Below are 72,089 nucleotides of genomic sequence, written 5' to 3'. Positions count from 1 at the left end.
AATAGTTTGCCCATTGGAATTTCGTATGGACTTATTAATCATTATTTTGAATCATACATCACAAGTCATTAAACAAAGATATGTGTGTAGACTATCGCTAAATAACGAACGGCCAATGCGTTTGCAGATGAGGTTTTGCAGCAAACAAATAGAACTTATTGATTTAGAAGATAATAAAAAAATTGCAGAATCTTTGTTTACTTTTCGTATTGTGTCCATCATTTTTAAACACGCCGAACATGCGCAGATGTATATCTGAATATAACTTTCATCTAAAAAAAGCGATCGGTCTTAGCATTTACACTTGAAAAAAGATCGATTCAAATAAGATTGTCTGTTTGATCTTTTTTAAAACTACATCGATATCTGAAAGTAGACTTTTTTAAGACCGATTGAAGATCGATATTTTCCGTTTTCATTATTCCATCCATCGTTTTGAAAAAACGTGTGTTTTTGCCGCCAAACATAGGTAGTAATTTCCATGCAATGGTGAGAGATATGTACAATACAAGTGAATTATGTGCTAAGATAGACAATGTGCTTACTTCTAATTTGTATTCCCAAATTGGAGTAATCTAAGGGGATATTTTGAATCCCAACCTTTTCAAGATTTTTATAAATGAATGTTACCGGATGCATTTAATGAAGCCCCAGATGCTGTTGATATAAATGACCGCAGAATTGACTGCCTCATGTATGCAGAGGATCTTGTTATTTTTTGTCTAGTTCAAGGCAAGTCTTTCAACTTAAAAACTGCTTGATAGTTTATCCTGTACTGTAACATGGTGTTTAGAGGTCAATCTATCTAAAACCAAAGCTAATATGTTTAACAAACCTTGAAAACTTTTAAAAGAATATTTGTATTGCGAAAAAGATATAATAAAATGTGTTAACAATTATAAGTACATGTATCTAGGTTTAAAATGTATATTGACTTTTTAAGCATGGAAAGGGAGAGTTATACAAAAAATCACTTTAAGCAATATTCAAATTGCAAACTTCATCATCTTACAATCCCAGTAATTTTACTCTATAACATATATATATATAATATATGACCATACAATAAAACCTATTTTAATGAATGGCAGTGAAATTACAGGAATGTTCAAAAGTATCTCTGCAGCATGCCAGAAAGAACGTGAATATTTATTACAGCACCTTTACATATGAACGATTTTTTTAGATGAATCCAATTTAAAAAATATATGAAATATATTTTAGGTTAAACAAATAGTCTTCTAACTTTAAAGCTGTGCTAGGAGAGCTTGATATATTCGCTTTATATTTTTCAGTTGTATTATCAATTATGAAATATCGGTTAAGAATTTTTTTTAAACAATATGAAAGGTGGTTTACTATATGATACCTTTATGTGTAACAAAAACATGTTCACTAATAATATTGAATGCTTGAATTCATCCATACACATACATTAATTTTTTTCAAAAAGCTGAAATATTCATAATTTGGAAGTAAAGCTCGACTTTGTTATCAAGTCAGATAAGCAAAAACTTTTGTAATAGTTTGGTAAAATTTGGGAACACAAAAAAATAGATACAAAGAGTAGTAAATTAGATTTTTATTTCAAATTAAAACTTGTTTTTCTCAAATGCAGTTGAAGATGAACAACATTTCATTACAAGTTGTCCAGCATGTGTATACACAAAGATGATATGTAGGGAGATGTTTTTCAAGGAGATATTTTTCAGTATTTTTGCTAATTTTTCATGTCTCTCAAATGAGACAAAATTTGTTTTGTTATGTATATTTGAGAATGTGTCTGTACCTTAATATTTAGGGAACTACATTTTTATATATTATTACAAGTCTAGATGTTAAACGAAATGTAAATGAATATATGTTACTGAACAATGATAATTGTAATGATTTTATAGTTCAGATCCTGTCTTGAATTAAATTGAGTGACTTATTTAGAATAATATTTCGTTTCAACGTATAAAATATGTCAGTGGCTGTTTTGTCGACTCCCTTCGAGGCTATTTTACCAGCTCTAGCAGAACAGCGATTTATATAGAGATTTGCTATTTTGCCGGTTTTAATTAAGTTAAAAATAACTTATATCAGATTATTACATGGCATTTTTCATATCGCATGTATTATCAGCCCTAGGTTTAATATCAGCCCAAGAGCCGCATGGCTCGAGGGCTGATATTGACCGAGGGCTGATAATACATACGATATGAAAAATGACATGTTATGATCTTTTTATCATATGCTTCAATAGTAAAGAAAAAAAAACAGATTAATGTATTGATCCTTTTACGTGTTTCTCGAAGTTTGAATAGTAAAAACGTTCACGGACGTCGGACCCAAAATTTGATACATTCGATATGAAATTTTTCTATCATATGCCTCAACAGAGAGAAAAAAAAACATTGTAATATAAACGAATCGACAAAAACATTGTTTGGATAAGTATTTTTTAAAGAAACTTTCTAAATTATGTTTCAGAAAAAAGAAAAAAAAAGGCATTTATTTAATATTTTTTTTTTTTTTTTTTTTTTTTTTTTTTTTTTTTATTATTTTACACGATATACTTTCCATTATAATTGTGTTGTACACTTTTTTGAAACATTTTCACTGAAACGTAGCATTGAAGTGTATTTTCCGGAATTGGCCGAGTATCACCGGAATGCCATGTGATAACGTTACGGAAAGGCATGTGATAACAATCGAAGCATGTGATAAACTAGTATTCATATCAGCCCACTAAGCACCAATTCGAAAAATATGAAATTTACGTCAATTTAATGCTATTATCATACGGTAAAATTTATATGCTATTTAATCTAAGTATATGATAATTGACAATATCAAACATGTGAACACTATATAACTCAAGTTTAAACCTAAGTGACTCAGTTTAATAAGTTACCCAATACTTAAAAAAAAATAATGGAATCATGATGTAGCAATAATCATTTTATACTTTCCAATTAAATCTTACCTGTAAAATGGCGCAAATGTAGTTTTTACAATAGTATCTTTGACAGTTACATTTATGAAATAAAGAATAAAAACGGGGAATGAGTCAAAGAGACAGCAACCAAATTAAAATATACAATTCGACCAAAGGTCATTGGATCTTCAACACAACGGAAAAATCACACACCTAGAGGGAGCCATGAGCAGGCCCCGAAACACAATATTAGATAGATCAAGAATATAGACGCCATTTTGTGCTGCTAAATTTAAAGATGAACCAAAATTAAAACATATACAAGAGCAACAAAGGCTAAAGGTTCCTGACATAGGTCAGACACAAAAATGCGGTGGGTTTAAATTGGTTTTATTTACGCCCATCATATCCCCTTCATCTCTAGCCAATGTATAAGACATATAATTTTGACATCCTCAATTTTGAGTGTCACTGACAAACAATAAATTTTGCGGTCCCTTACGAATATTGCCCGGCTCTGCAGCTGCCCGCCTTAAAAGAAATCTGCAGAAGGGGTGTTTTGCATATATGTACTATAGTTCAGTTGCTATCTCCCTTTACGTTTAATACGACGGTGATATGTATGAAATTTAAAAATAATTAAACTGCAAGCCATCTGCTGTATTTCAAAAGGCTATCTACTTCTTCAGAAAATAAGTAGTTATTATCTAGTCCATTTTATTTTTACAAGAGACTCAGATAAAGTCCAAACTACAAAAATAATCAACAACACTATGTACAATTCTATAAGCAATCATCATTCCAAAATGTAATACAGTTACACCAAAAAATTAAAATATTTTTGTTTCCCCATTTTTACGCAATTCGACTTTTTTAACTCGCAACTCGACTTTTGTAACTCGCAACTCGACTTTCTTAACTCGCAACTCGACTTTTGTAACTCGCAACTCGACTTTTGTAACTCGCAACTCGACTTTCTTAACTCGCAACTCGACTTTTGTAACTCGCAACTCGACTTTTGTAACTCGCAACTCGACTTTCTTAACTCGCAACTCGACTTTCCTAACTCGCAACTCGACTTTTGTGACTCGCAACTCGACTTTTGTGACTCGCAACTCGACTTTCGTAACTCGCAACTCGACTTTTTTAACTCGCAACTCGACTTTTTTAACTCGCAACTCGATTTTCTTAACCCGCAACTCGATATTCGACAACAAGTGAATCTCCATTCAATAATAGTACAAACGTATGACATTCATGGAACCTATTTTTTACGAGAAATTTAATGTTTTAAATTGAACTAAAGATTTTACAAATTTTATGTTTTCATCAGAGTATTATTTGTGACATCAATAGATATAAATAATTCACCAAAGTTTCATGGACATATTAACGGTTCTCGAGAGGTAGAGCGGACACAATTTGTTAAGAACAGCAAACGGATGGATTGGCCGACGGACGGACCTGTGACACACACTCTGGTAACACACACTCTGGTGTCACACACACTCTGGTGTCATGTACAAACCGACAGACAGACGGTATATGTTAAGTTGAAAATGTTTGTCAGGTATAAAGTTTGAAATAATAACAGCTGTCCTCTCAAAATATAGTGTGGATCAAATTTGTTAGCGATGGAAAGACCAACAGACAGACGAACCTTTGGCCTAGGAAGTTGTACATACATCATGACTCAACCTCTGGTGTTGGTTAAAATGGATGTCAAGTATAAACTTTGAAATCATAACGGTTCTCAAGATATAGAGCGGGCACGATCTTATCCACAGGACACAGGGTTGTCAACTGAAACCAAAGTTTTTTTTACCTTGGCCTTTGAACTAGGAAGTTGTACATACATCATGACACGCCCTCTGGTGGTGGTTAATAAACATGTAAAGTATAAAGTATGAAATCATAATGGTTCTCTAGATATGGAGCGGACACAAAGTTAAAGTGTTACGGACGGACGGACGGACGGGCCCTAATTATCTTTATAACACCGCAAGCCTCATTCACAAGCGAAGCCAAAACAAAATAGAAAAAAAACGACTAGCACATTGATATCAAATGACAGTCAGTATCAAACCATGTACTACACAACTCAAAAGAACTTACAATATAATCATCTTTTTTCCCCCCATATAAGAGCCTATTTATAAATAACATAGCTGAATAATGATTCAAAGTCTGTATAAGCTCAAGATAATTTAAAGTTTTAAGGTACGAACCATTTGAATTAAGGAGGCAGTCTTAGATATTTGAGGGAAAACAAATGACTCTGATTTTTGTCTTCAACACGTTCTGGCTGAACTAGATTAAAAACAATAATCTTGTCCACTTTTTTGCTATTAAAACAGAATTTTCAAACAGAATTATTCAGCATTAAATGAACATGATTTTTTTTGTGGCCGTGGTTTGCATGTCTGACAGGAATGTCTGTTTTGTCGAACTAATATGTTGAATACTTTTTTCAAGACCAGACTGCAACCTGTCTGCTGAGTGTGGCCGTATTGTCTCCATTTGTCGAACGTCATTCATAAATTCGTTGCCATAAAACTCATACGTTGCCTTTGGTTGCTTTGGAACACCTCACTTCCCTTAATTGTGTTGAGTGAAACAAATCAATCAAACATTGGGGTAAAAATTGCTTGATTGTCTTTTTTTAACTCTTGTCGGTCTTATTGTAAATTCCATTGAATAGCTAGGTGTATATCTTGTTTACAACAAGAAATCTGTGAGGTTATGATAACGTAACTATATTTGTAACCGGCGAGAATTTTCCTTGTCTATTTTTTACTGACAAGTCCCACATCAAATTTATCAGTACATAGCTTTGTATGGAACGCCATCACTGCCTTATAAGAAAAAACTACTATGACACGATGCAAATGTTGCTTACATGATGTGAATTCTCCTTTATATGATGTGAATTCTTCGTTACATAATTTGAATTCTTCTTTACATGAGTTGAACTCTTCTTTACATGATGTGAACTCTTCATTACATGATGTGAATTTTTCATTACATGATGTGAACTCTTCATTACATGATGTGAATTCTTCATTACATGATGTGAATTCTTCATTACATGATGTGAATTCTTCTTTACATGATGCGAACTCTTCATTACATGATGTGAATTCTTCATTACATGATGTGAAAACTTCATTACATTACATGATGTGGAAACTTCATTACATTATGTGAAAACTTCATTACATGATGTGAAAACGTCTTTACGTGATGTGGTTGTTTCATTAAATGATGCGAAACTTTCCTTATGTGATGTTAAAATAAAAACCCTTATACATGATGCGAATACTTTAGTGTATAATGTGAATATTGCAGTACGTGATGCTAGAACTTCATTACCTGATGTGAACGTCACCTTATAATTATACGTCATGTAAATTGTTTAATGAGACCCTTTGACGTATAATTATAAGGTGACGTTCACATCAGGTAATGATTGGTTTCGCGTTGTGTTTTATGTAGTAGAATTGCACCAAGAAGAGGTGACAAACTCTTGCGAACTGCACCGAAGTGGTGACTATATATAACTCTAAACTCAAGTGGACTGATGCAGTCCGGCGAGTATTTGGAGGACTGTACAAAGCCGACTCCGACTAAAAAACAATTAAAATCCTTATGTTGTCATTAAACCGGATAACTTTTACATTAAAGGTACTGAATACAAATTGAATAAACTAATATTCATAAAACATTACAGAAACATCAAAAGTTAAATATTAAAACAGTTAAATTAACAATCCTTACTTTTATCTCACTATGGAGTTTAAAACAAATTAAACTTAAAATAAACATTTAATCAACAAATAATTAATCTATCCAAAAGTAAGGGGAATTAACTAGGCACATTTATTACACTATTATAAGGTTTATATTTTAGGAAACATCAGTATTATATACTAAACGTTTATGAGTCACTTACCAACGAAGTTGAAGGGGACTTTCGGTTTGCAATTTGTCTGTCGGTCAAAATGTCCGTCCGGAAAATTAGTTTTCCGCATTTTTTAGTTTTAAACATATTTATTTATAGTGGATTCGGTAACACGTTTTGAAACTTATATAAATCCCTTTCCACTTTGCGAATACGAGTGCTGCCTTGTAGCGGCATCAGCCTACTCGTTTTCGAAATCTACAAGGATGTCTTTTACGTGCAAGAGATATGGCACTGCTGTTGGCAATGCTTGAAGAAATTGATTTGATATTTAGTATATAATATAGCCATGAAAAGTTACAGATCAAGTTCTAATTTTGTTACGGTTTGAGGATTTTTTTGCAGAGTTATGGCCCTTGGACTTAGGAAATTCACTCAGATAATTGGTTTCCACATTTTGACTTAAAATTTGACATAAAGATTATTTGTAAAACCATTACAAGTTACAGATGAAGTGCGATTTGTGTTTGCAAAGTTATGGTCCTCGAACTTAGAAAAATAATGAAAGAATTTTTGACTATTTTTTTGTCATTAACTTACAGATTTAGATTTGAAATTTTGTTTATAGTTTTACCATTACAAGTTACAGATCAAGTTTAAATTTAGTTTTGATTTGATGATATTTTGAAAATTCATGTGATCCTTAGACTTAGCCGGAAAAATCACACAATGTTCTGCACATGTTTTAGTCGTGCTTGTCTAACTACCGTTATATTGATTTGATATTTGATATCTACTTTTAACATTACAATTTGCACATCAATTCTACATTTTCTGTTTGAGAATAATGAATATTAACTGGTAGGGAACTATGTATTGTCATGCAATACTTTCAGAATGATGGATACTACCAATACTGGTCTCTGTCCACACTTTTTATGTTTGTGTATCATTTCTTAGCCATTTTTTATGGATTTTTTTTTGAAGTTTAAATAAATTAATAGATCAATTAATTTGAAAGTGAGATATGTAACAAAGTAACGTAAGTGAGACAATTGTACATGTACCGTAGAGCTTCTGGATATACATGATATAGGAGAAGAATTTTCGAATATTTTTTGGAAGGGGTTTGCAAACATTGCCTCTAAAAAATTTGAATTATGTTCCTAAATTTATATTAATATATAAAAAAAAATGACGTATACTTAAAAAGAAATTTTAAATATGACACCGTCACGGCCATGCTTATCTATTTAAGCTCTAAATGTATAGCATCACTCATAATTGACAGAAATTTTATATTCAGCCCCCTTTGAATGCATTTAAAGATGTACTTAGTTGAAATTTTTAAGAATCCAATAATTAAAATTGATATTATAAGTCGAAAGAGCATCAGCTAAGGTACAAAACAAGCTGAAAAAAATATTGATAGGTCATGGAGCTCCTTTTTGAGATGTTTCAGTTTTAAAAAATGGCGAGAAAAGGCTGACTTGGACTTTTACCTTGCATTTGCATTTGTATTAATTGGATCTCCAAATTAGCTATTGAAGATTTTTATGAAAATAAAAATTAGTGTTATGGGGCAAAATATTTTACCCTATAGCTTTAGAAAAAATCCAAGGAGTCTGAATAATAATAATAATAATAACGTCCGAGAGGTCCCGTGTTCTTATAAAGATGTTTTGACATAATGAAGAATTCACATAACGTCATATGTGTTTCTTACCTCGTTATACCCATTTGACATTACGATGTATATATTTTGGCATAATGTAATAGAAATACGACATGAAGATTTTTTAACATAACGTAAAGAAATTTTCGCATCATGTAACAAAACTTTCAGATTAGGCAATGAAACAACTACATCACGTAATGAAGTTTTCACATTATGTAAAGAGGAATCCACACCATGTAATGAAGTTTTCACATCATGTAATGAAGTTTTCACATCATGTACAGAAGTTTTCACAGCATGTAAAGAAAATTCACATCATGTAAAGAAGAATTCACATCATGTAATGAAGAATTCACATCATGTAAAGAAGAATTCACATCATGTAAGCAACATTTGCATCATGTCATAGTATTTTCTTATTATAAGGCAGTGATGGCGTTCCATAGCTTTGAATCCATACTATCATTTTATGAAAGACAAATAATAGGGAGAATACATGATCGAAAATGTCCAACCCTTACGATTTACAGCAACTACAAAATGAACATGCTCCGTGTAGAGATTTGTCTCAATCATACCACATCTTTTTATTTTATCATTTAAAGAAATTCCTAGTCCTCGTTTGCCGAGTGATCAAAAAGTTTATTTGCATGCAGAAATTTAATTTCTAGGATTACCATAATCAGTTATATACGTTGCGATGGTCGTTACTTTCTCTTTGTACTCCGGCTTATTTATAATCGATTTTTTTGTTGCTTATTATGAAAAAAAACACATACTTGATGCACTTAAGGAATTATCATTTCACTATCTCACTTTTGTTAATGATTGAACAAAAAAGTCATAATCTAAATTGTTTATGTATTTCATAGCTAGTGCCCCTTTAAGCAATTATATTTTTAGTACATTAATTTGGTGCATGGGATGAAATCATGATAGGACCATGAAAAGATTTATCTCACCTTGACAATATGTTTATTGGTCATTGAATTATCAATTAAATGTAGTACTTGTAGAAATAAACTCAATTTTATAAATACTGAAACAAAGAAGACATTTCAGTCTTTGTATGATAATTATCTATACAATGTAGATAAAAAAAAAAAGAAGATGTGATATGATTGCCAATGAGACAACTCTCCAGAACAGATCAAATGACATAGAAGTTAACAACTATAAGTCATCATATGGCCTTCAACTATGATCAAAGCCAATACCGCATAGTCAGCTATAAAAGGCCCCAATATGACAAATGCAAAATAATTCAATAATTCAAACGAGGAAACTAATGGCCAAAATTATTTACAAAAGAAAAAAACCGGAAAACATATTAACAAACGAAAACGACTGCAAGGCCATAACTACCATTGAGGCAAGTAAGACAATTGCCTTACTAAAATCTCGACACTGATTTTTTTATATACATATATAAATAAAATAGTCATTTGTTGTTCTGTCTCAACCTTAATAAACAATTCTTCCTGGTTATAACTCAACATCTATTTTTCAGATGTCATTGTATCATAAATTACCGTAAGTTGTGGAAATCGATTTAATAATGTTTACCCTCTACGTTATGTTTAACCCAAAACGCAGTAATGTTGCAAGTAATGTAGGAAGAAAAAAATGGGACGGAAGTACATGTATACGGTTTACCATAAAAATAAACAAAATTTCAGTTAGATGTACAGAACTTTTATCATAGGATGTTTTTGGAAAAAAAGTATGTTTCCAGTTTTTGACGAAAAAAATACTTTGTTTTTGACCCTGAGAAAAAAAATTTGTTTGTTTCACCCTCAGCTGTCAGTATATGTAAAATACATGCTAAAATTGAAAGAAAACATTGTTTTCGACTAGTCGCCAAAAAAATACATGGGAAGAAAAGGAGTTCCCTTGGGAAGAAAAATTCCCTTGGGAAATTTAAAGTTTCCCTTGGGAAATTTAGAACTTCCCATGGGAACATAAGTAAATTGTTTGTTCCCATGGGAAGTTCTAAATTTCCCAAGGGAAACTTTAAATTTCCCAAGGGAATTTTTCTTCCCAAGGGAACTCCTTTTCTTCCCATGGGAAAAAACTGTTCCCATGGGAACAATATTTTTTCCCATGGGAACAATACTTCTTCCCATGGTAACAATAATTGTTCCCGTGGGAACAATATGTTTTCCCATGGGAACAATGATTGTTCACATGGCAAGTGATATAACTAAAAAGAAAACATAAAAAATCCTCTCATTGCATGAGTGAAGCAATTTCACAAAACGGACTAAGTTATTATGGGTACAAATATTTCTCTGTATCTTAATTGTAGATATATATAATTGTGTGTTCTACGATTTTTGTCTTGGCATGCTCAATTGAAAGTAAATCATTATGTGTCATAGTGCAAATCGAGTTTCAAAAATTTAACTACTATAAATTCAGAAATTATTGCTGTTTTTATTATTGTGAAAATAGTGACAGGGTTAAAATCACAATAATATACACTTGCATATTGAAATTTTTATGACCTAAACAGGATTATTCTTAATTTTGCACAAAAAAAATGATGAAATTGAGAAAAATCACACTTACAATTGCTAGCAATAATTTCTGAATTTTCAGTATACAGTTTTGCATATATAGCTTTCATACAGTGTCTTATGTTTATCCATTTGAATGTTTTTGTGTTTTTTTCATGCAGACATTTAAATGTTGATAGGTCTTGCTCATTGTTGACGACTGTTCAGTCACTGGCTGAAAATACCTTTATCTCTGGTTTTTAGTTGTCTCATTGGCAATCACATACCATATCCTTACTTAATTTCAACACTTCTTAATTTAAGTTATGTACATTTGAGAATATCATTTTCAAAAAGACAAAACATTACAATTGGTATTACAAATAAGGCACTTGTGTTTTAATATTTCATCTTTCACTGAGATAACACCATCAAGTAAAATGTATGAAACAGATATTTTGCAAAAGAATCATTAAAATGAAAATTAAATCTGCAGATTTTTTTATATTGGATGACATAAATGAAGTTTACGATGATTATTAGAAAATTAAGACACGTCAGTTCAAACTCTTAAAGCCTATTTTCAGATAATAAATATTAAACCACCCCCCCCCCCCCCCCCCCCCCCTACTTAACCCAAACGTTGCATAAGATTCAAACGTACTTAACAGACTTTTAAAAATTAGGGGTAGGCATGCTAGACTCTTTAGACTAAAACTCGGACCTTTGGTGAAAACTAACCATCAGTTGATCCACCTGGGACTTTTGGCCCATAAGACCTTTGAATATTACCTATAAAATGCACCTAGTAAGTAAAAGGGTATTGACGAAAGGACATTTTGACACTCTTTAAAAAATCTGGGGTAGGCATGTTAGACCGTTTCTTTTTTTCAGAATAGTATTTATCTGTCTAGTCTATGGATATAAGTTTTAAATAACTTAACTGTTATGATTTTATAGAAAAGCTGTTTATTAGTGTGGACTGGTTGTTTGCACGGTATAGGTCCTTGAAACATCGAAAATTGACACACCCGCAGGCGTCCTTCAAACTGTTTATGACTAAATATGTTGATATGTAGTGATTGATACTTGAGTCTTAGAAGAACAAGGTTTATGTCAGTCTTAGTGCAATGATTTGGACAAACTTTCAGTTATTGTACATGTTCTCATTTTGGTGCTTTGTGTCTATAGCTATTGTCTAGAAATAAGGTTAGTGTTTTTTAGTGGTTTCGTACCGATCTTTTAAGTTTATCTGTTTTCAATTGATTTTACAGTTTGTTCTTAATAAGTTGACCATTCACTCAGTTAAACAACGGGATCCACAGTTTTTCGTGAATGGCCGAAAAGGTCGAATTTACTATACTCTCATGCACCGCTTGCTTGGATGCATTTATTCTTCCCGAGTGATTTTGCATCTAAGGCAGCAACCATTTGATTTTCGGGGATGGGCGATGGATTTTTTCCCCGGGCTAAGGTTGTTTTTTTTAGAAAAGAACAATCTATTTTTTTGGCGACAAGTCGAAAGCAAATTGGTCACTTAACCCCCCCCCCCTAACCACACACACAAATAACCCACCCACCACCCCTCAGAAAATCAAATGATTGCTGTATGATTTCAATTTCTTGGGTCACTATGAAAACTACTAATTGAATTGTGCTGCATATAAAAATTGACCTGTATTTCTGATAGTGCTAAATCATTGAACTGGTCATCTATTTTGATAAATATACATTGTATTCGACCCTTTAACCCCACGCAGTAGTGAAATTTTCATTTATGCAATCGGTAAAAAATGTACATGTACACATTGTATATCTATAGCACCGTTAAGGGTTAAAAGATCGAGTACAATTTATACACAATTACACATAGAATTTCATTTAATCAACAAACACGTGTCAAGAATTTGAAATTTTGCAACATGCGAGACCTAAATATTTATACAAAATCGGCTTAATTGGTAACAGAGACGGATTTAGCGGGATGGCAAAGGGCCACAGTCTCCCTATTTATATATGTATTTACATTAAGAAAAACATTTATTTATTTGATAAAAGTGGTTATTCCTTTTTACCAGAGAAAAGTATAAAAGTAGTTAAGAAAGCGAGATTTTGATTGGATAAAACAATTAATTAAGCATAAGCTGAATTCATTTTAGCATAAGCTAAAATCGTTGTAGCATAAGCTTAATTCATTTTAGCATAAGCTATATTCATTTTAGCATAAGCTAAAATCATTTTAGCATAAGCTTAAATCGTTTTAGCATAAGCTAAATTCATTCAAGCATAAGCTGAATTTTAATATTTATGACCTTGATTCCGCGCCAAGGTTTATGTATAAGCTAAACAATTCAGCATATGCTAAAATGATTTTAGCTTATGCAAAAATGAATTTAGCTTATGCTAAAATGAATTTAGCTTAAGCTAAAATGAATTAAGCTTATGCTCAAATGATTTTAGCATATGCTAAATTATAATATAGCTTATGCTAAAATCATTTAAGCATATGCTAAATTTGATGTTTATGACCCTAATTCCGCGTCATAGTTTGTAAAGATTAAAACTAAGGATGCATTTTTTGTCAATAGATTTAGATAAAAACCTGCTTAATTGTGAGGCTTCCTGGTGTTCCTGGTATTTATTTCATTCGTGTTTTCGTCTTTTTTGCCGTGACGTTTTAGGTTTTTTAGTTCATCTTTTGAGTTTTTAATGTTCTCTTTACTTAGTATTCTGCATCTTTTTGTCATTTCATATTAAAATCATATAAAACAAGTGACTGGTGATAAATAATGTTTATCCAATTTTTCAACCAATGCATGTATATATCATAAACTTAGTCTTCTGTGCACGAATTGATCATTTTTTTACGCAAATATATCATATTATAGTCAATTTGTTTTGTTTCTGTCTGTTGTGATGTAACAAATATGGCAGCTCATTAAATGCAGTGTTTTGAAGCCGCATTTTACCGATTTTCGCTTATAGTGAACAATCAACAAAGGGGCATGGATATTGAGCAACTGTATATTATGTACAAACATAGTTTATTTCAATAACAGATCTATGCGTATCGCGATAACCTGGTTTTTACAAGAATGGTCACACTAAGGTCACCTTCATATGGGAAATATGTCGGCGAATTGCTTCCTGGAAGCAAGCAATTAAAAAAAGTAAAACTATTCAAAAATGTGGACAAATGAAAGAATTTTCTTCAATAAAATGTATATGTACATAAGTTTTATTAGGAAACTGTCCATTTAGTTATACAAAAAAACATAAGCATAATTTTTTTTTTAATCTCCAGTTTCGTTTGACTTTAAGCATGTTTATCGGGGAATTTTTGTACTTGGTTAATACATGTTTTAATTCTGTAATAATTCTTGCGTCCCCTCTTTACCTATCTGTATTTTGAATCTTGCGGTGTCTGCCGTTTTCGTTTTTAGAATTTTCTAACGTTCGAACTGACAGCTTGAAGTCTTTCAGTTTTCAAGGCCAATCCTCACCGCAGATGAAACCACAATTACATGCAATAAAAATTACCAAATACCAAATGTTAAGATGTGATCTAAATTAAAAAGTCAACTCCGAAGTACAAACTTTTAAGTTTAAGCTGTGTTTGATAAAAAGAACATACTAAAAGAGGGACGAAAGATACCAGAGGGGCATTCAAACTTATAAATCGAAAATAAACGCCATGGTTAAAAATGAAAAATAAAATAAACACTATTAACGATTTTCTTAGGGCGTCAAATACCAAGAGTAATTGTTTGTTTTATATGTTCCAATGATGGTCAATCGTTCATCGTCTATTGTCATGAGTTAATGATTTCACCACTACTTGAATTTTCATGATCGTTGATTTCGAAAATCAATCTTAGGAGAATCCAAGCGTTCAATTCTGGCTTCATTGCAGTCTGGTTTTAATTAGATAAAAAAACAGTGATTTAACAAGGACCATTGCATTATCATTGTGTGACAGTTGCATAAAGTTTGCATGCGGCAAACTGTTGAAGGCCGTACGGTGACAAATAGTTGTTAATTTCTGTGTCATTTTGGTCTCTTGTGGAGAGTTGTGTTATCGGCAATCAAACCACATCTTCTTTTTTTATATAAAGTACTAAATAAGTTATAGTTGTAATAGTCAATAAAGTATTATTAATTGACACGATATGATCTCCTTGTTTTTTCATATACATCCATTCATTCGAAATAGCATGTAATACTTTATGTATTTTTTTTTTGATATTCATAAATGAACCAGGATATAAAAAAAACATTTTATGACAAATCAATCTCCAGTGTATATAATTAATTAATATTTAATTAACAGTTGATAAAAGAGAGTTACAAGCAAAATGCATCTAGAATATTAATTAATACTAATTAATACATTCAGTCTACTAAGACTCGTTGCATGTAATGTGGATTAAACTTCAATATGATCCAACAGAGAAGAAAAATAATATCTGTTGTGGTAGTTTTGGAGTATTTAATCGCCTTTCTGTTGACCCTTCAACCTGCTGCATCGCAAGGTGACGATGATGCAATTAACCTCACACGACCAGGTAAGTACAATTTAAGAATGTTAGCTACTCTCGGTTTTTTTTCCAGATAGTCGGAATCCTCTAGTTTGATCCATGTTGGTGCCAATAAAAATTTTGCCCGCTAACTCTAACTTTTTTTCTCAAAATTTTATTACATATTGATTGAAAGGCCATTTACTTCCTTTTAAGGTTTAGTGAGGATATTTTTTTTCAAAGGTTTAGGAATAGTAATTATGATATGCATTCTATTTACGGTTAAGAAACAATGAAACTAATTTTACTGTTGATTTAACTGCCGCTGTAACGGTTTATAAAGCGTGACAAGTTTTTATGAAGTATTCTCATTCGTCTTAGATGATATAAAAAAGAAGATGTTATATGAATACAAATGAGAAAACTGTCCACAAAAGACCAAAATGACACAGACATTAACAACTATAGGTCACCGTATGGCCTTCAACAATGAGCAAAGCCTATACCGCATAGTCATTATACTCATTATTGTCCTCATTATACAACAGTTTTAGACCCTTTTTTACCATCAATATTAGTTTTGTGGTAATTTTTATAAATTTCCTGCTTACAAAACTTTGAATTTTTTGACAAACTAAGGATTTTCTTATCCCAGGCATAGATAGATTACTTTAGCCGTATTTGGCATAACTTTTGTGAAATTTTGGATCCTCAATGCTCTTCAAATTATTTGGTTTTATAAATATTTTGATATGAGCGTCATTGATGAGTCTTATGTAGACGAAACGCGCGTCTGGCGTACTTAATTATAATCCTGGTACCTTTGATTACTATTCACATAATAATACAGTTATCCCTGACACGACGATTTGGTCAATTTGTGAGAAATAAAAACGAAGAATTAAAGTTCTGCTTACATGTAATTTGTTCTCTAAATAAATTTATAGTGCTCGGAGATAACCACCAACCTTATGCGGAAAAACTGACTCTATATAAGTTACTGATGTCATCAAAGAGTTTGAAACATAAAGCGGAAAACATTAAATCACAAAATACTAAACTCGGAGGAAAATTCAAGACGGAAAGTCCCTAATGAAATGGAGAAATTAAATAGCTCAAAGACATCAAACGAATATCTAACAAAAGAAGGACAAAAGACACCAAAGCGACAGTCAAACTCATAAATCGAAAATAGACTGACAACGCCTGGCTTAAAATGAAAAAAGACAAACAGACAAACAACAGTACACTTGACACACAATAGAAAACTAAAGAATAAGCAACACGAACCCTACCAACAACTAGGGGGGATCTGAGGTCATTCACATGTGACACCCATCTTGTTGCTTATTTTATAACAAATCCGGTAAATTGTCTAATTCGGTAGGTCACAGTCATGAAAAGGAACGGGGTTGCAGTTACGACGTAAGGAACATATCCGATATCATTTGTGAAACGGTTATTCCATAACGGTCAACTAACTCTTGATGGCGTCCACAAAAGGAGTAGGTCCGGTAGGGGCCGATTTTAGCCTCAATTTTAAAGTTTATCTAACGAAATATTTTATACACTTTTTAAACACTCAAGTGTCTATTTCAATTGATTTAATTAGTCTATGTGAAAGATTTTAACGGATTAAGTCACTTAAAACGCTCCTATTCCAGCTTCAATATGAAAAATCTATCAAATATGCCAAAAATCGTAATTTTTCAGATAGTTTATGTCAAAAATGGAAATGTCCGCATCCGTGTTCATCCTCAACCTTTATATATTTTATGAATTATTATTAAATACAACTTAAATTTCACTATTATGATTAACACAAATGCGGCCATTTCATTTAATAAGGAAACCGTCTTTTAACTAAAATTGTGAAGAATTCAGTAATTAAGCATGACTTAATGATGTTAGTATCCGATATATGTGCAGCGATTGTCAAAAACACTCCATATTTATATAGGAGAATGATTCTACTTTTCAATAAATAGCTAAAGGATTACATTTTCACAATTTTGTTAAACTGCTATATTTTGGGGCCAAAAAGGAGTCTTACTGAACTTACTCCTTTACGAAGGGATGATTTAAACTTCATCCTTTGGAACTTTTGTTTTAAAAGATTCCTTGTGAGCAGCAATTCTCTATCAAGAAAATCATGATAGGAAATGCAAGCACGGGAATATCGTATCAATTGGGAGATGTATACCCTGTATGCAGGTGCTGCTAGAATGTTGCTACTAAGACACGGAAAGTTCACAATTGGAAGCTGATATCATCTCTTTTGTCATATTTCTGACTTGATACAGGCAGTTTCGTATGAAGAAAATGGTGGATTGAACCTGCTTTTATAGCTAGATAATCCTCTCTCGTCAATGATACGTGAAGTTGCATAAAATTCCATTATATTGACAACAGTGTGTAAACAAAACAAACAAATATCATACGGACAAATGTCCAAAATAGGAGTAGAGCAGTCAACATTGTGTTTAAATCTTAATCATTTTAAAAATTGAGTTAAGTCTGCCAATTGATATTTTATCGTATGTTTTTCTATGTTGTGATGTTATGCTATTGTTTCAGAAAAAGGGAGAAGGTTTGGATCCATTAAAACGTTTAATCCCGCTGCAAATGTTTGCACCTGTCCTAAGTCAGGAATCTGATGTACAGTAGTTGTCGTTTGTTTATGTAATATATACGTGTTTCTCGTTTCTCGTTTTGTTTATATAGATTAGACCGTTGGTTTTCCCGTTTGAATGGTTTTACACTAGTAATTTTGGGGCCCTTTATAGCTTGTTGTTCGGTGTAAGCCAAGGCTCCGTGTTGAAGGCCGTACTTTAACCTATAATGGTTTACTTTTTAAATTGTTATTTGGATGGAGAGTTGTCTCATTGGCACTCACACCACATCTTCCTATATCTAAAGAACAACAAAATGTCATTTAGACAAAGAGCATAAACAAAATTAAGGTCAAGAATACAAAACAATACTACAGTTCAACAACACATTGGCGTTTAAGTACCAAGCCACGCTAAATTGAGATAATCACACTTTGCCTAGACAAGTATAAGTACACTATTACATGAAGTTAAGATGACAAACAATGTCAGTACCTAGAATCTATACCTATAGACCATCATGTATTATTTTGTCATGTTATCTATCAAGAAGGTCTTGGTATCGTCCGATGAAATATTAAAAAAAAAGTACGAGACTTTCTTTGCCATTTTCTTGGTTCATCTCAGGCACATGTGACGCTTTGTAAAGTCTGCGTAGCAGCTAAAAGTTATTGAACATCGAATGAGTTAGGTGCCAACAGGTCGCTTACGGACCATTCAAAGGGTTAATGTTACGGTTCGTAACATGCAGAGAACGTGGTTATCTCTCGTCACTAGGCAACGGATTCCCATTCTGCTTAATACTTGTACATCCCGAACATCTAAATATATGCACCACTTTGGCAAGGGTTTAAGTGTTCGTCGGAAGAAGAACAAGAGTGATCATATTTCTATTACATAATTCCCTAATGTGCTTTACATTTTGAATCTCGTCAAATATATTCTATAACCTTTTTTTCTGCATTCTAAGTTCATGCTTATGTGTAAAAATATGTAACACAATAAAGTGTATACAAATAAATCATCATTCTATATAACGTTAATATAGTAGAACCCCAATGTGACGACATAGCCATAATTGGTGCAGGAATAGCAGGGACGTATGCTGCATGGCGGTTGAGACATCAAAATAAACGAATATCTATATACGAGTTCTCAGACCGGGTAGGAGGAAGAATGTACACAGTACAGTTCCCAAATACGCCAGATATTAATGTTGAATTGGGGGCTATGAGATTCTACCGTGAAGGTTAGTTTATATAATATGATATATGAGAAACTATTATAAGAAATAACAGAAAAAAGTTAAAAAAAATGGATGATGTCACCATGTTTTCATCATACAATTCCATATTAATGTGGCTCGGTTCTAAGGTCATAGAAGTATAATATTCCCCACTATATAACAACAGAACCTAACTGAATATCTTATGATATTTAAAACGATGACCGATTATTTTTTCTGCAATCTTAATAACCATACAACACTAATTCTTTGACGTCTTTCATCATGCAGTGAATACACAATTTTCACTTGTATGTAAATAAAGGCAACAGTAGTATACCGCTGTTCAAAACTCATTAATCCATGGACAAAAACAAAATCGGGGTAACGAGCTAAAACCGAGGGAAACGCATTAAATATAAGAGGAGAACAATGACACAACACCGAAACGCAACACACACAGAAACGGACCAAGTAAAATTCTTTCATTTTTATTTCTATCAGGTTGGCAAAATATATTTCATAGATGCTGTATTTTTTTTCACTCACATTGTACATAATATTGACCTAAGAAGGGTTCCCAAAAGAGCAACCTCGTTCCCGGAAAGTACCTTATCATTTCGTTTTTGTATATATATGAGTTGTTGATATTTTCATTTTTTTTTAAGTTATCCTTTTTTTAACCCATGCTACATTAATCTTACAACAGTTAGATATTCCGATCAAAATATTCGGTTTGCCTCATCTAAAGACAGCAAATGTATATTATTTTGACTATACAATCACACTGTTCAGTTTATGATCTAAATTTAGATTTTAGAATATTATGACTATACTTTTCTTATTTGTTAATCTATTTATTTTACTTTATGCATTACTGCATAAAACCATACAACATTAAGGAGTCTATATTTACGGTTTATAACATAATGAATGTTACATTTTCTTAATTGTTAATCCATTCATTTCAGCACATTCATTGCTTTTTGAAACCATACAGCAGTTAGGGCTACCGATTAAAAGATTCGAATTAGGCTCTGGGCCATCACCAGACACCACTGTCAATGTGCGGGGAGTCCACTTGCGTTACAGCGAATTAGGCGGCAATAAAACACCATACAGACTACAACCCAACGAGCAGAAAACAGTTAGTCAACTAAACTGGTAATTACATTATCATATACGATCAACGTTGCCAGAGGTCGAAGCAATGACAGAAAATCTTTTCTCGTTCGTTCTTTTCCCTTGTCCAATTTAAAAAAGTAAAACCTACTTTAAATTGTCAACTCAACGTGTAACGTTAATCAATGAACTGCACTTAAATAGTAAGTACACGTTAATAGCTATTTAACATGTATTTACTATAGGTGTATTTTAATAAATTTGACTGAGTGTAAAAAGTATATTCCTTTCACTCAAATCGTATATATGTATTATTTAAATAGTGTTGGTGCATATGCAGCGCTTTCCAAAGGACTTATTGAATATTTTAACTTTGGATTACTATTACTGCGGATATGTTAATTTTCAACTATTCGGTATTCCGAAAAGTGAAAACAGTTAGCACTGTGTCATTAAATATAGTGGGATATACATTAAGGGAAAAGTGTTGGCTCTAGACCACAATGAATGATCAATAAAGTTCCCTTTTATTAAAGTGTATTTTTTTCTTTCCCTTTCTAAGACATTTCTTAGTTTTAATGGGGTTGAAATGAACTAAGAGAACTGAAATAAAGTTTTGGGTGTTTTATTCGAACTGATTTTGGTAAGGAAAGCTTGATAAGGCCAGGTGCAAAAAGGTAATATTTTCAGTTTTCGAAGTATTTCTTGACTTGTCTATAGAGGTATGGATGTGCATTGGCCAAATTTGCATTACGTAAACATGCAATGTTTCTGAAAGTTTGATAAATTTTTAGACTTGTACTATACATTACATATATAAAATATTTGAAAAAAAAAAAAACAATAGGGATTTGCATGTTTTCAATGCGACAAAACGTTATGAAGAACTAATAGAGGAATTAAGTGTGGTCTGTATCCAGTTCCGGTTGTGATGAATTCCTATAATCTCACCGGGCGTTCACTGCATAGGGCCAACTAAAGATTTTGTCCTTCAAATTGTCACTTTTAACTAATTTATTGTGTCACATATAACCATTAATCATAGACCTGGTTCATTTAAAATAATTTTAGGCTACCTCATAATTACAAAGGTGCACATCAATCTTCTCAACGTGACGATATGTCAGTTTAAAAACTGTGTGCAATACACATATATTCATATGCAAATACACAAAGAAAACTATACACTTTTCTAATGTATGCGTTGTTCAATCACGCCTAGTCTTATCTTGTATAATCAAATATTGCGATTACCTATAATATAATAGATACAAACAATACCATTGATCAAGGTAAAACAATATATTAGTAGGTTGAAATATAAAGAAGACAATAAGAATTTGAGGTACCTGAGAAATACATATAAAGACAAGATTTAGGAGATAACTGTATTGTATTTTAAGCTCAAACGGCATCAATTAGGGATTTGATGGTCGCAAATTAAGTTTACTGGCGACGCGTTAGCGGAGACAGTAAACGGGTATTTGCGACCATCAACTCCCCAATTGATGCCGTGCGAGCTTACGATACAATATGGTTATCTCCATTCGAATGAAACTGACAGAAAACGACGTTAAAACATGTATTTAAAATCTGTTACATGCCGTCTGCGCTTGCGCGTACGTCCCATAGCATCAATTGTCAATTGATGCCATGTAAACAAGTGACGTTATCCAATCAAAATGAACGTTACAAACGTTGTTGCATTAGAATAGATATTTGAGGTTGAAAACAGTGAACAAGATAATGATGAAAATCCAATACTCAAGATACGAGCAGGAATCGTTTGAAACAGTATAGGATTTGAATAAAATCTACAGAGTAAATTAAGAAGGAAAAGATAAGAACACAAGTTCATGAAAAACATAAGAAAATCAAGAGAAAATTTCACTTGGCGAAAACTGTCGCGGAGGCTTTAATCAATAGAAAGATGATGCAATCAAATGCATAAACAAATAAACGAGTTATGGATTTCATAAACTCTCTTCGTGGAAAGGGGCGTCGGCTAGGTAGTAAAGTTACTTTAAATTAGGAAATACAACAGTACTGCATTCGATAATCTAATTGATTTTTTAATAACATAAACAATACCAATTTTAATGAAACAGATGCGCATTTACAAAAATTGAAGCCTCATTAGTGATATATGATCGAAGCCAAAATATTTGTACATCCGAAACCGAAATGCAGATCAAACCAAAAAAGGACAAAAAGTTTAACTGTTCCGGACCATATGAGTATTTGGACCATACGCGTATGATCATGACCATATGTGTATACTCATATGGTCTGACCATACGCGTATGGTCCGACCGAACGCGTATGGTCGGACCATATGAGTATGATACTCGTTTGGTTATTAACGGGCCGGACCTTATGAGTATTTTGACCATATAATAATTTGTTTTCCAATAATATGCATAAGAAAACTTTATAAAAAACAATAATTTCTACATGCAATTGTAATATTTACAATTCAAATAGCATTTAATAATTATGCCAAAGTTACTTTTCACCGCTAATGGTATTCTTACTTGCTTTTAGGGTGACCTTTACTTCCATACGGTACCATAGCTTTTCTTAGGTCCTGGTCATTCCGATGTGTCTACGATGTTTTCAAAAAGCTCTAGATGTCCAATATCGTAACAAGACTGAAATGCATCATATCACTAGACAACTTACAAAATAGGGTCCTTGCCGTTTACGTCATTCATTTTTTAACAACAAAAACACGTATTAGTATAAAAACTCTGAATATTGCACTGCTAAATAAATGCTAATTATATAAAGTTTCAAAAGCAAGCAAATTTTTAGACTCTTTATCCTGTCGAGTTTTACGTCATTTTATAGTAAAACAATTGATTTCGTGTGTAACAGTTCATTAAGATATTTTTGGTAGTTTTCTTCCCAGGTCGACATTTTGCCATTCACTCGTAATAACACATCGAAAAATTTAAAAAAGAGTTTTTACTGTAGTTTTGACTAGTGATGAAATTTACTGTGTGAAACTGCTTATTTCATTTTGTTAATCTTGTTATTATTAAATTTTTTACAGATCTATAATAACATTACCTTTGGTAGTGTCTTTTTAATGACGTGACAACTAGAAGTAAGCAAATACTCATATGGTCCGGAACATAACCATATTCGTACCAGATCTAGGAATCAGAGTTTTGTATGGGGGAGATATATTATCTATTTCAAAAATATTTCCGAAATTTTAACAGTAAATTTCAATCAAAACAACAATAAATCTTCATCCAAGGACCGAAACAAGTAGGAACTGGATTGTTGATACGCTAGAAAACTTAAAATGATAATCGAAGGCAAAATATTTGTGAATTCAAAACCAAAATAGTATTTACACGTCAACGTGACATTCAAACTCATGTGTCAAGGAAAAATTGACAAAGTCACGGTAAACAATTCAAATCAACAAGGAAACAAAGAACATTGAAAAAATAGAAAAGAAAAGAAATTCAAACCTAATGTAGACGTGTTTCTCGTGTCTCGTTTTTTATATAGATTAGACCGTTGGTTTTCACGTTTGAATGGTTTTACACTAGTAGTTTTGTGGCCCTTTATAGCTTTTTGTTCGGTTTGAGCCAAAGCTCCGTGTTGAAGGTCGTACATTGACATATAATGGTTTACTTTTATAAATTATTTTTGATGGAGAGTCGTCTCATTGGCACTCACACCACATCTTCCTATATCTATCTTCAACAGGGGATCATATTAGGTGCTCCCGAGGGTGATCAAATCCTGTTGAATTTGTAATGTTGCACATGTCAGTACAATTCAACGAGAGACATTAACGATTACATTAACATACTATTATCTAATTAACAACCAACCTGTATTATTTGAATGGTTTTTAATGTAATCGTTTTTTTAAGGGAGTTGATTAGGAATAACACCGATGTGTTAACAACAAATGTTCCAGAAGCTGCTAAAAAGTTTTATGTCAAAGATAGAAGTGGAGTGTATATGTATAAGCAAAGGTATGTTAAACTATAGAATTGAGTACTGTTATTCAGAAATCGATTTCACAATAATTGAGTGACAAATCGTCGAAATGTAGATATTTATTTCTTTCGATTTTTTTTTAAAAATTTGATTTTTGAGACATCAGGGTCAATTTACATCAATTTTAAATCGACGAGATTTAAGAATTACTTCGACTTAACAGATAATTCGAATCATCCAAGTTCGACTCATCAGAGTTTAAAATGCATTGATCAAACGGGAATTATGCCGGGACCGAGAAATTACTTCGACTTATCCGAGTTTTCGACACAACCGAGTTCGACACAACGAGGTTCGACTGTATAAATGCTTTTAATGTTGAATCCTACAACATAACTGTAAATACAAAATTCGACGTACCTTGTATAATGGTAAAGAAGTAAAATCAAGTGCTATAAGTAGGTTTTCTACTGTAATCAATAGCCAGTCAACACTGAGATTGTGAGTTCGAACTCCGCACTTGCAGGTGCACTCGACTGGATTTTTAATTAAAATCGATTTTTAATGTAATGAATGTAGCAAAGTTTTTTGTACATAGAAGTTCTTTGTTTAATGTTTTATAGAGTTTTGGTTTATCAAAGGTAAAAAGAATCATATTCTACTTCCTATAATTGTCCTTTACCTGTCCGTCGAACGAACATCGATATTTTCTTAATGTACAGTGGCAAATAGAGCATTTAAAAACCCACATGGACTACTAACATAATTTTAGTTCATTTAGGTTTTTTAGTTTAGTTTAACGTTTCATTTTCACTGAAATAGTACACAATTGTATTTGGGAACATGCTGCGAACATTTCCGGGTGCGTGATTTTCTCGCCGTGTTGGTGCCTCATCAATGGATTTTGGTTGTTATCTGCTCTATGGTCGGATTGTTGTTTCTTTAACATATCACCCATGTCCATTTTCAATTTTACCTGTTCATATTAATGCTGATATTGTCCTGTCAATAGAAAATACTGTGGACAATCTTAACTTAAATTTTAATTATTTTTTTCAGTGTCAAGTCTTTTTTTCATAAATATTTAAGCGCCGAGGCACAGCATTACATCAGAGAGACTGACGGTTTTTCTTCATTACTAAACGAAATCAGTGCATCAACGGCAGTTCAAACCTCTCCGCCATCTAATTCTAGTGATGAAGTTTTAACTGTGTCGACAGGAATGGCCTCAATACCAATAAAATTACTTAAGGAATTTCTACGTGCAAGTATAAGGTAAGATTGAGTTTGACCAATTAACTAAAAAGGCTGAAAGCTGATACAAGTTTTAACAAATTTTTTTTTTTTTTTTTTTGATGTGGATCAAATTCGGGGATAGAATCGTTAAGCAAGACCTGATCATGTTACCAAACATACAAGCATAAACTCATGTATATTCGATTCACGTAAAACAGTCGCTAGTGAACAGTTGCCCCATTGGCAATCACACCGCATCTTCTTTTTTATAAATATATGTTTAAAGGTGCCAATGGAGATTCCTTATCAAATTTAAGATTGACGTAGCTAGTTTTTACGTTTTGTCATTAATCATTATGGGTGAACAAATCCTATAAGTTAACAAAAATGATAGGTGTTAAAACCGAGCAAATACATTCACATCGTTTGGTGACTGGTGATTTTGTATTTCATTGGCAATCATAATGGCGGATCCAGGGACGTCATATTTCTCCAGATTTCTATGAAGTTAAGCATAAAATCGCCTTCACATAGGCAATTTGTACAATATTTTCGGGGATTGCGAGCTTATTCCTATTTTCAAATATCGTCAATCATACTTTTTTCATATGCAACATGACTACATTTTAAAACCGTAAATTTATGAATTGTTAGATATATGATCGAGTTATTTCAAATTTATCTTTTGATCATTTTTGCTGACACTAAAATTCGTTCAAAATAGTCGTGGCAAAATGGCGAATGGTTACCCTTCACATTCAATTTGTGTTTGTTTCATGTTGATGAAGACCTCATAAAAAAAAAGGTTTGGTATGATTGCTAACTATCCACAAAAGACCAAAGTGACACAAACATTAACAATTATAGGTCACCGTACTGCCTTCAACAATGAGCAAAGCCCATACCGCATATAGTCAGCTATAGAAGGCCCCGATAAGACAATTTGAAACAATTCAAACGAGAAAACTAACGGCCTTATTTATGTAAAAAATAAAATAAACGAAAAATAAATAGGTAACACATAAACAAACGACAACCACTGTCGGTTTCCTCAATTCACAGTCTGAGCAACAGTCTAAGCTGCAGTTACAATTAAATGACTGTCAGTTGTTCTTTTAACACAAAATATTTTTGACGATAGTGCTGATTTTTACTTTGATATTATGAATCGTCTGGTTTTATAATAAAAGTTTTACCCCAAGCCCAAACTGGTCTTCACAGAATTTAATTAAGTAAATAATTTGTTCAGATCTTCCAAAATCATTGTATTTTTTAGTTTAAATAGAACAAAAGAGTTTTAATGTTAAACTCAATCCACCATATTTCAATTGCTTACTTCTAAAAAATACAAGGATTCGGACCTATTTCATAATTTGTATAACACAGAGTTAAAAAAAAAAAATTTGAAAATTTTGAAGAATCCTTGTCCTTTTTACTTGATCTAAAAAAAAGTGTTAAATGTATAAAAAAAATCTACAGATCCTTTCTTGCCAAATTTCAAGGACTTGCATTTACTACCAATTTTTTACACCCCTTTAAAATGCTTGTTATTTTAAAACCCAACAGAGAACATTCTTAAGTTACAGTTGTTTCATTGTCAATTAGAATTCATTAATCATTTTTGCTTCTGGGTACAGTTGTAGTAATGCACACATTTATTAACATTAATTTGATCAGTACTTAATTTTTCTACATTTTCATTTATGGAGAGGGCTTACATAGGTTATGCCTGTTGCCCATTCCGATTCAATTTATTTCTTCATTTTCATCTGTCATTTCTCGCATAAATATAATACTACAATAATTATTGAAGGCATTCTCTCAAGCTGAATCACGACCTTCAAGCTATTAGAAAAAGACAAGATGGATATTACAGCCTATTTTTTCAACCTACAATCACTAGAAGCAGTACCACTTGGGCCCCAAAGGTAATTTATATAATATCTTAATCATGTTAAGAATGTACGATCACAACCTACTAACCTCGTACGTAGTTAGGGGATATTAAAAATCTGTAATTTCAAATTGATACTTATAGGTATTGGAACAAACTTATATCAATGGACGAAATGCGTATATGTAAACGCGTCTTCAATTGGGACAACGAAAAATGCACGAACAATTGTCATCCGAAGTGAAAAACATTATGTCAGTAATAGGACTTAAGAGCAATGTTATTACAAAAAAACACCTGCGATTTATTGATGTGTAAAACATTGCTCAAAGATAAATGCTTCGCGGATTGGCAGACAGGTTTAACAAACTTTCCGAAACTACGAACTCATAAAAATCTGAATACATTGAACTTAATCTTAACCGTACTGAAAGATCCATAATAGCACAACTTAGGCGTGGCATTCTTCCACCTAGGTTAGAAACTGTTTTTTTAGGTGGAGACGAATGTGACCATTTGTGTAAAATGTGTAGCGATAACTGTGTGGAAAACTATTTTTTCATTTCCTTATCAACTGTAACTTTTATAACAATCTGCGACTGCAACATTGGTCTGTCAAATGACTGTGTGATGCGCACCTGTATGTGTGTTGTTGTGTCTGTGCTTGTCACTTTCGCTTTCAGCATTCATCACTGGCTAGCAGCTTGCTGTGAAAAGGAGAGCCGAGTGCGTAAGTCTTTCCTGCCAGTTACAGCCTCTCATGCAGTAAGACCTATGTGGCCCAGATATGGGATCCTCCACGAGGTGATAGACGGAAACTGGACACCTCACGGCCCCAGGCAAAACCACAAGGTCTCGGAGGAGGTTTGGCCCCTAGATGCACGGCATGCTAGGCCCACCGGTGAGTGGATACGCCCTGGTGCCTGCAAACCAAACCCCCAGCTATGGGAAAATAGCCTCACTGCCTTGTGGGTGACTGTGGAAAGTCAAAGGCTATGGGAGACAACCCAGAAAGAAATCCGGACGGATGCAATCCGTTAGCATGGTAAGGCAATCATCTACGGGAAGGACTACCCAGAGAGAAAACCCGGCCCACCAGAGTGGAGGTTGGACGTTGGGCTAACTACCCAACTCTGTAAAAAAGAACTTGTTACAGAAACCAGAAACGCTGAAGAAACCCAAGATTGGTGTACTGCTGAGGAGCTATGTAGCTCTACAATGGGCACCTGAAGGGAAAAGAACTAGAGGAAGGCCAAAAACTACATGGAGAAGAACAACAGAGAGAGAAAGGAACCAACAAGGATGGACAAGTTGGAACGTAGCCAGAACAGCGGCAAAGATAGAAAAGGGTGGAAAAGCAGCGTGGAGGCCTTATGCGACTTCTGGCGCGGAGAGAATTAAGGTTAAGGTTAAGGCGACTGCAACATTTCTCACAAAAAGACAATTTATGTGTGCTATCAAATGCAGAACAGTTTAGATATTTACTATGTCAACATCCGATAAAAACTGCTAAATATCTAAAAGAATCTTGCTTGTCCTTCTAAAGCAACTGATATTTCACCCGGTTTGTGGCGTGATTTGTGTTGCTCAGTCTTTTCTATGTTGTGTTTTGTTTGATTATCCTTTTGGAATAATTCGCCTCTATTTTACTTTTTTTATTTCATTATTTTGGGTTTGAACGTTCTTGATGAAGTTAAATAAAAGAAAAGCGTATTGAACACACCAAATGTATAATTTTAATTTTTAACCGTCTCAACCAATTATTACACGGTAAATTCATATTATTACCATATGAATACATTGTGTGGTGTGTTAAATTTGATCTACGAATATTCTACATAGTATCGCAACAAGACTCGTCGAACTATTGAATAATAGGATGAGCTGAGCCTATAGGGTTGTTCTTCTCCCTGATACGTGTATACAAGCAGTTAATCTAAAAAGCATAAAAAACTAACACATGTGTTGTTTAATTACGCTCTAGTTTTATTTAAGGTGATCCAAACACTTTAAATTAAATTAATTTGGCTCGTTTAATTTTCTCAAAATTTTGACAAAATATTAACTTAGACCCTTTGACGAAAATAGGATAATTTCAAAAATATTAACCATCCGTTTTATCAGAAATATGACACTGGTTATTTAGCATTTTGACAACCAATTATTTTGATCATTGGGAAGCTTAATATTCCCTTAACAACCCAACATAATCAAAACGTGTAGTTGACTTTACAGAGTTATCTCCCTGTAGTGTTAGGTACCACCTTAACTATATCACGAACGTTTATACCCAAAAATATAAAAGCCATCAACCAATCATTCAGTTAGCGAAAGACACATTTTTAGTAATCAATTAACCATGATTTATCAGCTTCTATGGTTCACAAATAACAATATAACGTCTATATAAAAAGTAAAAACACAAAAATACCGAACTCCGAGGAAAATTCAAAAAGGAAAATCAAAAATCAAAAGGCAAAATCAAGAGTCCGAACACATCAAACGAATGGATAACAACTGTCATATTCCTGACTTGGTACAGGCATTTTCTAATATACGAACATATAACTTTTCTTGTTGCGTGCGTTGCGTTCAAAGCGCCTTTCCTGATATACATTATCAAAATAACAAAAACGTCTATAAACAAACATAAAGGAAGCTTTTCTTGTTGCGTGCGTTGAGTTCAAAGCGCATTTTCCTTATTTTACATCATCAAAATAGCAAAAACGTCTATATACGAACATAAAACTTTTCTTGTTTTATTCATGCAATAAACTAATGTGTTTTTTTTCTATTTTATTTTAGCCTGAAACGTTTACGATGGAGTGTGCTAAAAAAGTGATACTGGCAACCAATAGATATTCACTAGAAAAACTTGACTGGGAGGGTCTTCAACAACCGCGTATTAGAGAATATATAACAAAAGCAGTTAAAGATATTCCCGCAGCAAAGCTTTATTTCAGTTATGATTATCCCTGGTGGAGAACATCCCCGGTTTATTCTGACTATATGATTTCAGACAGTCCATTAAGGCAAACGTACGATTTTGGTACCTCCAAATCAAACCCTCAGAAATCTGTACTACAAGCTATGTACACGGATAGTGATATACCTTACTGGGATGAAATATTTACCAGAGGGTATGTGAATGAACCTCATGGCCACTTTGTATTAATGGGAAAAGAATTTGAACAGGTTGCACATAAATATTTGGCTAATATATATAAAATACCTGTTGAAAACATACCTCAGCCAACCAAAGCAGCTGCATATCTATGGGAGAATTATCCGTACGGTGGCGCCTGGCAGATTTGGATGCCGGGATATATATGGCCGGTGGTTGAAAGGCAAATGACAAAACCGTCGGCAAATGATGATGTCTTTGTGGTTTCAAACGCTTTTAATGCGCGTTCTTTCTCATATTGGTCTAACGCAGCGCTAGAGGCAGTTGAACTTGCTATGCCATATTTTGGATTAAAACCAAAATAGACTTATAACAAATTAAATATAAAAAATTTAACTGTCTTTTTATACTGTTTCCAACTTGATCATCTTTACATGTATCAAAAACTATTGCTTGACTTTTTTTGGCCGCCGTAAACCTAAATACACAAATATAGTATTGATATTGAATGTGTTTTAACACAGGTTGACAAATATGGCAGTTTATTCCTAGATGACAATTCAAAATCAAATGTTTGCCCAAAAGGATGAACACTTTTAATGACTATCAATAGTCTAGAAACCACTACACAGAAAACTTATAACAAAGCATTATGAACCCCACCAACAAAAGGGGGTGATCACATGCGTTCCAGAGGGTAACCATGTGGTGCTCCACTTATGTACCCATTGTGCTGGTTAATGAGACAAAATAGACAATTAGGATACATTAATGGTAAACTGTCACACAGGTCATCGGGACACTACACTAGAGAACTACTGAAAGTCTTAGACTCAGCTCAGCTAAGCTGAGGAAAACGCATTAAATATAAGAGGAGAACAACGATACAACATTAAAATGTAACGCACACAGAAACGGACTAAGCATTAGACAAAATCCTACGAGAATAACAAATATAACATCAAAACCAAATACATGAATTTTTGGATAGATAAGTACCGTGACACGTCTTATAAAAATGTGAATTTACGCTCAAAAATAAGAGAAAACAAACGTCACAACGGAAACGCTAAGTCAAAATGAAACACACACAGAAACGAACTATAATATAACAATGGCCATATTCCTGACTTGGTACAGGCCTTTTTAAAGGAAAAAATGGTGGGTTGAACCTGTTTTGTTTTGTGGCATGCAAAACCTCCCTCTTTAATCATACGTGTGCCAATTTCAATGCTCTGATATTAACATCAATAAAGTCTATTGAAACTTTTCTGATATGACTTGATATAGAATTTGTATGTCAAATTTGAATCTGTAAACTTGAAAGTTTTAATTTTCTATTAAAATCGATATAACGCCAAAGTTTTTAGTTTCAAAAAGTAAATTCACCAAAATACTAAACCCCAAGGAAAATTCAAAACGGAAAGTCCCTAATCAAATGGCAACACATCAAACGAATGGACAACAACTGTCATATTCCTGACCTGGTACAGCCTTTTTTAAACGTAGAAAATGGTGCATTGAACCTACCTCATATTTACACACTATACACTTTGTGCACGTATTCATCTACTTTAATATTACCGTTAAACGATATTCTCTACAATACCATACAGAGTTATATTATACGTAACGTATTGCAGCATTTTCACTTTGTTTTTGTTTTTGAGTTTTCTAAATGTATTTCATAAAACTAAAATTAAAATTAAAATTGACAGATTGTCTCGATCCAAACAAAAATGATAATGCTTATTCATATTTTATCATATTTTGGATACAAATAAATACGATTGTATTTATTGTCAATTTCTTTAACCTAGTAATCGTTTACGCTACATATATTTTGTATAATTACTAACAAGGTTTGTTTTAAATAAATCGTTCGCATATCTTTTATAAGCAACTTCATGCAAAAGTGTACAATAATTTGTATTTTTTATATTTTTAAATTAGTATTGAAAATTAGTATAGTAAGAGGGTGTCTGGAATTATAATAGTGACAAACTACAGAATAAAGGCCCCAAAAAAGAAAAGAAAAAATAGACCAAGAGATAAAAAAAAATAACCCACACGCTATGCTTCTGTGATAGAAAAAATAGAGCATAAGCGCAGGTAAATTACAGATTATTTCAAATGGAGTATGACTAAAAATCAGGTTTTAATCCACCATTTTCTACATTTGAAAATGCCTGTACCAAGTCAGGAATATGACAGTTCTTGTCCATTCGTTTTTGATGCGTTTTGTTATGTGATTTTGCCATGTGATTATCGACTTTCCGAATTGATTTTCCTCTAAGTTCAGTATTTTTGTGATTTTCGTTTTTTCCAGACATGAAAGACCTATTATATTTATTTGTCCAATCTTTTATACAAAATTAATTCCAGAAAAGAATTTTGAGATATTAACAGGAAGACTAAGGGAACAATTTATGTATCGATAAAGCATCGGATTTCTATTTATTATTTCATAATCTACTGAATTCTGGGTAATATTTTTACAAGCTTTCACAGAAACGTTGTCCTTGGTTTTAAACGTCCTAATCGATGAAAATTCAACCAATCACGTGAAGGTGTTTCCATTCCGGTATTTTAACAATGAAACTCCTATAGATTTTAAAAATGAATATTGATGAAGGATTGCGAACAAATTAACAAATGCTTTACAGACGTCATAATTTAACAGTTTAAAATGAGGTTTATGTTCTAAAAAAATACTATTTGAAAAAGAACTCTTAAGATGGGATACATCAATGCACTGCAATGACACATTATCATTATCTTGGTTAAGATAGCTATCAATAACGTTTTTGTAATTTCTTAACCTACATGTACATATATCAATCAATTAAATTAACAGAATAGTATATTAGGGTCTGTATGTTCCTCACAGAATAGAAATTTATGGACAAAATCTACTAAATATGTACTGAAAATAAGAAGAAAGAAAAGTAAGAAATTATAGAATTGTGGGGTTCTAACATATAATATAAATATTATTGATGGTTATTAGTATAAGGGATAGAGAAATGTAATCCAAAATATTAAAGAACGCAAAAAATTAACAATCCCTTCTAGACCCTTAAACATGGACTATATGTTACTTAAAGCTGCATTACTGACGAGTTACATGTGTACTGTAAAATTACTTTTCTTATTGAATACAAGTTCATATTGTATCATACAGTTTACAAAAAAATCAGTGTACATAAATAACTATAATACATATAAGAAGATGTGATACGAGTGCCAATGAGACAAATCTCCATCCAAGTCACTATTCATAAAAATAAACCATTATAAGTCAAAGTACGGCCTTCAGCACAGAGCCTTGGCTCACACCGAATAGCAAATGATAAAGGGTCCCAAAATTTACTAGTGTGAAACGATTCGAACAGGAAAACCAACGATCTTATATATATATATATATATATAAAACGAGAGAAAAAATAAACATTTATAGAAAAAGTATGGAGGACCTTGATTTATAAGAACACCTTTTAAAAAACTCTGTTATTGCCGGGGATATAAACATTATTCGGTATGAACATCTAAGAAAGAGAATAGTTCAAGGTCTAACGTTCAGAGAAGCCCAAGACACCAATTGGAACCATACCTTCAAGATAACTATCCAAGACCATTTGCTAAACGAAAAGATTTTTAACTCTTTTGTCAAAATTCATTTTTTCACATAAATAAGGCCGTTAGTTTTCTCGTTTGAATTGTTTTACATTGTCTTATCGGGGCATTTTTTAGCTGACTGCGGTATGGGGTTTGCTCATTGTTGAAGGCCGTACGGTGACCTATAGTTGTTAATGTTTGTGTCATTTTGGTATTTTGTGGATAGTTGTCTCATTGGCAATCATACCACATCTTCTTTTTTATAAAGCAGTCATGTATTTGATAAAACGTCTCATTCAAAAATCAAATATGTGAATGATCGAATTAATGCCGTATTCAGAGACCTAGAAGCTGTGAAATGTGTTTCAAATCTTCACAAATAGTAGTTGCTCTACGGACAAAGCTTCAAATAATTTTGTTTGTCTGTGAGCAAGAGTATATTAAAAGACAAAACGCAACCATTCCTCAGATATTCGGAGTTTATCTTAACATACATCTTAACATACAATTATTAACGTGATTGATATTATTTCTTCAAACTGTCCTCAGAATAAATAAAGTACAGATGGATGCATAGTTTTATTTTTTAATCCAAACAATGTAATAATAGAAAACAAACCTAAACATTTAAATCTAATGATATTGGAATCATGCTTATACTAACATCAAATACCGTTCTCTGTAGTTAATTTTATACAAATATGTCATCAAAAAGGTAACAAAACTAGAGGCTCTAAAGAGCCTGTGTCGCTCACCTTGGTATATGTGAATTAAACAAAGGAAGCAGACAGTTCATGACAAAATTGTGTTTATGTGATTGTGATGTGTTTCTACATCTTACTCTACTGAACATTCTTGCTGCTTACAATTATCTCTATCTATAATGAACTTGTCCGTGTAGTTTCAGTGGAAAATATTAGTAAAAATTTACAAATTTTATGAAGATTATAAAGGACAATAACTTCTTAGGGGGTCAATTGACCATTTTGGTCATTTTGGTGACTTCTTTGCTAGTCTTACATTGCTGTACTTTATTGCTGTTTACAGTGTATCTCTATCTATAATAATATTCAAGATAATAACCCAAAACAGCAAAATTTCCTTAAAATTACCAATTTAGGGGCAGCAACCTAACAACAAGTTGTCCGATTCATCTAAAAGTTTCAGGGCAAATAGATCTTCACCAGATAAACAATTTTACCCCCTGTCAGATTTGCTCTAAATGCTTTGGTTTTTAAGTTATAAGCAAAAAACTGCATTTTACCCATATGTTATATTTTTAGCCGTAGCAGCCATCTTGGTTAGTTTGCCCGGTCACAAAACACAATTTTTAAACTAGATAGCCAAATAATGATTCTGGCTATGTTTGGTTAAATTTGGCCCAGTAGTTTCAGAGGAGAAGATTTTTGTAAAAGTTAACTAAGATTTACGAAAAACTGTTAAAAATTTACTATAAAGGGCAATAACTCCTAAAGAAGTTAACTGACCATTTTGGTCCTGTTGACTTATTTGTAAATCTTACTTTGCGGAACATTTTTGCTGTTTACAGTTTATCTCTATCCATAATAATATTCAAGCTAATATCCAAAAACAGCAAAATTTCCTTAAAATTACCAATTCAGGGGCAGCAACTCAACAACGGGTTGTCCCATTCATCTTAAAATTTCAAGGCAAATAGATCTTGACCAGATAAACAATTATACCGCTTGTCAGATTTGCTCTAAATGCTTTGTTTTTTGAGTAATAACCAAAAACTGCATTTAACCTCCATGTTTTTTTTAGCCGTGGCGGCCATCTTGGTTGGTTGGCCACGTCAAAAAAACTTTTTTAACTAGATACATCAATGATGATTGTGGCCAAGTTTGGATTAATTTGGCCCGGTAGTTTCAGAGGAGAATATTTTTGTAAAAGATCATGGAGATTTACCAAAAATGATTAAAAATTGACTATAAAGGGCAATAACTCCTAAAGGGGTCAACTGACCATTTTGGTCATCTTGACTTATTTGTAAATCTTACTTTTTGCTGAACATTATTGATGTTTACAGTTTATCTCCATCTATAATAATATTCAAGATAATAACCAAAAACAGTAAAATTTCCTTAAAGTTACCAATTTAGGGGCAGCAACCCAACATTGGGTTGTCTGATTCATCTGAAAATTTCAGGGCAGATAGATTTTGACCTGATAAACAATTTTATATCATGTCAGATTTGCTCTAAATGCTTTGGTTTTTTGAGTTATAAGCCAAAAACTCCATTTTACCACTATGTTCTATTTTTAGCCATGGCGGCCATCTTGGTCGGTTGGCCGGGTCAAAAAACACAAATTTGAAACTAGATACATCAATGATGATTGTGGCCAAGATAGGTTTTATTTGGCCCAGTAGTTTCAGAGGAGAAGATTTTTGTAAAAGTTAACGACGCCGGACGACGGACGACGACAGACGACGGACGACGGACGACAGACGACGGACGACGGACGACAGACGACGGACGACGGACGACAGACGACGGACGACGGACGACGGACGACAGACGACGGACGACGGACGACGGACGACGGACGACGGACGACGGACGACGGACGCCGAACGCCAAGTGATGAGAAAAGCTCCCTTGGCCTTTTAGGCCAGGTGAGCTAAAAAAGGAAATTTATTTAATAAATATGATTTAATTGGATTAAACGTTTTACCCAAAATTTTTAACCAAATATTGGGCAATAAACGTTTTGACAAAATAAACATTGAAGTAAGATATTGTATTTTGTTAAACAAATATAATGTAACGATTTTGTATTTTAGGCATCCGCTGTATATGTCTATTCCATAAAAAAAAAAAAAAAAAGAAAAAAAAGAAAACGGAAGACGATACGTCACTCTACTTTTTTCTTTATTAAATAATTGCCTTTGTTCAAGGCTACATGAAATCTGTACAGTTACATCACATTTTGTAATGCTGTTACCAATTTATCATATTCGACTATAAAACTTTTTGGTGCTTTTCATTTACATAAACATATCATGATAGCCAGTATCAATTGAATTCTATAAAATGAAAAATAATACACATGATTATCTGTATCTATGGAGAATAATGAAACCAAATATATGTTCATATGTGCAAACTGTATAAATGAAACTGTTAAATAAAGGCAACAGTAGTATACCGCTGTTCAAAACTCGTAAATCCATGGACAAAAAACAAAATCGCGGTAACAAACTAAAACCGAGGGAAACGCATTAAATATAAGAGGAGAACAACGACACAACACAGAAACGGACCAAGCATCAGACAAAATCCCACGAGAATAACAAATATAACACTATTAATACATTATCTGATCATCGCTATTTTGATTTGATTTGTTTTCATGTTTTGGTGTTTAAACGAAACTTTCATGCACCGCTTTTTGGCTATTTTGTGGCGGTCAGTATTTTTTAATCGCTGACGAAGCCGGCTTGCCCGTAGAAAACCTTCAACCTTCGATAGGAAAACCTACAATCATAGTCATTTAAGATTGGAATCAAGTGCATCATCACGACTTCACAACCTCAGTGTTAACTGGCTAGTGATTACAGTAGTAACTACTAAGAACACATGCCTAATGCCTAAAGAGAACTCTTAATATTGGTTAAAAAAGTATGTTGTTAATTTTTAAGATTTCTTCATAACAACAGCAGTCAACGAAAACTAAAAAGAAAGACTTTTACTGACTTTGATTAAATTAAAACTATTTATTTTGAGGTCGGGCTTATATTAGAAATCAGCTAATAACACTTAGGTTAAGAACTTATTCAACTATGGTGAAAAAACAAAATCACGTGTTAAAACAGTTAGAAGAGAAACTGAAGAAGTAGGAGATTTTGAGTTAATAAAGCCAACAGTAGTACTCTAAACCAACTTATTTTCGCGGATACTTTATTTCGCGTTTTTCTCTTACTTGACAACTTCGCGGCTATTCAATTTTGCGATTTTCTGTTGTATTTTATAAAGTTTAATAAGGAAAGATCGACGTTTTACATATTCGCGACGATTTATATTCGCGTTTTCTTTCTACTCGCGAAAGTCGCGAAAATAAATCGCTCGCGAAAATAAGTTGGTTTACAGTATACCGCTGTTCATAAGTCAGAAATCGCTTGAGAGAAAACGATCCCTGGTTACAACCGATATTTGAGGGAGACACATCTACTATAAGAGGAAAACAAAGGAACAACAAAAACACACGCAAACATACACAGAGATGATAAATTAGATAGGAACTGCCATATTTTTGAAATGGTATTGGACATTTTTAGAAAAATAAAACGGAGTAAACTTTTATGGACACATGTCATACCATATTTAATTAACGTAGTTAATGTATGATAAGTGTAAGATAAAGATGTATCTACTTGAGAGAAAACACCATGTTTTACTTCATGTTTAAAATGAAGGAGATATGTTCTCATTTAAAGACTGAAAAGGGGCCTTTTTTTCTACCGAAGTTTGCAGAGTTTCAGGCCTTGCGGTCAGAAATCTTTCGATACAGTTTTTTGTACTCATAATCCAAAATCAACCAATCAAAATGCTGGATTTAAGGTTTCGAGTATGATTTTTGAACTCCGAGCACTAAGAAAAGTGTTATGACTTCAACCCCAGATCTTGTAAATCCGCACAAACGGACACATCAAGGCACAAAACAAAAACAAAAGTTATCGCATGAAATGCAGAACGTGCACAACAGATGTGACTATATAATACAGGGACTTCTTTTCTTGTGTCCTGTGTTGTGAATCTTGTTTCATGACCAAAATGAAATAATGCTGTTACAAACAATTACTATAACCATTTTTTCCTGTTCAAAGTTACCAAAGTTTATTATGGAAAACTTTGATAGTTGCAACATGGCTATAAGCATGAGTGTTTTTCCTTATTTTTGCTTTTCCCGTTTTACACAAAAATTTAAGAGACAGTATATGACATATGTTAAAATCTTGTTAATGTAATAAAGAAAATACAACATGGATACAAGTAAACAATGAGGAAATGACATGAACCCAAAAAGGGACAGAGCTGTGCAGGCATCACAGCTGAACAAAAGGCACAATTGAAAAGCGGACATACTCGACATCACAATACGGCTGTTGCTGCAAAACATAATTGTAATAATAACATTAACGGTACCAATTTTCCTGCACCAGATGAGCATTTTGACAATACATGTCTCTTCAGTGATGTTCGTGGCAATATATTTGAAATTCAAAGCTAATACAAAAGATGGAGAGCTATAATTCAAAGAGCTGTAAGATAATGTTATGGGGTTCTACATTCATTATTTTCATTTGAATACATATCATGTGTTATTTCCTCCTGCTAAGTAAGCAGCTGACTGAAACTGAAGTTTTATAATAAACGACGTTGATTACGAACATTATTGCCCGTCGGTGCAAGGTGAACAATAGACAGTAAATTTATATTTATTAGCGGGTACATGTTATGAAAATTAAAACTCAAAAGAAATATTCCATTTTTTTATTTTTGTGAGTTTTAAAAATTATTTCCCTATCTAAAGATATTTTGTAAAATTCAATTGAATATCTAGAATGAATTTTTACATACAGTAGATTAGCTTATTGAAGTTATTTTAAAGTATCAGTGATGTATTGCTATCGGACTTTTGTTGATTTGTTTTTTGGACACGTGGTGTTCTTATTGATGTGTTTTAATCAAAACATGCATAACATATGCTATGACTTTTAATTGCTTTTGTTAAAACTTAGATGAATCATTAGCTCATTGGCAATCGTAAATAATATTGTTCAGAGCTCATAATCAGGACGGCATCGCCCGCGAGACGATGAAAACCCCGTCTCTGCGAACAATATTTTTTCAGTTATTTGTATTTATTCTGATATTTCCACAAATTTCGTTAGGATACACAAAACGTATTTTGAAGAATGAATCTGTGAGGGGAAGACGAAACCTGATTATCGATGAATCAATTGATTGTGAGTACTACATGCATATTCTTTAAAAATCATGTAAGTCTTTCCATTTAATTTATCAATTACTGAACGAATCCTTAATATTTTATACCATTTTAATTTTTTATTAGTCATTTTGTGCCATATGGAAGATACTAATTTATGTCATTCCGCATCATATTTAGGAATACACCTATTCGTACCATTTTAGAGATTATAATGTCTACTATTTCGTACCATATGGAAGATTTATTATTGACCATTTTGTATCATTGTATGCTATTTTTGTATGCGCTTATAATTCAGTCCTGATGGTTAATAGTGAAATCATAAAAAAATAACTGGTCTCCATTGATAGCTTAAGACGGAAGTCCCTAATAAAAAAGGAATAATGATAAAACTAAGTTCCATCAAATGATTGAATAACAACTGTCCTGATTTAGTTCAGACATTTTCTTATATATATAATGGTGAACTCAACCTGGTTTATAGCTAGCTAAACCCCCTTAATTTTATGAATGTTGCATAAAATTCCATTATATTGATAACTATGTGTGAATAAAACAAACAGACAAAGTAAAAACACAAAATTCTTAACTCCGAGGAAAATTCAAAAAGAAAAATCAAAAATCAAAAGTCCAAACACATCAAACGAATGGATAACAACTGTCATATTCCTGACTTGGCACAGGCATTCTCCAATGTAGAAAATGGTGGATTGAACCTGGTTTTATAGCTAGCTAAACCTCTCACTTTTATGACAGTCGCAAAAGGTAATAATGTCCAAAATAGTGGTACATCAGTCACTATATATTGTGTACATTTTATAATGTTCAATTCCCTACCGTTTAATAGAATAAGTGCACATGAAACTTCTTGATTGGAGATGACAAAAGAACATGTTTTGAGTTCATAAAGTATGATGAATGTGATTCCAAACTTACATTCCCTTCAAAACTAAATATTTGTCATGTATCTAGTATGATATGGTAATGTTCAATTTTCATACGGTACGAAATGATTCAACATTTGTTACATATGATACGAAACAGTTAAGCTTTTTTAGACATATGATACGAAATAGTCGAGCGGGTTTTGTCAATATTATGCGAACTCGTTCATCTTTTTTCCATATGGTACGAAATCGTTAATGTTTTATCCATATGGTACGAAATGATTTCTAATTGAACGTAATGGTTTTTGTTTGTGTTACAAAAAAGCTAATCCATGGTACCAAATGGTTATATATAGGGAACAAAACGGCAATGGTACAGTTCACATACAGCTATGCATGAGAAAAAGGTATAAGTACTTTTTTTCAGTTTAGAGTTCCGATTTTCACCGCTAGTAAAGGCATTTTAGTCTATAACGGTTGTCTGTTATAATAAGTCTGAACAGTTCTAAATTCAAATATGTGAAAAATTTACTGAGAGACTGAAGCAGCCTAAATACTCTATTACGCTTTTCTAATCGACTACTACATTGTAAGTACTATACCAAGAGTGCCAAATGTCGAAGAAGAAATTATCCTTGGGTTAGTTGGAGAGACGTCGTCACGAGTTAGTTGACCATGATAGAACATCCATTTCCAAGAGGATAGTGGATATGTTCCGAACTATAGTCCCGTGTCCTTTTCACGAATGTGACTTACCGAATTAAACATGTTACCGAACTAATACTTACACGAGCATAACGACAGGTGCCACATGTAGAGCAGGATCTGCTTACCCTTCCGATTAATCTGAGATCACTCCTTTTTTTTTGTTGGATTTATTGATGCTTAGTTTTTAGTGTTTCTTTGTTGTGTTTTGTCTACTAATGTTAGTCTGGCTCTTTTAGCCATGGCGTTGTCAGTTTATTTTCGATTAATGCGTTCGGTGGTCCCTCTGGTATCTTTCGCCTCCTTTTTTGTTATGACATTGCGTATCTATTTTCAACCTTTTCGTTTTGAATGTTATCTTGGTATTCTCTTTCTGATTTGTAATACAAAGTTCATACAACAACACCTTCATAACAGATAATGCATGTTACGATAATAGAACCATGACTTCTAAACGGAAACTGAAATCGGTAATAAAAACTGCGTGGGAAATTAGGTATGTTTCAAAACGTACTTTTTGTACCAAGTCAGGAATATGGTAGTTATCAAATAGTTCGCTTCTATGTGTGTTGGTATTTGTTTTTTGTTTGCACTTCTGTGTTCCTGTTGTTCCTGTATTAACATGTTATAGTTGATATGTTTTCCTCAGTTTAAGTTTTTAAACGGATTTGTTTTCAGTTTTAGACTTTTGAACACCGGTTTACTATAATTATTCCCTTTGTTTACCTAGGTTTTAAATAAATAGCCCGTGATTTTTATCTAATAGATCCTCCTTTTTAACATTTCGTTGATTGTCAACACTGTTCAATCACATTTCATATAAAGTATACGTTATACTACCAAAAAATATTCATTGTAGTGGCCCAATGTGACGACATAGCCATAATCGGTGCCGGAATAGCCGGTACGTACGCTGCATGGCGTCTGAGACATCAAAATAAAAGAATATCTGTATACGAGTACTCAGATCGAGTTGGAGGAAGGATGTTCACAGTTAAATTCCCAGATATTCCGGATATAAATGTAGAGTTGGGTGGAATGAGATACTACCGTGCAGGTAAGTTTAAAACTATTGATTTGTAAAGAAATAAGTATTTGTTTGAGAAAAAATTTGTTTTATAGTGATTCAGATTATAACACAATGTTGAAAGCTGTACTCCTGTTTTTGACATTTTTACTTAGTAAATTCGAATTGTATGTGACTGTCATACATGTGAGAGGTTTGGGTAGCTATAAATCCATGTAAAATTCACCATTTTCTAGGTAAGAAAAGCGTATATCAAGTCAATAATATGACAGTTGTTATCCATTCGTTTGATGTGTTTCAACTTTTGATTTACACATTTAAGTACGGACGTTTTTATATTTTGTACTTTGTTAGGAGTTCGATATATTTTTCGTTTCACCTCGTTTTCAATGAAATCAAAAATCGCACTGTCACGTGTTTATGTCATTAAACATGGCAGTAAACATGTAAAAGATGAACTAAGGTGAAATTTAATAAAAAAATCTAGAACATAAAATTGTTTTTATTAGTCAGAAGAGCATAAGTAAAATGGCGGTGAAAGACCTTCATGGACTTGACCTTATACTTGCATAGATATGTTTTGGGTCTCAAGTCGAAATGACATTAATCTATAGTCTGCTTCAATTGTAAATAACCTTTTATGAGCTAAAAAGTCTTATGTGAAAAGTAAAATAGGTGTAAGAGCTATACCTCTGCTAGTATTGTTTGTGTGTTTTGTTTTATTAAGATTTTGTATTTACATGTTTCTCATTTGGTTTGGCCTCTTTTCCTCTGAACTTGTTACATTATTATCTTGGGGTCAGCTGCAGCTCCTCCCAAAAGCTGGATTTCTCGCTGCGATGGAGATGAATTAGAGGAGTTGAGCTGTTTTGGTTTGATGAATGTCTCTTTGAGACATTACTCTTTGCCGTCATTAATTCTACATATTCGTATTATTTTGACAATGCAACAGGCTATTCAGTTTTTATAATAATCTGATTTAAAGCTTTATGATTTTATTTTTCCTAATCTTTTAATTTATACTTTTAGAACATGCATTACTACATGACACCATACAACAGTTAGGGCTTCCGATCATAAGATTCGAGTTAGGTTCCGGACCATCACCTGACACCACTGTCTATGTACGAGGAGTCCACATGCGTTATGACGAATTGGGTGGTTATAAAACACCCTACAGACTTCAACCTAACGAAAGAAAACCGACTAATCAACTAACATGGTATATTTGATTTTGGATTTTCCTTTTTGAATTTTCCTCGGAGTTCAGTATTTTTGTTTTTTTTACTTTTTATATATATATATTAAACAAATAGGTATAAAGGTAATGATTGGGATAACATAAAGGCACACATTTCACGAGCATCACTGAAGAGACATGTATTGTCGAAATGCGCATCTGGTGCAAGAAAATTAATTTTATTACAGGTTTCGAAGAGATGAAATTCTATAAAATCTTATTATTAGTTGTAGAAGAAAGGGCAACCCTATTTGGGTTGATAAAATTATATAATATTTGCCATGCTACAATGTAAACCAATTTATACCCTTAAGGTGGTACCCAACACTTTCACTAAAATTAATTTGGCTCGTTTAATTTTCATAAAATTTTGACAAATTATTTATATCTGATCCTTAAACAAAAATATAAAAATTTCAAAAATTTGGAACCAACCATTTTATCAGAAAAGCTACACTGGTTATATAGCAGTTTGACAAACACCAATGTTGATCACTAAGAAGCTTAATATTACATGTACAACACAACGTAATTAAAACTTTTAACTGACTTTACAGAGTTATCTCACAGTAGTGTTAGGTACCACATTAAACGCGATTGTCACACTTAGAACGGTGGATTCATTAGTTTATTATATACTTCTTTCCCATAAAATCATAAGCTTGAAAAAAAACAAACAATATACTTATTTTGCCGATAAACCAGACAGGTATGAATTGGTTAACAGTGTACCATGGATAAAGGTGATAGTATCATAGATTGAAGTTTGAAAAAAAGGAATATTGATCACTTGACAGAATGTGTAAAGTGCGGATTCAAAAATATCATTTTCACTGTATATGCCATTAATTTCTGATGTGGAATGATAAATAAACAGACGAGTTTTTGTTTATTTATGAAGGAAATGTCGAAAATTAGTTAAAAGGTATATGTTGAGAAATTTATAATACTAGTAAGACAATGTAAGAAATGCACATGGGGATTTGTCGCGCCTAAAGCCATCCAGCTGTTAAATATATACCGAAATAGGTGAATATTTAGGACTAGCAGGTATGATGTTATTGCAGAAAAATACCCATTTCAACACAATTATTAAAGTTGTATGACGTAGAATAGGTTTTGTCGTTCAATTCTTAATATTAAACTAAATTCCACTATGATGCTTTCTTTATGCGAGTCATGTTTACTGTCGAATAATGATACTATACTTTCGTCTTCACTGTAGAGTGATTCATTAGTATTGTATATGAGGTGCATTTTCACTAACTATATGATTTATTTTTTTTATCAATTAAAGCCTTAATTTAGCCGACTTTCTCAAGCAATAGATAAAGTAAGAGAAGGATTTGATAAAGGTTAACTTGCAAAGGAAAGTTTGATTTAACACTCTAATAAATTCAATAGAAATAGCATTTATTTCAAATGTATTCCATTTAATTTTTTATAGCTTGTAGGGTTCTTTATCCTTAGTTTTATTTGTCCATTTCCATGACTCTTCATCACTAATTACGTACATCTTGATATAGATTACACCGTTGGTATTTTCCCGTTTGAAAGGTTTTACACTGGGGCCCTTTATAATTTGCCGTTCGGTGTGAGCCAAGACTCCATGTTGAAGACCGTATTTTGACCTATAATGGTTCTACTTTTATGAATTGTGACTCGGATGGAGAATTGTCTTATTGTCACATATGACATCTTCTTATATCTCAGTAGTAATGGCTCAAACCGAAACGGAACGGGGAAAAACACACTACTGTTCAAATATATTTATAATGGGCTTTATCTGAGTATTGTCAAATCGTACTGGTTACTCAGGAATTCGTTCGACCGATTAACCGGTTAACCGGTAGTTTTAGTTCATGTTTGAGAGCCTTACCTATAGTACACTACGAATGTACGTTTTCATAATACGATGAATTTACAAAATATATAGAATGAAAATGGGAAATATGTCAGAGAGACAACAACCCAACTAAAGAGCAGATAACAGCCAGCATGAGTCTACAATGACGTTTGTCCTTTGCACATTACGTACATGTTATTGGGATTGTCTGTGAGGAATACTGGCGAAGTTTGACTTTTAATAATCCAATACTACCGTATATGCTATGGCGTTTATAATATCTTCATATTGAAAAAACAAAATAAACTTCATAATCTCGTCGAATTAAAATGATTATTTCTCTTTCTCCTGATGTCTCAGAAAATAATCTGGGGTGTTTTAATTTGAAATAATTAAGCCAGTTGCATCAAGTGTACATTAATTACAATCACCTTGATTTTTGTACAATTTTTTTAGTTGACATTTCGTTTAGAGTATGACGAAATGACAAAGCCTTGCACTTTGAGATGTAGGTCTACGCAATATTAGATCAAAAATAAAACAATGAAGTCCATACTAAAAAAAAAGGTGCACTTAAACTCCGCCATATCAATCTTTTACTGAATAGAGGTCTTTTATATTTTTGTTAAAATCAAGGAAAAACGTAATTTTAAGATTACAATATGACATTGTGCGAAGCGTTTTTGTTACAAATTTGAAAAGCTATATATTTGACGAAGAATGAATGAGGAGTTTGTATTTTAATTTGAAATTATCATAAATACCCAAGTCGTCAACTAAGTTTTTTCATTTGTTGTAAGTCCATATAACACATAAATCTACAATAAAAATTCCTCACATCTTCGAAAATTCTACATCAGACATGATTGCACTAATAGTGATAATTCATCGCATCGATAGTTAAAATGGATCGCTTTCAATAATCGATATGCTATATTACGTTGCCTTTATTACGCTTATTTGAACTTTAATGCTATGTTTGTACATTAAAAAGACATATCACATTGAAGATATGTTGAAACTTAATTTCAAATCAATTATTTTGGTATTTTTGAAACATAAATAAATACAGTTTACCCATGATCCTTTATTCTGCAATAGACATACTCGCATATGATAGTGAAAAAGAACTAGCTGGATTCGCATATTATATACACTGACTAGATATAAAAACAAAAAGGGAAATCTAAGGTAAAACAGATATTAAGATATAGGGAAAATCCAAGTTGAAAATGTAGGAGTATTTGGGTACGATCTGAATGAAAGGTTTATCTATGCCACAATGTAGATCACATCATACCTGTCTGGATTATCGGCAAAATAAGTATATCTTTTTGTTTTATTCAAGCTTATGATTTTATGGGAAAGAAGTTAATGTTCTTATATTTTATCGTTCAAATAAGGGAGGTGTTTAGAAATTACACCGATGTGCTTACGACCAATGTTCCAGAAGCTGATAAAAAGTATTTCGTCAGAGACAGAAGTGGAGTACTCATGTATAAACAAAGGTATGTGTTTATAATGAAATTGGATGACGTTGATAAGAATCTCTTTTTTAAAAATGAAAGCAATTAATGATAACATTTATTGACCGATTTCGAAACATTATATGTTTGACATGAGTTCTGTTAACCGAATGATAGAATTTTGCAAAATTAGGAAGGCATTGTAGAATGCCATGCAAACAGTATTTATTTCATGACAAGAGTGATGAATATTTGAGACACAGGCTTTTATCGTAAATTGCTGTTCAAATTATTCCACATTATTGATATTCATGAGTTCTTGTCAAAAATAATTCTAATAATCGGAATAATACACTACGGAAAAAAGGAAGACTACGACTGAAAATTCCAAACAGAAAGTCCCTTATCATGAAATAAGATTTTTCATAATTTACTAAGTTCTTAATGTTTATTTTAGTGTCGAGTCTTTGTATCATAAATATTTGAGCCCCGAGGCACAAAAGTACATTAGAGAAACTAGTGCCTTTACTACATTTTTAACGGACGATAGTGCCTCACTTGCAGTTCAAACTGAACCACCATCTTCAGAAAGTGAGGACGTTTTAACTGTGGCAACAGGATTTTCCTCCATACCTAATGAATTACTTCGACGATTTTTACTTGATGGTCAAAGGTGAGTTCTGTGTGTATTATTTAGATTCTACAAGTGTTCCCTAATATGGAGTTGGTAATGTTTTCTTTGATTTTAATGGGTGGCCTGTTGGTTTATAAATGATTTAAAACAATTCTAAGTTTATTCGTTTGAACACAGTTTTCTAAAAAAAGAACGTATGTGTTAGCAAAATTATGACCAACTAATTTCATAAAAAAATATTCGTTTCTATTAGAGGTGGTACCTAACACTTTAACTAAAATTAATTTGGCTCGTTTGATTTTCTTAAAATTTTGACATAGTATGTACTTTGACCCTTTGACTAAAAGATAAAAATTTCAAAAAATTTGAACCAACCGTTTAATCAGAAAAAAATACACTGGTTATGTTTGACACACACTTATTTTGATCATTGAGAAGCTGAATATTCCCTTACGAACACAAGGTCATTAAAACGTTCTGCTGATTTTACAGAGTTATCTCCCTGTAGTGTTAGGTACCACCTTAAACATGCTATCAAAGACAAATTACATCGTTCTGTTTTAATTGATATTGACGATTCATAATCTTCTTAAGCAGTGGCGATGTAAGTATACACTTTTTGACACATTGTTAATAGTTTTTACTTAGTATATACATCAAGAACAGATTATATGAGAATTGACAAACAGATAAAAATTTAAAGATCGTATTTATATGGTGGACGGTTCAAAATCATCCTTATCAATGGTCAAGTTGAAATGATCCCTTTGTTATTTTACGGGTTGGTTGACCGTTCTAGAAAAACCGTCTCACAAATGATATCGGATATGTTCCTTATTACTTAACTACAACCAACTTCCCTTTCACCACACTGTGACATGGCGTTGTCAGTTTATAATCAATCTATGCGTTTGATTGTTCCTCCGATATGTTTTGTCCCTCTTTTATCAAATCAGGTGTCGAATAGATAAGTACATTCTTATCTGAATTATTATCTTGAACATTCAATTAAACTTTCTGACAAAGCCGTATGTTTTTGGACAAATTCATAGATACTGTTATAATTATTTAGAATAAGACTATATTAAATAGGCTTATTTTATCTGCAATATGTCGTATATAATTTCATATTTGCATAATATTTAAACATATAGCATTCAAATAGTGTAGTTCATTGCAGGCATTCTATCAAGTATGATCATGACCTCAAAGCCATCAGGAAAAGACAAGACGGATATTACAACTTATTTTTTGAACCTACGTTCTCCAATAGCAGGAATACAAGGGTAATTTGTTCTGTTGATTGATAGCGTTCGTTTTTTTTCCCTTTTTTATGGACTTCGGTATTCTTGTTTTAGACAGATTTACATATGAACATTTATCAAATTATACGATTTTTTTCATTACCCTTTGGATATTAAATTATATAGATGAATAGTTGATAATTTCACCGACATGATAAATGAAAAAAAAAATCAAAAAACTGCCTACTTGATTAGAAAAACAAATTAAAGAGTCATTAACCAACGACTATCACTGAACTGTAGGTTTTGACTTAGACATAAAGGATGTCGGGGGGGGGGGCAAATAGTTTCACATCGGTTTATTGGTTTAAATATTCCCTTTTTATTTTTCACACCTCCCTTATGGTTGCTGTTGACCATTCAAAACATTTGAAGATCTGATGTTAAAATAAATCTGTTAATTCAACCAGGGAGTATGAAAAAGCCGAATATTATTTTTCTTTTGAAAAAATACATAAACTTAAAAAAAGATAAATTTAAAAAAAGGGACACCCGTACAATCTGACAAAGCTAAAAAATCACCTTTAACAAACGACTGTCTTGGAATAAATATTTTTCGACGTAACAGTTGGCTTGAAATCTGATTTTGGCGCTAGCTGAACATCACACTTGTATTGAAATTGTTTTAAAGTTTTAAAGTTTTCTTTACCTCAGCACGAATCTCTTTATCGTTCGTGTATAGTGCGTTCTTTAAAATCTACAACATATTGTTATGCACATGCTTCATGCAAACAAAGCCCTGACTTATGACCTCTCAATATCTATTATTAAATTATTAATTCTATTATTTACTTGTTACTGGGAACTGCGAAAATGATTCATCGCAATGTATATGCATCTGAATAAGATTACCGACAATGTTATATAAAGTTTAGGATGACAAAAATAATTTTTAAAGTAAATAACTTTCAGTTTACTTTCAGATACTGCACGCATTTTTTAAACGTCAGAGTTTGTGTTTGTTTCTTAATATACCTTTATTTATAAAATGTTTTTCTTAACTGGTTTTTATTTGATGAACGGTTTGTAAACCTTCTGCATTGAGGTCAGTTTCATTGTGAGCTCGCTATTTTTCATAATTTCATTTTTAAAACTTTTGATATGATTTCCATGTATATACATTTGACTGCCACAATCCTTACAGAACAGCCATATCATACCAATATCGCCTACATTTAATTATACATCATACACGTTTGAAACGTCTTTTTGTACTATCAATTTTTCTTTTCAGTCTAAATCCATAATTAAAAAGTGTGCAAAGAAAGTCATCCTAGCAACCAATCGATTGTCACTCGAACAACTTGACTGGCAGGGTCTTTACCAACCTCACATTAGAGAATATATAACCAAAGCAGTAAAAGATATGCCCGCATTAAAGCTTTATTACAGTTATGAATCTCCTTGGTGGAGGAATTCTCCTGTTTATTCTGACTATATAATTTCAGACACTCCATTTAGACAAATCTACGATTTTGGAACGTCAACTCTTAATCCTCCTAAGTCTGTCCTTCAGGCAACGTACACAGATACAGATATATCTTACTGGGAGGAATTATTCAACAGAGCGAATGGAAACGAAACTACTGGCGACGTAAGAAATGAAATAGAACTAGATCAAGTAACAAGGAAGTATTTGTCCGAGATATATCAAATTCCGATCAACACTATACCACGACCAACAAATGCTGCTTGGATAGTTTGGAAGAATTATCCATACGGTGGTGCATGGCAGACATGGAGACCGGGATATATATTACCGATAGTAGAAAGGGCAATGACAAAACCATCAGTCAGTGATGATGTCTTTGTGGTTTCAAATGCTTTTAATGTTCGATCTTTATCGATTTGGAGTAATGGAGCTTTAGAGTCTGTTGAACTTGCTATGCCATATTTTGGTTTGAGACGTATCGAAAAATAAATCTTAGACACTAACTTCTATTACATTTGATTTCTTTTATTTATTTTTTCATTGCGTTTATATTGATACAAATGTCAGCCAAACAATCGGTTAACAACAATGCCAAGTAAACAATACATCGCCAAAGTCATATAAAATATCAAACTACATATTATCTAAATTAATATAATTTGCCTCAAGTGACTGCCTGTGAAAGATTTAACAACAAAAGAAAAAGAAACCATCAAATCGGTATTAAAATTACGACCTACACATGCTGATTGTATGGCAGAAATTCTCCCTATGGTGGTGTATGGCAGACATGGAAGCCACAATATAAATTGCCGATGGTTGATGTCAAATGACTAAACCATCGGTCAGTGTCTTTGCTGTTTCAAATGCTTTAAATGTTCATTCTTTTTCGTATTGGTCTAACGCAGCGCTACCAGCAGTTGAACTTGCTTTGTCATATTTTGGATTGAAACCAAAATGTAAAAATTTAATTAAAAAACACTTTTACTGTCTTTTTTCATTTTTTCTTCCCTAGATCAACTTGATATGTATCAAACTCTATAACTTGATTATTGTACTCAACTGTAAAACTTAATATACAAGTATATGTGATATTGAATGTATTGTAACACAGGTTGATAATTTAATAACAAATATGGCAGTTTATACCTAAATGACAGCTAAAAACCATAAGTCGTTCAAAATGAAGACGCAATAGCTTACAATAGTCTAGGAGCCACTACTCAGAAAACTTAATACAAAACATTATGAACCTATTAACAAAAGGGGATGATCACATGCGCTCCAGAGGGTAACCATGTTGTGGTCTGTGTATGCACCCATTGTGTTGGTAAAGGAAAGAAAAATAGATAGTTATAATATAAAAATGGTCCTCTGTGACACAGTATATCCATAGGTCGTTTGGACACAAAACTAGTGAACTCCTTAAAGTCAGACTCTGTTCTCGCAATCATCCGATAATTTATTCAGTACAATTAAAATTAAAGTTAAAATTAAAATTGACAGATGGTTGATCCAAACAAAAATAATAATTCTTAATCATATTTTATCATGTTTGGGATACAAATAAATGCGTTTGTATTTATTGTCAAAACCTTTTTATAGCAATTTTACCTGACCATATCGGGAAATAGGTATTTAGTCGGATCTTAACACGTACTTGTGATTTGTTTAACCGGTTTTCGATAAAAAAAAAAAATATACGAAGAAATGTCAAAATGTTTAGGACTTAATTAAATCCGTACTTCGGTAAGATTGTGCAAGCATACGATTTTTATTGCGTCTTACACTTTGAGAAGCGAATAATCTGTAACTACTTTATTCAAATATTCTGTAAAAACGTTAATTTTGAGCTATGAAAGTCAAGTGGCTCGAGAATTTTTCTGAGGAAGTTTTAAAAAAGTGCAAAAAATATTTTTACATTGAGTTAGCTTTCATTAGTCTTCACTATCTCTAGATTAACAACTTTTGGTTATATTTATAATTCAGAATCATCATTGAAGGTGGAGTACGATTGCGCAGTTAATTAATTATATGGATGTGTCATTTGTATGATGAGTGACATTCCGTGGTATTATGTGCCAATTCGAAAAAGTTATACGAGAATTGTCTCCCCTTAACAGGTTCATTGTTTTATAATTATGTTAAGGTTTCTGATATAATTTTGAATAATTACTTAATGAATGAATGCAATATATTTCAGTTTTTGTTATTGATGTATCAAAACAATTGATGTACGAATATAATTTCATAAATTTGAAACGTTTAAATTTTTTACATACCAATATAAAGAACTTTTTATCATTATTGAAAAAGACTATGAATCAAAATTGCATGAATTGACTTCCCTTCATGATATATTGATTGGGAAATGAGCCAAAAAAAAAAAAAAAGATTGGGAAATGAGCCAGAGTTATCTATTTGTGATCACAGAGAGGGACTAGCAAGCAAATTTTAATTGTAGCTAATTCATCGTTAAAACAATGTTCCACTATAAACGAATGTTATTTTATACAAATATAAGGACTTAGTTAGCTAAATCTACAAATTTTATTTGAAATTATGAATTTTTATTGCAAAATATTAATATGCTACTTTTTACCTCGTAATCGTTTATGTCAGGTGTTTTGTTTATTTACAAACAAGGCTTGTTTTAAATAAATCGTTTCTATTATCAACTACATTCACAATTGTATAATAAGTTGTACTTTTTGTATTTATAAATTTGTATCGAAAATTAGTAGAGTAAGAGGGTCTGAAATCATAATAGACAACAAAAGAAAGATTAAAGGCCCAAACAAGAGGTCGAGAGGTGAAAGAAATAGAACACTTTGCTGATGTTATATAAAGTATAGAGCATAGGGCAGGTAAATTAAAGATTAGTTTGAATGGAATAAAAAATCAAATTACAGAAACTAAAGACCTCTGATTTTACTTTTTCCCATCTTTGATATAATTGTTAATTGAAAAAGAAAAATTCCCTATTATTTTATAAGAAATGGACAGGAAAAGTGGGGGATTAGTAATGTATCGTTAAAGCATTTAAATTTTATTCGTGGTTTCAGAATCTACTGAATGCTAGGTAATATATTTTACAAGCTTTTACAATACGTTGGGATTTGCTTTAAACGTCATAAACGATGAAAATTCAATCAATGACGTCAGGGTGTTTTAATTTTTTAGTGTTAATAAAATTCTAATAGTATTTGAAAATAGTTATTGTAGAAATATTGAGAACAACTTAACAGATACATTACAAACGTTCAGAATTAAACATTTTATAATGTGTTTTTTTTTGTTCTAAAAACAATGCTAGTAAAAAAGAAATCTAAATCGCCTTTAACTGAAGATAGGATATATTAATGCACGGGAGGAGTGATGCATTACAACTGTAGTCATCTTGGTTAAGATAGCTATCAATAACGTTCTTGTTATTATTTAACCTACATGTACGTACAATGTATATCAATCAATTAAATAACACAATAAAATATTAAAGTATGTATGAGGCTCACAGAATAAAAATCAATGGAGAACATCTACAGTAAAATTGACAAAGTATAAGAAAAGACAAAAACGTTCACCATCTTGATAAAAAGATTAATAATGGGGTATAAAAACACATTATCGCTATTTTGTGCATTTTTCCTTTGATCTTTTTTCGTGATAATTTTTCATATCATGATACTCGCTTGAGATGGCGAATTATCGCAAGAAACTAAGGATTCACTTGGCGTTGCTATTGTAATTGACATGAAATTGATAACGTCGTCATATGTAAAATAGCGATTAACAAAATATCATTGGTCATCTCTACGATAACCTATAAAGATATATAGAATTTTTGGTAAACCATATAAAGAATAAAGAAATATAATCCATAACATTAGAGAACCCTCACACTTGTATTGTATGTCGTTTAAAGCTGCATGTTCTGTAAAATGGCTTTTCTTATTGGATACAATTGCTTATATTATTTTACAGTTTTCATCAAAACCATTGTTCATGACGAATTTAACTATTCACAAGCATTGCAGGACCTTGATCATGAAGATACATTAGAAAACACTCTACCATGTGACTGTTTTTCTTCTCTTATATATACAGCCCCTCTAGTCATGCTATTGTCGGGTATCTAAACATTTTTCGTTAAGAACATCTCCGGATGTGAATATCTAAATGTTTCTTATTTCAAAGAATCATAAGATACCAAGCGGAACCATACCTCTTAAAATAGTTATGAACTAAAGACTACCACAGACCATTGGCTAAACGATCAGAAATTGAACTCTTTTTTCAGAATGGGTAAAAGCAGTCAGGTTTTTGATAAAACGTCGAATTAAAAAAAAATGTGAATGAACGAATATATCCCGTATTGAGAGACATAGAAGCTGTGAAATGTCTATTAAATCATCATGATTAGGAATGTTGTTTTGCGGACAAAGCTTCAAACATTTTTGTTTGTTTATAAGCAAGAGTAGGTAGACATTAATCCAGCAGCTACAACACGTAACCATTACACAGATATTCGGAGTTCATCTAAACATACATCGCAACATACACTATTGTACATGAAAAATTCAATTTGTTCAAACTATCCTCTGTCAGTATATGAGGGGGGAGAACGACTTAAAAATTTTGATCACTTATGTCTTTAAAATCGATTTACAATACTGAAACATGAATAAACTTTTGACACTTTATAACAATATCAAATTAGACGGTTACAAGCTTTGCCCGAGGAAGGCACATCCCTTTCATAACAAGATAAAGCAATGAAATCATCTTTGTTCACAGAACACGTTTAAACTGCATATATGATAAAAACAAATGGAAATGAAATTGAGGAAGGAAATAGGATGCAGCTAACACACATTTAATAGTTTAGTGAAAATGGACGTCACACTGAACTCAAAAACATATAAATGACCATAGAGCACAACTGCTGCCTGCTCTATGGCCGGGTTGTTGTCGCTTTGACACATTCACCATTTCCTTTCTCAATTTTAGAATTTGTTTTCTTCAAATTCAAGACTAAAAACGCCAGGGGCTCTTTACTAAGGGCAAGCACAAAAATGCGGCGGCGTTAAAAATGTTGTCTGAAATCTCAACCCTTCCTCTTCATCTCTATAAAAAATATATCTAAATACAACCTAAAATGTCTTTACGAAATTATATAATCTAGGTTTACGAACAACTGCATCATTTAATGAACTAGGTATTAACAGATGAATAAAAAAAATTAGGTTGTTCCAGTTTTAACTTATTTTTTATGCTTTAGGTAAAACATGATGATAATTTATTTTTCTATTTGACAAAGTACAAAATTACAGTATACATAGGCGCATATTTTTTAGTGTTTAATTTACACTATGTTATACTTATTGAATACAAACCTTAAATAATCTATGTTTATGATATAAGTATCATGCTGATACTAATATGAAATTCCGTTCTCTTGAGTTAATATCATACAAATGTGTCATTGAAAATGGTTAAACAAAGTAAATTACCGAAATTACTTTACTTAGATTTATTTAATGAATATGATTTCATCAAAGTAGACATTATTACCATATTTTAAAAAATTGTACTGCAATTAAACCAAATTAATTTGAGGTGTAGAGCTCTCCTTTTGACCAAAAAAAATGCAGTCAGATATATTATTTTTTTTTATAAATACATTGTAACAATATTTTTTTCTTGAGGCAAACGCTTCATATTTATAGTCGTTGAGATGAAATAAAATTCAGGTTGAAGTCAATACGCAAGACGATACGTCACTCTACTTTTTTTTTAATAAATTATTGCCTTAGTTCAAGGCTACATGGAATCTGTACAGTTACATCACATTTTTTTAATGCTGTTACCAATTGATCATCTATGACTATAAAACTTTTTTGTGTTTTTCATATAAAATTAAAAAATTATTATAACCAGTTAAAAAAAAAAGATGTGGTATCATTGCCAATGAGACAACTCTCCACCAGAGAAAAAAACTGACACAAAAATTAACCTGTGTAGGTCACCATACGGCCTTCAACAAGAAGGAAATTCCATACCGCAAAGTCAGCTTTAAAATGGCACGAAATGACAATGTAAAACAATCCAAACCAGAAAACTAACGGCAAATTAAATGTACAAATAGTTAACGAAAAACAAATATGTAAAATATAAACACACGACAGCCACTTACGTAGAGGTTTTTGACTTGGGAAAGGCACATACATGTACATAGGGAATGTGGTGGCGTGAAACATGTTTCCGGGATACCCTGGGACAGTGGTGTAACAGTACAACATAAGAACGAACTATACAATTAGTTAAAAAAAAAGAGCTTAACTCATCACAAGGATAAAATACAAAAACAAGTGGACGTGGATGGGTACTTATACATCCAATACAGGCAACAGTAGTATAACGATATTCAAAACTCATAAATCGATAGAAAAAATACGGGTCACAAACCAAAACCAAGGGAAACGCATGAAAAACAAGAGGAGAATGACGATAAAACACCAAAACGCAACACACAGAGAAAGGAACAAAGCAAGACAAAACCCGATGACAATAATAAATATAACATCAAAATCAAATACATGAATTTGGAAGGGAAAAGCACCGTGACATGTCTTTAAGATATGTGAATTCACACTCATCTATAAGAGGAAACAAACGATAAACACAACGCCAAAATGCAACACACACAGAAACGAACTAAAATACAACGAAGACCATATTTCTGACTTGGCACAGGACATTCCTTAAAGAAAAACATGTGGGCGGAACCTGGCCCTGCGGCATTCCAAACTCCCCGCCCCATGTATATGTCAAATGTAACATCAAAACGACAACAAAACATAACATGATTACAATACAAATAAACAAGAGAACATATTTGACAAAGAAACACACGCATAATAGCCAACAATAGGCACCAGGTTAAAAATTTGAATTAAAATTTTGAATTAAAAATCTAATACGCCAGGAGTGCGTTTTGTCCACACAAGACTTAGTAGTGACGCCCAGATGCAACAGTTTAAAATCCAAAACAAGAACAAAGTTGAACAGCACCGAGGATCAAAAGTTCAAAAAAGAGTTGTGCCAAAAATGGCCAGGGTTTTCTGTTTGGGACCAGAACATCCCTATTATTTGAAATATTAACTGATTGCAGAAAACAAACGGGTACATAACATAAACCGACAAAATTCAACACAAAATATAAACACACCCGAAATTAGTCAAGGCCTCAATACAAAGTGACACAAACAATGACGTCACATATGAATGAATAAAACTATCTTTCAAAAATAAGATTGAAATTATGATTGATTTGAGACTATATTTGTACTGAATACTGATTTTACACATAATAACAATGAAAATTGCAATTATACCAAACAACAAAAAGACACTAAGAACAGATCTGAGATTACTCGTAATTACTGACAGCTAGTTCAAAGTCACTAATAATTTATAAAAAATATTGCAACTTAGAACAAATATTCAACAAGTACACATCCAACATCCAATGGATTTAGTATAAAGACGCCATAAACAGAAAAAAAAACATGACCTTGTGCTATGCCAAGATACCGGTATCGACAGAGTGTAAATCCAAGAACGTGTTGAACAATAATATTTAGGATATTTCTAATTTACTGATATCAAAACCATTATTAATACCAATAAAAACAATATTCAGTGATATAATTCCAGTGTCAATTTGGTAGACTTTTAGGATAAGTTTATTCAAAGGATCGATAAGTGAGACAATGAGACAACTATCCACAGAAGACCAAAATGACACAGACATTAACAACTATAGGTCACCGTACGACCTTCAACAATGAGCAAAGTCCATACCGTAACTAGTTAAGTGAAAATTGACAAAAATTTGAAATTTTGTTTTTAATAAAATAGCAACCTCGGTCAACGATAACTTAAGCAAACACTTAAAACATACTAAAATTATATTAAATTTCATACTATCTAAAAACAAAAATTGGACTGGTATTATGAGGAATATACCAATAACGTTCAGTAAAAAAAATATTCAATTATGCTGGAAAACAAAAAGCACCTGTCTGCACGGTTATATACTGAATAAGTATGATGACTTTAAGTAAAATGGAGGAATTGAGGATGACAGATAAGTTTAAGATGAAACTGCACAAAAGAACACAATATATTTAAAATCCAATTTGGAAGAAACATTGCTGGCATGTAAAGAGTGTATATGCGCGTTTTATATTTTCCCAAATGTATGCTACTGTGGTAAACCGAGGTTCACATCTCATAAAAGTCTAGAAAAAAAAAGATAACACACTTATACTCAAAGAACCACAAGATTGATACAACCGAGTGTAACTACAGAGTAAACGTGTCTTGTGTCATGTCTCGTACATCTTGTTTCATTACAAAATATATATAAAAAAAAAGGTAACAAAACAATTGCTTTAACCAAGTTTTCTAATTCAAAGTTTTCTTATAAAAAGTTTAAAATGGAAAAAAAGCAACATGGCTTCACACATGAGTGTTTTAAATTTTACATCTCCAGTTTGATACATTCATAAAGACACCGATGTGAACCGATGTTCGAAAAAAAAAATTAAGGAAAACAAAACACGGAGACAAGTAAAATCTTATGAGGTGAAATCAACCCAAAATATAAGAAGCACAACCTTTTGAGTCGATAGGATTGACGTCTACTGCAATGCACGCGTTACACTCATACAAATGACATAATTGAAAAGAGGAAATAATTGTTTTCACATTACTCAGCTATCGATGCAACACTTAATTGATGTATGAGGTTATTGCTTTAATGGGTTCCAGACTCATTACTTTCATCTGAAATATGTGTAAACTCGATCTTGCATTTAGTACGACAAATATTGCTCGCCAATGCATGGTTAACAATAGAGAGTGGTTTTTTTTCTTATATGTGAGCTGGTACATTTCATGAAAATTAAAAGCCAAAAGAGATATTCAATATTTTGGGGGGGGGGGTTATTTTATATATTTTATAATGTATAGATTGTTTTGTTTCTAAATAAGAAAAGGCTGTATACAGTCAGGAATCTCACAGTTGTTATCAATTCGTTTGATGTGTTGAACATTTGATTTGATTACGGACTTTCCTTTCCGTTTTGAATTTTTCTAGAAGTCTGATATTTTCGTAGTTTCACCTTGTTTGATTGAAAGAATAATTGCACTGTCTCATAAAATATGACACAAACATTTTAAAGATATACCTTAATGAAATTGATAAAAACTAGAATTTAAAATTGATTCTTTAATGTCAGAAGAGCATTCGTTTATATAAGGAACAACGCCAAAATGTTTGAAAACTTATATTAAGAAACTAAGGTTTCAACTCCCTCGGGCAAAGTTGAATTTAGACGAATTTGGCTATTTGTTTTAGGTATCTTTGGTCATATAGCTCTTCAACGGGTTCGGCACTTATACATCTTTGGATTTCAAATATTTGGCTTTGGGCGTTCCTGATTAAGGTAAATCCAGAAAAGGGGACGCATGAAAATATTAAACGTGTTGTTTTCCATTATTAATAGGTATTATTTTGGTTTCAAATCGATAAAAAAAAAAAATTAGAGTCTGCTTAAATTCTGGTAAAAGACATGTTATGAGCTTTAGAAGTCTTATACGAAACGACAAATATGGTGTTATGAGCCTAACATCTAACCTTTGCTAGTCTATTTAGCACATGCATTACTACATGACACCATACAACAGTTAGGGCTTCCGATCAAAAGATTCGAGTTAGGTACTGGACCATCACCTGACACCACTGTCTATGTACGGGGATTGCACTTGCGTTATGACGAATTGGGTGGTTGTAAAACACTCTACAGACTGCGACCGAACGAGAGCAAACCGACTGATCAATTCGCCTGTAATGCATCAAGGGTAATATTATTTGGTGTACGCTGCGACGCCATCTTGTTTATAAGGATGCCGTAACGTTGGCAGTAACTGGTTCATAAAACGTCAATAACAATTGGTTGGACATGTGCCGTGTGCACAAATACATCTAGAAAATGTGTTTGTTATTTATTGACTCTTATGGTAATAGCAATAACTGCACCTACGTTAACATGGAGACACATGAAATGTGCAGTGTAATATTTGTGTCCATTACAAGTTTAATTTATTTCAATTTCGTCGTTCAGAGAGTTCCTGGTACAGCTTAACGAAGTGAATGCTTAACATAAAGACAATGCAATATTGTAACATCGACTTACCAATTATTAAGATATTTATTATTTTCAAATAGCAGTAGAGTAAGACTGTGCAGAGTTTTTGAAGGTATTTGTTGTGTGCTTTGTCGCGGGGAAGGCTGCTTACATGTTAAAATGCAGTTGCATGAATTTTTGCAGTTACAGTTTTCTGTTGGTGCCACTTTTTTGTGGGGGAGGGGATCCATAGCTAGTCTTAGTTAAATCGCCCTAATATTCAGGTATTTTTTTGTGACGTCAGATAGTAAGCATACCATTAAGAGCGGCTAAGTTTTTCTCCCATTGAAAATCAAATTTGTGTATGATATTGTATATAAGTATAGACATAAGTAATATCTGCAGTTGTCACGCGATTTTGAAATTATTGGAAAAATAATTATTGGTACGAGGTAAAACGCCATCCCCGTATAAAAGTAAAAGCAAAACAACGAAGAAAGAAAGTCGAGTTGAAATGGCATTCATTGTTGTTTTCTTGTTTGTATCTGCTCTGGCAACATTTAGTGTTCAGGGTTCCTGTAAGTTCAACAAATTTTGTTACGTAAAATTGATATAACAATGTAAAAAGAAAAAAAATCTTATTATTTCTATATTTACAGGGAATGACGTCTTTGAAGACTTAATGAAAGTGATGTTAAAAGTAAAGTGTCAGAAATCAGGTTAGTTTTACCTTCTTTTATTCCTTTATGCTGATCATAATAATAATAATATAAGGTGCAATCAAAATCAGCACATAGACAAATCCTGTCGAAATCATTGTAATAGTACGTTTTTCTATCGAGTAACAAACGCTTTGTCCTATATTATAAAATAAAATAAGCTATGTTCTTATAGAAATGGGTCATCAATGATAATAAAAATAATCACAAATATGTGACGTGATACGAAAGATATGTAAAAACGTTTATTAAAAAGTTTGATTCTCAATTGAGTGACCAGGAATACTGATCTGCGTCTCTCAACAGACGATAAAAATAAATTGTAGAATATATAATATATATTCGCCTTTATACATATTGTAACGAAAACCGAGCGGTCAGGCTTTGGTGTTAACTATAAATATGTTACCCTTAGTGTGTTGCTATAAGAATGTGTTGTATAACAATGTATAAGTATATATGAACTAAAGTTATCACTGGCGACTTCTTTGGTAGCTTGGTACTCTGGTATCGTGGTACTTTGTTGTATTCCGGTAGATCTACAGTTGGTTCAGTATAGGTTTTGTGGTACGTTGTAGTATTCTGATGGATCTTAGTTTGGTTCCGTTTAGGTTTTTGTAAGAATAACAGACTCGTTAAATAAAAATCAACTTTACTTTAGGATGTATCAAATATCAACAATGCGTACACATATTAAATAGCTTAACAGTATTCTAGTCTAACAAATAAATACCTTACTTTATTAGAATATCGTGAATATAAGAAAATGGATAGCGGAAATATTATACCCCGCAAGTTTACAAACTATAGTTTGGTAATCGGCAAATGGTACCGGAAATTCAATGTCAAAAGATAACGTACGTTTCTCTCGAGAAGTTATTCTCTAAATACAACTTGTTATGGAACTAACAAGCCAACATAACACGGATATAGTCTGGTTATTTAATCGCTTGTGTGTCACTTGCCCAGGGTAAAGTAGTACTGAAGCATATCCTTCCTCACCACCGTATTTATACTTTGGTAATCCATTTACCATTTCGGCTTACCATTTTTACCATTTACCTAAATTACCAAACCCAGAGCCGACGTCATAACAAAAATAGTTATGACGTCATTGGTGTACTTAATTTGAAATAAAAAATTCACAGGGGTTCCGATAGTAAAAACATGGACAAGAATAATAAAGAGTTAACAAACATAGTTATGCAAGAAATATATAATAAAACAGTCAATTAACGGCAAGGTTTTAACAACATCATCACACAATTTTAAGGAAATCAAGTTCCATTTCAAGGGACCCCCACTTCGTTTCAATATAATATTCTGTGATACTTAATCATGCCTACTCTTTTTACAGTCAGTAAACCGAGTTTACAACCAGCTTTCTTTGCAACTCTGACTAAAACCCTTTCCCTTGGTACGAATGCTGTAATCAAATTTGATCGTGTAGTGACAAATGTTGGGAAAGGATACGATCCAAAATCTGGAATCTTTACAGTTGGTAAATCAGGACTGTATGAATTTGCTGCTAATTTCGTCTCGAATGGTGACAATTGGCTTGAGTTGAATCTAATGAAAAATAATGCGTTCATAGTAAGAGCGCATTCAGCAAAGGATCAAGGTACTGCAGGTTCACTTCAGGTCATAATGGAAGTAATGAAGGGAGACAGAATCTATCTCCGCAATCCCAGGAGCTATAGTGGAATATATGGAGACAGCTATACTATGTTTTCGGGTCATTTTATGCAGTAAAAAATATAATAAAACATTACTTCATGTTTATTTTATTTAAATATAGTTTGCCATTCCATTGACTGTTTGTACTCTTAGTTCCAATCAATTCAACTTTCTGATCTTAAAGAAATTTTGCAGCTGTCTGGTTTGTTGTATATGTTTGAGTAACTGAAATAGCGGCTCCTATTATTCCCGTAAGTTAACAATTTAAGAGAGTATCTTTAGAAAATTTTAAATTAAAGATTACCAGCATTTATCCGGTAAAATCAATCTTTTATTTTGTTTGATTTTGTCTTTCTTTTACCTACAGTAACTTACGTATGCATGTGTAAATCTGCATATATGATTAAGGTCTTTCTCCAACGTTGTGATGGCCTCCCGTATTTGTACATATACAGGAATAGATAGCAATATTAATTACCATAAACAATTACTTGGTTATCAACCACTATAAAATCATTTCTCCTTGAAATATTATGCACGATTTTTCTTTTTATCTTCCGAGAATCAGAAGTTGCAGAGAAATGATAGGACCTTTACCAAAAATCTTTAGTTCATATGACATTTCATTTGCACACAAGGTCATAGGTCAAAGGGAACATAGAGATTTTTTAAGACTCATCTCCTAGTTTGAATTTAAGAAAACGGACGATTAAAGAGATATTTGCATACACACAGCGTATAAAAAGGTCCGCTTGAAGAGCTCAACATTTTGTGCATTAGACCCAACGCTGTCCGACAATCTTTTCAAAAGGTACGAAAAGATCATTCTTCAAAGTATACTTAAGTGTGTAGATCTTTGAAACGGCAGTATATATATATCAATCTACTATATAACTCAAACATTGATCAATACCTTAAGATGTCAATGGCATAGGAAAAAATACTTTTTGACCTCCAAAGGATAGTGTACTATAACCTTGACCTTATGAGTTTTTGAAAGTCCAAACGGTCCTGGGTTGAATGGAAGTAGTGTTTCTTCCACTTCCGGTTCTGTAGTTCATAATTGCATCATATATTTAATTAATCATTTTGACGTTTTTGAAGACTTAATAAATGTAATTGTAAAAGTCAATTGTCAGCAATCAGTAGGGCTATAGAGTAATCAGGTTAGTTTTAATCTAGCTTTCGAATAAAATCAGACAGTTAATTCAACAAGTCATTGTAATACTTTTGATCATCAATTGCGAGATGTTTTTTCTTTGTCGCAGTGTAGCTGAATTTGAAGCTGTTAGACAACAGTGAACGCAGCTCAGTACTACTCATGCATGAACATTGAGAGATCTGTATGATGCTTATTTTCTTTCCATTTTATTGTCAACTTTTTTTTTCCATAGTAAATGTTTGTTGATTGATTGATTGGTTGATTTATCAATTCTCCGTTTCAGAATCTAATGCATCATGGGTAATATTCTTTGGTGTACGCTGCGATGCCATCTTGTTTCTAAGGACGTCGTAACGTTTACCGTAGCTGGTCTAAAAAAAACGTCAATAATAATGGGTTGGAGATGTGCCGTGTGCACAAATACATCTACATAACGCCACGAAGGTTTAAAATTGATCTCGTTAAGTTATAATCATTATGGATGATAATGAGTTAGTAGGAGATGTTGAGCAAGAACTAAAGATTGATGCGCCAAACCCGGTACAAGATAACCCAGATAATTTCCCGTGGATGCTCACGGAAGATGATATACCGGGGGCATCACTGCACGGAATGCTTCATTTGTTGAAGGTTCCCGAGTTGCAGTTTTGGCTACGATGTCGTGGTATTTCAGTTGCAGGATTAAATAAATCACAATTGGTTTCAACAGTGCAAAATATGCTGCCAGTCCAAACGAAGTCAATCCCCTTGTATGACATAGACTTCCCATACTATACTGACAAAAAAAATCAGCAGTAAACGACACCTAAACTAACCGACGAAATAATAGAGAAATTCCCTACTTTAAAACCTCCTGTCTTTCCTGTTAACGACTGGAAACAATTAGAAAATGTAGCGGACGAAATAAATGTATTAATTAGTCTTTTTACATCCTCTGAACTGTACAAATATTTTGAAATAATGGCGAAAAATAGAGGAACAAACCTGAGTTTCAGAACTTTGGGTCGTGGTGCAAAAATATTTCATGAAGGCTTTGTAAAAGACATTGTCATTTCTCTTTTAATGTTACACCTACAACAAGCTTAGTCAGTCATGGACTTTATATTAAAGATTTTGAATATGCCTACATGAGAAGAAAAGAAACACATGAGGTCCGCATTCAAATAAAGACATATGACCCGCAAAATCAAAACAAAGTCAAGATTACATTTGCTGTTTGCTTGTTCAAAGCCGGGTAAGTATAATACTAAATATAAAAATCATAGATTTGACAAATAAATTTTGTGGATATATTTATTCTACCTTGATATGCATACTTCCTTTTCTTCTTCATCCTAGATTCACACATGTATTGTCATAACAAAAAAATCCTATTTTGTCCCGTGTCACTTATTTAACTCAGGCTTTTATGTCGCTCATCTGTGTTAATTTTTGCAAAGTCAATGCGTATATGAAACACTTTGTTATGGTTGCATTTTAGGCACTATTTGTCTCATTAAATTTGAAAGAAAACACAAGAATGTAACAAAACAACACATTCTACTGTCACATGTGTACTGCATTTTATGTACACATAGTCATAGAATACACAAATACATTTAGAATTTACCGTCCAATCAAGTTCCACAAAAGTGGGTAAGCCAATCAGAAGCTCTTTGGACGAGTCTACATATTAGAAGGTTTTAATTAACGTCTACAAAATTATGAAAAGCAGAAATGCAGGTCGAATAAATTGATATACCAACATAAACATCGTGAAAAAATTACAACGAATTTATGATTATGAAGTAACACTACTTGAAAACTCACAAAGTGGCAAACGTATATGAATTAATGTTTTTGCTTTTTTTCACTCGTCAAGAAAATTTTATGAGGATAATTGCTATCAAACTTTTCTTACTCGAGTTTAAAAAACTGTACCTAGACAGCACGTTTCAACGCATATAGGACCAACTTCATGTTTAAGGTAGGGTACAAACTATTGACGTTTCCTAGTTTGGGGTCCTCTTTTTCAATAGACTGGATCCGCATCTGTTTCTTCATGTCCGATATATAACCCGTCTGATAGCAGGGACACATCCCGTTGACGTTTATTTGTTTCTTTCTAGAAATGCACAAAACTACTTATTTATCAGAAATATAGACACATTCTATGAATCAGATATATAGGGGAATATGGTTGTATTACCCCTTCTGCTGACTTTTACAAACAAAATTTAACATAGCACCAATGATTTTGAAAAATGGGGGGGTGGGGGGCTTTAGAAAGCCGACTTTTGGAGTTAAACTTGAAAAATGTCAATGCATTAACCGACTTAGTGAAATTCGCCTAATGTTCAAAAAGATTTGCTCAGAGTCCCTGAAGATGTTTTTGGTTTGCTTTTAGATTGTCTGGTCAATGCACATGTATCGTTTCGCTCTAGTGTGGTATGGCAGTTATATCATCCCAGTGGTGTTAGATACAAAATTGTATAGCGGTGATTATTAATCAACGGTATCACCCCCAATGATGATATATAAATGGCATCACGTCAGTATATAAATCAATGCATTGGTATTGGTCATGTGGCAGTACACCAGTATTATCGCCAAGTGGATATTTCATATTCAACCTAAATAAATATACGTCTGTTTCGATTGACCTGTACTATTCCTTTGAGTATGCGGTAGCGTAGCAGCAATTATTAATCCCATGCAAAACTCGGATAAAATAAAAGTTACGAAAAGTATCTGTTTGGCACTTATTAGTATTTATGTAAGTTGTATTATACACCTGCAGTGCAAGCTGTGCGAGCATATCAATAGTTTCACCCGAAGTATTTCAAAGTCACAGATACTCAAATTGTTAGAGCAAATTTGTTAAAACGCGTTAAACTTGTCATTCAAATTTAAAATCGATTCACAGATCAGAACGTAAATTGTGAATAAAAGTAGGCGAAAATATTTTTTATAAGTCGTAAATTTATTACATGTTCTTAAGTTTATTTATGAACAAAAGGAAATGTGGGGTATCTTTGAATTTGTTCGCAGCTGAACGATGTAATTAACAAAACGACATACAGTCTTAGCAAAAGACGGGTTATGAAATGAAGATATGTTTTTACATTTAAATGTGAATTGATCTTGAGTTGTAGAAATGTTCAAATGGTCAACACAATAAACATAGGGCTTATGTCACTATTCTTGACACACAAGGTTAAATGGTACATATATATCGTGTTGTTTAACATGTATCTGTATTAATAATCCTTTTTCCTTTCCTGATCTATAAATATCTCTTCCGATTCATTTTTTAAGAGGCGAAAATTATTTACGTATTTAATAAAAAAAAAAATTATCTATAAATAAGTAAACATGTATCAGGCATATCATTACAAATAATGTAAAGTTTGTGAATAAAGTGATTTTACAAAAGAACAAAAATTAATCAAGATGGATGTTGAGGCTTGGAACTCCGATCTGATGGAGGATATGCTACCGAAAACAATATTTCTGATATGCTGCATGGTGATTGGATTATTTGGAAATGGTTTTACCCTTCTTATCTATTGCGTGAAAATGAAAATGTCTGACGAAAGATATTTTATACCAGTATTAGCAACAGTAGATCTTTTTGCAGCAACAATATGTCCTATTTTAGGAGTTATGGAAAGTAGAATGATCGTGACCTTTTATAATGCATCTGTCTGTAAAATATTTTGGGCAGCTGCATCATTTTTGACGATGATGTCCGTCTTTGTTTTCGCTGTTATAGCAATTCAACGGTATTTAAAAGTGTGCGGTTCCTTCGGTTCTACTATGAATATATTATGGAGAAGAATATCACTTATGATCTGTATAGTATTATCTGCAACTTTTGCAGCGCCAATGATAATATTCCATAGCTCAGTGGAAATCAAAAATGTTGATAAGAATTTAACAGGGTTCCAGTGCGCAAGGACGAACGAAGAAGACGAAACTGTAGTAATTATCTATGGAGTAATATTAGTATTGACTATACTAGTTATTATGACACTTCTTGTAGTCATATACACGAAAATTGGGTTGAAATTATACCACCATTATAAAAGTTTTGAAAAACATGGAAATTCAATGTGGATAAGGCACAGCGATGACCATGAAATGCATACTAGCGATACCTTAGTGACAGGATCTAGCAATGAACACGGTTCTTCCAAAGACCATGGTTTTCAAGACCAGGAATGTAAACCGGAAAAAATTTCAAAACCTAAACTTGAAAAATTGAACAAAAAGATAAATATAACACACAAATTGACGACAATATTTATGGTTATAACTATATTTTTTATTTTGTGTTATGTGCCAAAAGTTATATTGCTTGTTATGGAAGGTCTTGATGATGGATTCTGGGAAAATATGTCGAACAACCTTCGACATGTTTTGACTTTGGTGAATGAAATTTACATAATCAACAATATGATTAATCCTTTTATCTATGCTTTTATGGATAGTCGTTTTCAGAATGAGAGTAAGAACTTGTTTCATTGCATAAAATTATGAAATATAAAAAATGTAAAACATAGCTTTGATAAATTATATTGACTGTTTTATGATAATTAAAGGCAGCAGTAGTATACCGCTGTTCAAAACTCATAAATCCATGGACAAAAAACAAAATCGGGGTAACAAACTAAAACCGAGGGAAAGGCATTGAATATAAGAGGAGAACAACGACATAACACTAAAATGTAACACATATAGACAAAATCCCACGAGAATAACAAATATAATATATATATAACATAAAAACTAAATACATGAATTTGGGATAGACAAGTACTGTGACACATCTTATATCCAATAGCATTGTAAAAATGTACAAAATGTAATTCAGATATGAACGGTTCTGTTATGAGTAATTTACTAGGTTTATCTAATTTGATTTTAAATAACAGTCGCTCTGGAGGAAGAGGGTTTCAATTCTGTATACTTTATTTTTTGGGTTTTTTCTCGAGTTCTTCTCATTTATTCTACTTTCTTTTTTAAGGCACCAAAATATACACTATTTTTATTCGATTATTTTTCGTTTTTATTTTATGGGAGTCGAATTGCGTACATTTATATGGAACAAAGTTCGGGTCCACGTGAAAACTGCGACTCATCTGAGATTTCGAGTCAACCGAGTTCGAGACAACGAGATTTATAAAACCAAGTTTAATCCATCAATTTTCATACAATGAAATCACTGCACCTAGTCAGGAATAAGTTTTCCACTCGTTTGAAATGAGCGAGCTTTGACTTTGCCATTTAACAAAAAACTTCCAGATCTTGCAGCTCGGTATTTTTGTAATACGGGTATTACTTTATTGATATATTTCTGGCTTTTGAATGTTTTGCTTTGATCATTCCAAATGAAAGAACAATCAAATCAAGAGGAAAAAATCTTCGAAAGCATAAAATTTATACAGCAGGTTTTTACATTTCTTATTTTTGTAGCCCAATGTTAATTTTCTGTGGGATTCAAAACATATTGTGACACTGGGCCATTGTATGAAAGTAATAAGTTTAAGAAAAATAGTTAGAGATGTGTCGTCAGCACCCAATCACAATTAAAAGAAAAATGAAAAACATTAAAAAGTAAAAAAGCAAAAATTACGAATTTCAAGAAAATTCGCAACGGAACGTCCCTTATCAAATGGTATATTTAAAGCCAAAACACATTAAACAAGTGGAAAATAAATGACATATTCCTGACTTAGTGCATGCATTTCCTTTATTTAAAATGGTGGTGAACTTAATCCGTGTCCTTGACTGATGTGTTTTCGACTGAACTAAATAACAAATTATTTAAACAAGTACAAAACTATTTCTTACGAGGTTCCTGAATAAAAGCACGTACAAACATATGTGGTTTAAACTATTGTCTTTATATCTGAACTCGACCTTTCCTTTTAAATAAGTACATAAACAATGCATACTTCAAAGAACGTTCCACAAAAACCAGTACAATAAAAGAAAACATTAAAATAATGGTACGTTTTTTTGTATAATAGATTTGAATAGTACAACATAAATATTATTTAATAGCGTTTACAAAAACGCTTCAGCTTTTTGCCAGATATGTTTTTTGAAGTATGCAAACAAATTTATACACAAGTAATCAATTACAAAATTGTCTTATACATTTCGATGCAGTCGTGGCATAAGTACTGTTTAAACGTTATATACTATTAAAAAGAGGGGGGAATATACCAACACATCAAATCAGGACAGACTGACAGCGTCATGGCAAATATTGAAAAACTATAAAAAGACAAACAATAGTCTGAAAATTACATCATAAAGACTAGGCAGCATGAACCCAAAACGATTACGATAAGTAAGTCACAGAAAGTTAACATAACAATGTTATTGATTTCTGATGTTTGACCTCGCTAAGGTATTTGTTAATCTATCTAACTGATTATTTGTTTAGTGTCTATCCATCTTTGATATTTTCAAGATAAAACAGTACAAATTGGTAAAAATCACCCTTAAAAGGTAACAAGTCTTAAAAGAAGATGTTGACTCTCTGTAGAGGTTTTCTGAAAAATAAGACAAAACTTACATATTACAACTCACGTTTTACTTTTAACCTGGTCGGTCATCTTGATTAGCAGGCGGGTCATCGGACATTTTTTTGTAAACTAGATAGTCAAATGATGAGTATGGTCTAATAAAGTTAAATTTTGCTTGGTTTCAGAGATTTTTTTGTAAACGTTAACAAACGACGATGATCACATCCAATGTACGACGACGTATAAGTAATGACAAAAGATTATTTGGTGCTGTTGACCAGGTGAGCGAAATAAATTGTTTACTTGAATGTGCGTTAGGAAATGATTATTCGTATTTTATCCAAATTTCATTTTGTCTTCAACAGGATATCTTACACAGGGGGACGTAGGAACACATTATATTTTGTATTTCGTATCTAAACTTGATAATTAAAAATTATGTTTTCAAATTTACAGGGTATTTTTAGTTTTCTAATACTAATAGGTTCGGGTAAACCAGCATTTGAAGACCATTGCGTCATTTCAAAAACATAAGTGTTTAATGGGGAACATTTAAAAGATTGAGATGGTGTTCTTTGCGTAAAGCTCAAGGGCAAATATTTCATATCCATTCAGAACGACATACAATACGAACATATAGATCTAAGAAGATGTGGTTTCAGTGCCAATGAAACAACTCTCCATTCAAGTCACAAATTTTAAAAGTAAACTATTGTATCTAAAACTTTTTATACGAGAAACAAACAGTTTATAATCTATATAAAAAGCGAGAGACGAGAAAACGTATTAACCACATAAACAAACGACAACCAATGGTCATCAGGTTCCTAACTTACATGAAGGACAGGTGCAACCAAATGCAGCAGGTTCGAAATGCTAAATCACTTGACTAGCAAATAAACCAACAAAGAGACAATGAAAACTTAGTAAAGAGTTAACATTATAAAAATTGGCGAAAAAAACAGTTTGAATTTAATCGAATTTGAATT

The 72,089-nt window shown here is 32.5% G+C and overlaps 4 protein-coding genes across 4 annotated transcripts; all 4 read left to right on the top strand.

Annotated features, from left to right (window-relative positions):
- The first annotated feature begins 15,385 nt into the window (after positions 1-15,385).
- LOC134719658 (L-amino-acid oxidase-like) lies at positions 15,386-31,064 on the top strand. Its single transcript, XM_063582633.1, has 7 exons — positions 15,386-15,565; positions 19,178-19,378; positions 20,326-20,518; positions 24,373-24,477; positions 25,502-25,717; positions 27,492-27,606; positions 30,378-31,064. The coding sequence occupies exons 1-7, from the start codon at positions 15,439-15,441 to the stop codon at positions 31,059-31,061; spliced, it is 1,641 nt and encodes a 546-aa protein (XP_063438703.1). The 5' UTR covers positions 15,386-15,438; the 3' UTR covers positions 31,062-31,064.
- A 9,062-nt stretch (positions 31,065-40,126) lies between these two features.
- On the top strand, positions 40,127-51,331 carry LOC134719657 (aplysianin-A-like). Its single transcript, XM_063582632.1, has 7 exons — positions 40,127-40,303; positions 42,739-42,936; positions 43,936-44,128; positions 47,396-47,500; positions 47,916-48,131; positions 49,273-49,378; positions 50,631-51,331. Exons 1-7 carry the CDS (start codon positions 40,153-40,155, stop codon positions 51,315-51,317), a joined length of 1,656 nt encoding a protein of 551 aa, XP_063438702.1. The 5' UTR covers positions 40,127-40,152; the 3' UTR covers positions 51,318-51,331.
- Positions 51,332-61,538: 10,207 nt separating this feature from the next.
- LOC134719656 (collagen alpha-1(VIII) chain-like) lies at positions 61,539-63,495 on the top strand. Its single transcript, XM_063582631.1, has 3 exons — positions 61,539-61,615; positions 61,682-61,743; positions 63,101-63,495. Exons 1-3 carry the CDS (start codon positions 61,539-61,541, stop codon positions 63,493-63,495), a joined length of 534 nt encoding a protein of 177 aa, XP_063438701.1.
- Positions 63,496-68,014: 4,519 nt separating this feature from the next.
- LOC134717964 (taste receptor type 2 member 109-like) lies at positions 68,015-70,156 on the top strand. The gene is made up of 3 exons (XM_063580465.1): positions 68,015-68,545; positions 68,837-68,992; positions 70,040-70,156. The coding sequence occupies exons 1-3, from the start codon at positions 68,015-68,017 to the stop codon at positions 70,154-70,156; spliced, it is 804 nt and encodes a 267-aa protein (XP_063436535.1).
- Positions 70,157-72,089: the final 1,933 nt, after the last annotated feature.

This window comes from Mytilus trossulus, chromosome 5 (assembly GCF_036588685.1).
Source record: "Mytilus trossulus isolate FHL-02 chromosome 5, PNRI_Mtr1.1.1.hap1, whole genome shotgun sequence".
Lineage (NCBI taxonomy): Eukaryota > Metazoa > Mollusca > Bivalvia > Mytilida > Mytilidae > Mytilus > Mytilus trossulus.
The sequence above is the reverse complement of the archived record's forward strand: the minus strand, read 5'-3'. Positions and strand labels throughout refer to the sequence as shown.

Excerpts from the sequence above, each read along its gene's own strand:
- LOC134719657 (XM_063582632.1), top strand. The coding sequence starts at position 40,153 with ATGAAAACCCCGTCTCTGCGAACAATATTTTTTCAGTTATTTGTATTT. Across the intron at positions 47,501-47,915 it reads GTACTCATGTATAAACAAAG|TGTCGAGTCTTTGTATCATA; the intron begins GTATGTGTTTAT and ends TGTTTATTTTAG. Across the intron at positions 48,132-49,272 it reads TTTTTACTTGATGGTCAAAG|GCATTCTATCAAGTATGATC; the intron begins GTGAGTTCTGTG and ends AGTTCATTGCAG.
- LOC134717964 (XM_063580465.1), top strand. The coding sequence starts at position 68,015 with ATGGATGTTGAGGCTTGGAACTCCGATCTGATGGAGGATATGCTACCG. Across the intron at positions 68,546-68,836 it reads ACGAAGAAGACGAAACTGTA|ATAAATATAACACACAAATT; the intron begins GTAATTATCTAT and ends TTGAACAAAAAG. Across the intron at positions 68,993-70,039 it reads TTCGACATGTTTTGACTTTG|CCCAATGTTAATTTTCTGTG; the intron begins GTGAATGAAATT and ends TTATTTTTGTAG.
- LOC134719658 (XM_063582633.1), top strand. The coding sequence starts at position 15,439 with ATGATCCAACAGAGAAGAAAAATAATATCTGTTGTGGTAGTTTTGGAG. Across the intron at positions 15,566-19,177 it reads AATTAACCTCACACGACCAG|TAGAACCCCAATGTGACGAC; the intron begins GTAAGTACAATT and ends ACGTTAATATAG. Across the intron at positions 27,607-30,377 it reads GTACCACTTGGGCCCCAAAG|CCTGAAACGTTTACGATGGA; the intron begins GTAATTTATATA and ends ATTTTATTTTAG.
- LOC134719656 (XM_063582631.1), top strand. The coding sequence starts at position 61,539 with ATGGCATTCATTGTTGTTTTCTTGTTTGTATCTGCTCTGGCAACATTT. Across the intron at positions 61,616-61,681 it reads GGTTCCTGTAAGTTCAACAA|AGGGAATGACGTCTTTGAAG; the intron begins ATTTTGTTACGT and ends TTCTATATTTAC. Across the intron at positions 61,744-63,100 it reads AGTAAAGTGTCAGAAATCAG|TCAGTAAACCGAGTTTACAA; the intron begins GTTAGTTTTACC and ends CTCTTTTTACAG.